The sequence below is a fragment of the Phyllostomus hastatus genome, unplaced genomic scaffold (genome assembly GCF_019186645.2).
Source record: "Phyllostomus hastatus isolate PE091 unplaced genomic scaffold, TTU_PhHast_1.1 phas_contig_58, whole genome shotgun sequence".
NCBI lineage: Eukaryota > Metazoa > Chordata > Mammalia > Chiroptera > Phyllostomidae > Phyllostomus > Phyllostomus hastatus.
Window position 1 is genome coordinate 21,687,186 of NW_025333916.1, and position 72,089 is coordinate 21,759,274.

A 72,089-nucleotide genomic window follows, 5' to 3' on the forward strand; every position below is an offset into this window, starting at 1 on the left:
GGCCACACTGGAGGGAGAGTTATCTTGGGCCACACGTTAAATACACAAATACTAATGAAAACTGATGAACAAAAAAAAGTTTTAACTAAATTTACAATTTTTGTGTATCACAGGCCAGATACCCCTGCTAGACCATAAGTATATACAGACAGCAGAGCCCTATAAAATAATATAAAGTGCAGATCATTATGTAGTGTGGATATAGTCAATTGTAAAAAGTAATGCGATTTAAAAATTGTGTTTGGCCCTGGCAGATGTGGTTCAGTTGGTGTGAGTGTCATCCTGTGGATCAAAAGTCATGGGTTTGATTCTTGGTCAAGGCGCATACTTAGGCAGCCAATCAACGTCTCTCTCTCCACCCCACCTTCTTTTTCTCTCTTTCTACCTCTCCCTCTCTCTCTTCCTTCCTCTTTCCCTTCCTCTCCAAAAGCAATGAAAAAAAATGTCATTAGGTAAGGATAAAAAACGAAAAATGAAAAATAAAATAGTCTCATCTTTAAGTTCTGGAACTGAAATTTTTTCCAGTGTTCTTTATGTATGTGTGTTACGAAGACCTGCAGCATTTGGTCAACCTACATTAATAAGAACAATGAGTATGAGTGACGTGCTGTGGTTGAGATTTACACGGAAGACGTTGGAGAGTGGCTGTCAGCAGTGGGGTGTCTCTGTGGATGCAGAACCCCAGACTCATTCCTCCTCACTCACTCCCTTTAGAACTCGTTCTCGCTTCCACTTCAGGGGCCCACCCTCCCCAACACCCGGATCCCTCTGCTGTGAAAGTGGCATCTCCAGCATCGAAACCAAAGAGACCACATGCCTTCCAGCCTCTCTTCCTGAAGAACTGTCAAGCATTTATCAAACTTTTAGGCTGTGTTTAGCAGAGCCCTGATTTTATCGTGGGTAGTGATATGCCTAGATACAGAGACAGATTTCCTAGTCCCCTGTAAGTAGGAGCTGTTGGTTGGGTTTCTAGAAATCTTCCAGAATGCCGCCTCAGCTGGGAGCAGTCCATTTTCACTATTCCTGTACCTCCTTCTTCTCTCTCAGAAAGTAAAGATGATGGCTGCCATTCCAACAGCTATCTTAGACCAGGGGGTGACCTTGAAGATGTGAGCTATGTGCTAAGTCTGATGGAGAAGAAAGATGAAAAGTGTCTGTGTTCCTGAGGACGGTGGAACTGCCATCACAGCCTTGGGCTGCCCACTCCAGGACTTCTTTCACGTGGGAGAAAATAAACTTGTATGTCATCAAGTCACTTATTTGGGCCATTGTTGTACACAGCTGAACGTAATCCTAATGGTACGTATTTGTTATTCTGAAGATACGTATTTTCCTCCAGTGTGTTTTGAATAGACAAACTAGGAAAGATGAAAACAATGGTACGACACTGTCTCTCTGCTAGCTATGGGTGGAGAGGAAGCACTCATTGGCTTCGCCTTCCTCACTCACCTCTCGCCTTCATTGCCATGAAGCCTCTCAAGGGCACGCCCCCCGGGAGATGAAGCTCAGGGAGGGCTGTGTGGTGCCCCGGGCTTGGCTGTGTGTACCAGCTCCCACTAGGCCTCCATGCCTTGTTGGTGAGTGGGGAGGAAGTCTCCCCATAGTGGTCTGAGATCGGGTTCTATTTGTTGCCCCTGGACAAGGATGGAGACAAAATAGCTCTTTCCAGGAGTGAAAAGGAGGACAAAGACCATGATTATAGGTTCATTTTTGCCAAATCTTGCGCTCATTATGTGATCCAAATCCACATGGCTTGATTCTGGAAGTTGCAATGGGCACCCTGTAGGGAAAATATTATACCAGTTATAACGGAATACTAATCAGTACTAGTCAATAAGCAAGACCTCAGCCAAACTCTAGACATATGGAGAGCTAGATTATTATTTTTTTAATGTAGCAGGAAGAAGAGAGACATAAGATGTTCCCCTTAAGCTTTAGCAATAAAGAGGAAATAAAAAGGATTCATCAGCCCTTTGGAGCTATGTGTAATATGCGAAGTCCCAAATGAGAAAGTCTCTGGAACTTAATGTGATAGCTCCAGCCAGAAAGTAATTTAAAAAAGGAAAGAGAGAAAATAGGAGAAAAAGAAGGAAGGAAGGAAGGGAGGGAGGGAGGAAGGAAGGAAGGCCAGCAACCCTCTGACAATCTTTCTCTCCCTCCTTGAGTTAAAGGGAAGACCTTTGTTGACACAGGATTCGTTCCCGCAATGATGAGCAAGGGGTGACTTACTTGAATTCAGGAGTGAGCCCCGGAGAGGTGGGTTTGTACTAGTCAGAGCAGTGGGCTCCTCAGCGTGTCTTTCTGTGCCACCTCCTGGGAAGGCCACAGGATCCGCAGGCTCTCACCCTCAGGAGGTAGCCTGAGCCATGTTCTTAGCCTTATCTGAGTTTTAATCCGCATCCTGCACTTATAAGCAGGGGGCTATTGGGTAAACCACTTAACATCTTACAGTCTGCTTTTCCTCATTTCCAAATATTGGGGCTGTAGCCTCTCCTGTGAAGAGTGGTTGGGAAAAATGAAAGAGCAATTGTAAATGAAAATCCTTGGGAGAGAGCTTGACACAGAGCAGGGCCTCAATAAATGTGGCTTTTGCCCTGTACCTTTCCCCTTTCTCACTCTGGTCAGGCATAACTGAGGGTGCCCTGGGCTACCCATCCCGGAGCTGCAGTCACGGGCAGGGAACCACGGGCAGAGGCATTGTGCAGGCAGGGGAGTGGGAGAGGCCCCCCCCGCCCCATGCCAGCAAACGAGGGCACAAGCCTATAACTTAAAAAGAGTTATAGAAACTGAGAACTGAAAAAGAGTTACGAAACTGACTAGAATGTGATTTGATTCTCACTGTCATCATGCACCCCTGATTCTAAATAATGTAATGATAAAATATCTTCCTTGAAAAAAATTTTGAATGATCTCAATTTTAAACAATAGTGTGGTTATTGTTGAGCTTGCATGCTGCAAGTAAGCTCCAAAGCAGCATGCTTTTATTATTTATCTTTTAATAAGAATTATGTTTTATATGGAAGCTAACTTAGAGAATTCCTGGTTGTGTGGGAATAACTTACCTGCTTTTACGTCGAGCAAGTATCGGCTCCTAATGGCTTGGGTTCAGGTGGGCGGACACCGGGTGCAGTTTGTCCCGCCCCCTCGCACAGCTCACTCCCGCATTTACGCTCCAGGCAGGAGGCAAATAACGACTGCGAAAGATAAAGAAACAAAACCTGAATGACCTCATTTCTGTTATTCTATGTGACACTTCAGCGTTTATGATTTGAAACTCCATGAACCTGTGCAGGATAGTATTTTTTAAAATGCAAATTTTAGTTCATATGTAAAATATTTTACTGAATGTGAACAATATATGTAAAAAGCTAATTATTTGTTTAAAAGTAAAGAATAAATCTGGTAAATAAAATATTACCATGCTTGTATCATTTAATAGTTATCTGACATGTCATTTTTGCAGGCATTTTGACCTCATTAAAATTTACTTAGAAATTACTGGACAATTAATTCTTTACATAAAATAACATTTATAGCACGTTGTAAAGGAAAGATCAAAGTTCACACTGTAAGGTGGATATAAGACTCTTGAATAAAGAGGGCTTTTTCTTTTTATGTAGACAAAGCTAACTTTTCCTTTGTTCCTTCATTCCCTTCTGCATTCCTTCCAGTAAGATTACACACACAAAGTGTGATAAAGAAAAATTTTCACTGCTTGTGAAATTTTAACCGCCTTTGCTGGCCATGTTATTTTTAAATTTTATTCCAAGGTTTGGATGAAAATAATTCTGTCAAAGAGAGGAGGTGATATTAAAAAATGACCTTCTCTGGGTGTGAAACAGGTCAGAGAGGCCACTGATCAGAAGTGTCCCTGTCCTGAGCACGGGACATGCACGGTGGCATGTGGAGGCCAACACACAGGACTCCCTCGTCGCCTGAAGGAGAGAAAACTTGATCCAGGTTCAAGGCGCTGGCTTTTCACAGCCCTGTGGGCTCCAACCTTAAGGACAATAGCAGCTGCTGCAGTCACAACAGATAGCTTCTCCAGGCACCAGGCAGATATTTCCATCAAATTGTTCCCCAAAGGGCCCAGACTCAGACTTCCTTCAGTCTAGTTCAGACAATCTAACAGTCAGACAGACCTCCAAATCCGCCTACTCCTGGAGCTGTGCAGGAAGGAGTGGTCACCCTTTCTCTGTGAAGTTCATTGTCGTCTGCAGGGCTTTCTTTCTAATGGCCTTCTTGACACTGAACTGAACTTTAATCCTAGCTGGGGAGGAAGCTCTGGGTTGGGTTGAGCAGCCCTGTTATACTATCAATGAGAGGGGCTGGGGATTAATTATGCTGTAAGTCTTTCACTGCTTGGAGCTCATTAGTTCCCCTCCTCTTCAGCCCCTTCCCTTTTAAAGCTGTTTAGTTATTTCCAGCTGAAGCTGCTCATCACCTGGAAGAGTCCCCTAGGATCCAACTGTTCACCAAAGAATAGCCGGAGCTCTTTCCGCTCCTGCTGTACATACTCTCCTTTGCTGGATGATAAAAGCCTAGATTTGCACACAGTCAGGACAGTGCCTCCATCCAGTTGGACTGGGCCAGTCCCTGGCAGAAGGCAGCCAACCTATCTCCCTGAATTATTATTTTATTATATGTTATATATTATATTATATCATATCATTATTATATTAACAGAGGTGAACACAAATCCACATCAAACCCGGTTCCTTTTTTAAAGGCCACATTTACAGCCCATTAGCAGTCAGGGCAAATGAGAACAAGGCTGTGGGTGGCAAGTGTGCAGTTCCTCACAGCGGTTAACTGGGTGTAGGTGCGGCACACACACCAGTCACACACGGACCGAAGGTCAGGGAAGGTCCTGCCCACCACCTCCCTCTTTCTCTTGCAGCCTCTCTGCACTTCCAGCATCTCTCTCTGTCTCTGTTTTTTGTTGTGTTCTGTGCCTCTTTGACCCTCTATTTCTCTGTATAACCCATTGTATCTCTGTTTTTCCAGCAGATTCCTTTCTCTTTTTACAAAATCCTTCTCCTCAATTTCACATTACGTCTAATAACTTAAGTAAATTCTTTCAGAAATTAGACAAAACAAAAGAACTTCACCCCACTGTCCCTACTTTCAGCACCCTTCCCTTATCACAGGCATCCTGCCAGCTCCAACCAGAGCAGTGAACTTGGCTATGTGGTTAGATTTTTCAAGATTGCAGAATAGTCCTGGTACCGCCTCACACCTCCCCTGCCATCTGCTTTGGTTCAGGTTCCTTGGCTCATAGGCAAAATTTCAAGCCACTCAGCTGATTAGATATTCCTTCCACCCCACCTCTGAGAACATGAGCTTCTCCATAAAATGCTGCTCTCTGGTGCTTGTGAAATAAGCAGCGAAAAGCAAATCTCAAGCTCTGAGCATGTAATTCCTACCTGTACACTGGGGTGTATTGCAGACCCTGGAGCGGAGGTGCTGGGCTGCCAGTGATCTCGGTCTCATTTCCCACAGCCTCAGGAAGCCACCTGCCAACTGAGGGGCCTGGCAGCTGTTTAATACACAGAGCAGTGGTGCATGCCGTTTTAGGGTGGAAAACAAAGACGGGGACCCTGTCCAGTTGAAGCCACAGGGGGCTGGAGTAGGTAGAATGTAATTGCTCTCAATGCACCTCTCTGTCTCCCAACTTTTAGGAAGCTTATGAATTCCTTCTGATAACAACAACAACAACAACAACAACAACAACAACAACTGTATACAGTCATCATGCCAGCCGAAGCTGGCTTCCAGAAACAGGTTTAAAGTTTGCCTCTGTGGAAGGGGTGACCCCAGCAGGGGTGGACACTGTGAACCACATTTCTGAAGGCTCTGCTCTAGACTAAGAAAGACTTTAGGGTCCTCCAAGAAATAATAAGTCATTTTTTCCCATAAACACGTATTTTATGCGCCAGCAGTCAATGGTACACCAGAGGAAGGATGTATATTTTTTCACCCTCTACTCGAGCAGTAGGTTGTACACCAATGCAGGAGGCTTCCCCTCCCGGGACGAGTGACAGCAGGAGGGTCCTTCTTCCACTAAAGTGGACCCTATAGTCAGGAAGGCTCTTGCATTTTCGATGACACTGCTTAACTGTGAGTCTCCGTTGGACAGTTTTATACTCATGTTTTCTTTTATTTCTTTAAAAAACATTCAATATGACATACACACAGAAAAGTTCATAAAATATAAACAAAACAGTATAAGGAAGAATAATCCATGCCAATAAATGAAGCACCGTTAGTGCCCCAGAAGCTCCCATGCTACCTTCCCCGTCTGCCTCTCCCCGTCTGCCTCTCCCCGGCTCAGGAGACCTTCCTTCCACTCCGGCTTTCACGGTCATCACGGCCGTCCTTCTCTTCGTCATTCAACCACCTACATGGCCCTAAACACTGCAGTTCAGTTTTGCTTCTTTGGAACTTCATATAAAGAAAGTCATAAAATACACATTATTTTTTGCCTTTGCTTCGTTTATTCTCATTTTTTTATAAGCTTCATTAATGTTAAGTGCGTCTCTGGTGTACTGATTTTCTGCAGTATCCCACTGTGTGAATACACCACAGTTGACCCATTCCCACTGGCCACTCACCCCTGCATTGGACATTTGTGTGTGTTTCCTGGTGCGTGTTTCTCCTTGGTTTTTATCTAGAGGTGAATTATGGCTTGATGATAATACTTGATCTTAAAGTCCTGAAAGATTGGGCAGAGTCTATAAGTCACCTGCCAAGAAGAGGACACTCCAGGCACAGGGAACAGGGTATATCCAAGCAGAGATGTGAACCACATAATATGCTGGAGGAAATCACAGTCCTATATAATTGGAGTGTGGCACGGGAAAAGCTCTAAGTGGGGTTTCCGATTTGAACAGGGAGTAAGCCTGACAGTGCACATTTACTTAGTCTATAGGGGGATGGACACTTTTTGAGTTACCAGCTTCACAATGCTGGCCCTGGAGTTCACCACAGTGGAACCATGTAGTTGGGCCCAGTAGCTGTGGAACCAAGATCAATCCTGGGTCGTCTTGTTTGCTAGGAGTCATTTAAATTTTAAATGGCAAGGAGGATTCATCTTGCAACCAGGCCTGACCTGTTACTAAGTAGACACCTAGAACACTATGTTTTGAAGAATCTAAGGCTATGCTTGGCATCAGTGAGAAGGCCCTGGTTGGTAATATGGAGCCCGTGGGCCGTGGATTTGCTGACTTCTGTGTAAATGCCTCTCTTGGCGGTACTTCAGACACTGAGGAGAAGCGCTCCAGAATCCAGCTCACACTGTTTCGCATATTGTTTACTTTATTATGTGTACAGTGCTGCTCTAATCGCCAGACTTGCCATGAGACACCGTATCAGCCATCTGTGTGCTCCTGGGACAAACAACATCTAAACTTCCTTGGTGTTCCAATGACAGGAAGGAGGGCATGTCAGGGTCTGCTTTAAGAAATGATAACACAGTAGCTTCATGTGCTATCATTAGAGCAGCTACCTTTATTATAGATAAAAATGAATAAAAATTTATATTTTGAGTCTCTCTCTCTTAAAGCAAAGTGCTCTCAAATTCTGTCCCACAAGCTGAAATGGTACAATGTATTTAGAGCAAGCTGGTTTGATTCCCTACTCTGAGAGTATCAATGTCCTGTTATTATTATTTTTTTAAAAAGCCTTTGTGTTAGGGCTCTGCCTCAAGTAGCCTGAGTTATGAGACACATACATAAATGAAGTGACTAGGGAGAAACGGGTGTATGAGCTAAATTAACATTATCGATGGATCACGGAATACATGCTCCTGTGGAAGGGAGAGGTGAGTTTCCCTGTCAAACAGCCACCCTTTGAGGGTTGCTGCAGGAGTGGCAGGCAGGCCGTGTGGGCAGATCATAGCCACGTGGGATGTTGCATTGGAAACCAGAGGGACATTCAACTTCATGAGTAGACAAGGAACTAGGCACTTCTAAAGCCATGTGGGCACATCGAAGAGTAGCTCCTGTGTGTCCATGGTGGAAAAACAGACCACACAACATTTCAACGCTGTGTGGAGGCCCTGCCTCCCAGAGGAAACCACTCTGTGTTGTGTGAACTTCCGTGTGTTCTTTGTCATCCCCGAATCTCAGTTTCCTCACCTGGAAAGTGAGAGTATTACAGTCACAGAGTTGTTAAGTGGATCTAATCATATAAGATTGTTGATGTGAACGTGCTCTTTACATTGTAGAGCACTGTACAGATAGGGATTATTATTGCAAGGTTCAAAAGAGATGATATTCTCAAGATCCCTTGGAAAAATCTGAGAAGATACAGTGTAAGGTGGTAGCTGAAGTAGCAGCATCAGTGCTTTCAGTTATCAGTGGCTAGAGACCATGTGAGAAGCATATTAGAGAGGGTATAAGAGCATTGTGCAATTAAAAGGTTTACAGCATTTTAGAATCAACCAAGTCATCAATTCAATAGAAATGAAAGAGGAACCCTGGAATTTTCCAGAACAGAAGCATCAGTGTTGGTCGAGCCATGAACAGATTGGAAATCATTGTTCAGCTAACAAGTCCATGTGGCGTTTGATATTTATTAGGCATTTTTGATGATAAGAAAGAGAGACCTACTCAGGTTACAATGAAGAAATGGAGACTCATTCACTGATGGATTCATGTAGTCAGGAACCTGTGCACACCACGTGGGAAATTCCAGAGCCAAGTCTTCGTGGAGAGTGGATGGTGGGAGCGGGAGGTGCTGTAGGATGACAAGCAGCTGTGGGAAGTGGACTATCTGGTTGCTTTAGAGTAGCAGGAATTTTCTAATTTTCTCCTGTTCATGCCACTATACCACCAAGTGGCTCATTTCTCTTTGGTGTGCTTCTGTTTCTATTCCTGGTACTCTAGGCTTATCTTAGCTCTGGCTGACCCTTCGTTTCTCCTGCCTGTGGCTTCTGCTGCTCTAGGTTTCTGCTGAATGTCTTTCAGTTCTGTTTCCTTCCCACCTTCCAACTCATGGATCTCTCGATCTCTTTCCTCCTCCCTTAGATTCCAGGACAGAGTACCTGAGTGGTTCCATTTATCCCCACTGCCTTTGCTGGACCTGACTCTTGTATTAGGCCAGCTCAGAGAATGGCTACTCTTAGGTCAGGCATCTGTAGCTAGTTGCAGGTAGGGTCACATGATGTGAACATAGCGTTTCATGCTTCAAGACGCCCTTAGCTTGGAGCTGTTGGTGGGCTCCTTTTGGAGTGGTATGGGGCAGGGCTTCGTTTGTGGCCATGTTTTCCACAGCCCCAGCCCAGAGGTGAGGGTGCTTGGCGTTCTGTGACACGTGGTTTACTTCCCACGACAAGGCGAGTGGGAGCCAAGGCTTGTGTAAGGCGATTTCTGTAGAAACTAACAGACTAAACAAACGCCCTCCCTAAGTACACAGATGGTGATGATGAGGGCGAAGAAGATAAAGCAGGAGAAGAAGAGAAAGAAGAAAAATGTAGAAATTTTGAAATGTCTGTTTTTCAAGCCTCCGTGAAAAGTGTGTGCTCTGGGGTGCTGAGAAGATTGTGCTTGGCCCACACTGAGCACGGTTTTGGGTTCTGGTTATTTTCCCCAGAGCTGGTTCAAAGTAGCTTCTTCGACATGAATGAGAATTTCAGAATTTTGGAACAGAAAGAAACGTCAAGGTAACTCCCTCTTCTTTTCACACCCCTTTCTTCATCTTGGAGATTGAAGTGGGGCTCTCTGAGGCTGAGGAGCTCGAGCAAGCTCAGGAGGCCTCTGCTCTGGGGCTGTGGGACTGAGGCGTGATTTCAGCTGAGGCCATTCTCAGCCACAGAACTGCTAACTCTGGTTGCTGGCTTCCGCTCGAGTACTTGTGGACATGGAAACCTTACTGGCTTGAAGAGTTCCTCCTTCCATTTGGGGCAGCTGGCCTGGAATTCTTGCCAATCTTCCCTTTATAAAGCAGAAAACATTTTTTTGGTAAAGGGCTAGTATATTATTCTAAGATTTGTCTTCAGCCCTTGGGTGTGCCCATGCCATATCTGTGTGTCCCGTTTTCACCTCTAATTTGCTGCGCCTCAGAGCTGGTCACAGGTGGCCATGGGAGGACACCACGTTGGTGTCCAGGTGCTCGGGGAGGCTGTGGCCACTAACAGTGAAACAAAACAATCAGCAGCACCGTGCCCCTGCTGGCGTAACTGGTCCCCCAACGTAATCGCGCAGCAGTGGCTATCCTGGGTGAGACTTTTTATAAGCTTTGTGTTCTGTCAGCAAGCAACCAAAAAGTGTTACCATGGGATTTTTTAAAAATTTCATGTATTATGGTGGTAGCCTAAATTCTCATTGTTCTGCAGTAATAACCAACATACATATTTGGCATCTGCTCTGTTTTAACTTTGTGTCCTTGGGCAAGATGCTTTTCCCTGTGCTTCCCTTCGTTTCTCCTCTGAACCCTGGGGTATTTATTTCCTCAACACTGCGCCTGGCTTATAGGAAATGATTAATACTCATTACCTATTAATATCATATAGTTTTGCATTTAGTTGTTATAAAAACTTTATAGGGAATGAAGCTCAGAGAAGTCAAGTAATTTGCTCAAGTTCTGAAAGATAGTAAATGATGGAGTTTGAATAGGGAACTAATTTTCTGACTTCAATTAGGTGGTCTTTTTGCCCTATCAGAGCTACCCACGAACACCCTTAGAGCTGAAAGAATGTTCTGGAGAAGGTTTCAGTGCTGGCAACTTTCTTCCTGCTTTTCTCTTCTTCCCAACAAGGGTGAATCCCCAGCATACCTTCTGGATCTGAGTCTCCTTGCACAGGAGTCGGAACCCGTCTCTGCCTCAAGGTCCCTTTCCTACCAGACATCTGGTGGGCCTCATCGATGCCTGCTGGCCCCCACCCCCACCCTGAGAGGTGGCAGGGTCCTGGACTCTGGAGGTGTTTGTGGAGAGCTGTGCTCTCCCTGCCCCCGCCCAGGTTTTAGACTGTTTGCCACTCCCTCTGGGGTCTTAAGCACTTCTGGCACAGAATCTAGCCTCCTTACTTTGGCAAATCAACAGAATGCTCTCCGAGTTTCGCTTTCTTCAAGTTAGGGTGGCTACTGGGCATGGAATTACGCATACGATTTATAGAGGGCCCCACACCAAACTTAACAGGTTTATTACCATCCTAGGTGATGAAAAGGGAAGTCCTTACCAGTGCACGGTCACACTGGTGGCCACCCCTCCTGAAACAACAGTCTTGTCGACTAAAGTTCTGAAAACCCCAAGGAACGGCTAGGGCGGGATTGTGCTGGCACCTATAAACAGACAAAGTGGTAGCTCCTCCTTTTCTTCTTGATTGACGGAGGTGGCAGTGGAGCCTGTTCTCAGAGGCAAGCCAGAGTCTCATCTGACCGCATTTGGCTCCCGAGGAGAGACCAGTGAAAACCTGAGTGGAAGGAAAACTAGAACCCAGTCAAACCAGGAAGGGTCTTGGGGAAAGGGTAGTTGTACGGGAGTTACACACAGTCATCACCTCAGGAACAGGGTCTGGGTGGGACAGGGTGGGGAAGGGTCTCCGGGCCCAGAAACCCACCCATGTGGCTGCATGTAAACACCTAAAACAAACGAGTCTCCGAGCACAGAGCCTCCAGGTTTTTATGCAATCACTGAATTTGCTGGCTTGCTTATCTTTTTCAAGAAAAGATTTAGACAATTTCCACTCTCCTTCCACAGACCATCACTAAATGACCAGAGGGGAAGTCTGCCTGCCCAAACTGCCAGCAGCCCACAAGTATTCCAGATAGTGCAGCGTTTGTAGCAAAGAAATCATGATTCTTTTTTTCTCCTTATGAAGAAGCAAAGGCCTTCATCCTTGACCTTGGTATTCCCTCTTCTTCTCTTCTTTCTTCTCTTCCATGACACCTAGAGCTGATATTATTTATCTTGGGTATTCTTGTGAATAACTGCTGAATTTTAATTTATGTTGAATGCATTCGGAAGACTGCGGGTCTCCCAGTTCCAGACCTCCTGAGAAAGGCGTGAGTGTGCGTGTGTGTTTGTTTTTTGTTTTTTTTAAAAAAACCTCTCAGTGTGTCTCAAAGCAGAAAGGCCTCCTGAGACCTCTGAGCTCAATCTGAGGAAGAAAGCAGATTGGTGCACCCCTGTCTGATGGGTTTTATCAAAACGTGGTCATGAAAAATGGTGCTCTGAGTGCGTGCAGGTCTGTCAGGGGCTCTGTTACAGGTAAACCAGGCCGTAATTCACTCGTCCTGTGACAGTTTTTATTACTCCGTTTCAGTGCAGTTCTGAGGAGTGAGGGGAATTGCCCTGGACTGGACAACAGCTGTGGGAGACTTTTTTCTCTCTCCCTGTCCTGGAGAGCAGCCTAAGGCCCCAGCCCGGTGACTCATGGCTGTGCTATTATATGCCGCAAGATTAAGTGTGTGCTGTGGAAAGTGTGGGGCAGGATTTATCAGTACGAGTTCTTCCTTTGAAGTATCAGGGCAGGCTACTTTGCTGATGGTTTCTGGAACCTGGCCAAGCCCCAATATGCTGTGAAAATAGCCGTCTTAGGTTTTCTTGGCACATGAGCACATTTGCACTTGATTCTCAGACCTCCACTGCTTTGTGATGTTTTTGAGGCGAATGTGCTCAGGAATTAGGGCCAGGGGCCAAATTGTAACCCTGCCTGTTGGTGCCCCTTCAGCTGCCCCATCCAAACATGGTTTTGATGGCCCCAGATACAGACTGCAACCCCAACCTGAATAAGAGTATCCTTGAGTTCCTAAACGCAGGCTGGCTTTGCGTTGCTTTTATAGCAATTTCTCTGTAACCCACATTTTCTGCTGCCCTGCCCCCACTCACAAAACGTTGATGCTTTGGGTTTTTCACTGCAACGTGCCTTTCACAACAATGTGTCTTTGCATTTTCAGCTTGAAACTAAAGCAATAAGTCCGTGCAGAAAAGCCTCAGTGATGCCATGATATAATTGACTAGTATATAAACAACAGCAACAAAAATATCCATCTTTCTCTAGTGAAACATTTATCATCTATTTGTCTGCATTCCCTCCTCCCACCTCCACTCATCGTCATACTGTTATTAATTTTGAGAACAAAGGACATAAAAAAGCTAATTACACTGCATTCCCAGACACCCTTGCAGAGGTTAATATATCAGACACATTTCTCATCGCCCAGCTATGTGTAATAAATAGCTTCCTTGTAAATACAGATTTCCCAATAGACTCCCCACTTCAGGTTTCCCTCTGGCCTGGGAACCAAACTCTGTCCTTCCTGATTTAAATCTTGACGACCTGTGCTGAAGAGTCTGTAGGTAACCTGGCTGAGCATCTTTCTTTCTCTCAGCTCTTTGAGTGGGCAGACCCTGTGAAAGGCAGGTTCATACAGCTGGCCTTGAATCTTGGAGAGAGCTCAGAAAGCCCTCAGGTTCATGTCCATTGTCCTGGCTGAAAACATAATTGGATGTGGTTGCATGTAGGTTCCTGGTATGAGTTGAGTTGACTTGTGACTCCCAGTCCCCTGCCCCCTCAAATTCATACAGTGAAGTTCTAATGCCCAGACCTTATTTGGAGATGGGGGTCTTTGTAGATGCAATCAAATTAAAATGAGGTCGTCAGGGTGGGCCCTATCCATCTGACTGATGTCCTTATAAAAAGGGGAAATTTGGAGACTCTACACCAGGAGAATATCATATGAGCATGAAGACAGAATCTGCAGAAAGTCCTGGAACAGATCCTTCCTTCACATCCTGCCCTCAGAAGGAACAAGCCCTACCGACACCTTGGTTATGAACTTCCAAGCTCTAGAGCTGTGAGACAAGACATGTCTGCTTCCTAAGCTGCTCAGCCTGTGGTACTTTGTTATAGCAGCCCTGGCAGCCCTAGCAAACTCATACAAGTCCCTTGGGCAGCAGACACTGAGGCAGAGATTAGCATGAAGGAGGTTTGTAAGGGACAGCTCTTGGGATAACTCCCTGTGGAAGAGAATAGAAAGAAACAGATGGGGAAGAGGGAGCCACTGAGCTGCGATGTAGTCCCAGCGAAGGGCTCAGCAGACTCCTTGGGAAGCTCTGGGTCTGGGGAGGCCCTTCATCATTGGAACTTGGGCCTTGGCCTTTATATCCCGTGTCAATCTGTTGCCAGGTGTGGGCTGCTGCTGGAGGGAGGTATGACCTTGAGTGAGGCAGTTCCTCGCCAAGGCAATTCCTGAAGAGGGTGGACAGCTGGGGACAGTCTTTTGGGGGCACTCCCGACAGCTGGGGGCCATAAGTCCTTCATTCCTCAGGCGGCATCTGGGTGGCATATCATAGCATCCACCATAAAAACATGTCATAACGGGTTGGTTGGCTGAAGGATGGCTGTCAAATTTCATGACTTTCAGAACGGAGTTGAGTTTTGTGGTGGTGTGTAGGTGTGGTACTCTGTTCAGTTCACCGTTCCTCACCTGCCTTCTAGATGAAGCTGGTTGTGGTTCCCTCGCCTTTGACCCCACCCTGGGAGAGATGTGGGCTGGCGGAGGCATGTCAGTCAATATCTAGACAGGGAGACAGCACTATTCTGGGTGCCGGGAGGAGCACACATTGAGGCAGATGTTCCCCAGAGATCAGGATGCTGGTTTTCACCTAGGGCTGCAAACTGTAAGCCCACGCTCTCTGCTGAGCTGCTGCCTCGGGGCGGACCACTGCGGCTGTCGGGCCTGTGCTGTTCCCTCTGAACAGGGACTCAGGGCACGACACTCCGCTGCTGGTGAAACCGGGGCTGATGCTGCTGGAACTCACAGCCTCCCGGGGAGCTGTGGGAGCCCAGGGTTGCTGGGCCCAGTGTGACTGCTGTTGGTGGTACCGCCAGTAGCAGATGAAAACACCCTCTCTTCTTTCTTCTGTCTTTCAGTTTCCCTTCTGGCAAAGGAGACTGGCTTCCAGTAGTCTAATAGACAGGAGGGAATGGAAGGTGGGGAGGGCTCTGGGACAGCAGACAGTAGACCGGCCTCTCTCTGACCAGACTCTACTGTGTCTCTGGCCAGTGGAGGAGTCTGGGAGGGAGAATCAATGGCAAGGAATGGAGCATCACCGAGCAATAGTAGTCAGGAAGCCTGTCCCCAGGTCTGAGGAGGGGACCCAGGCACAGAACAGCGAACAGCCCTGGAACTGGGTGGCTCTTCCGCTGCCATCTGCTTCCTGCTCCACATCCCTCTGCTGCCTCTGAGGAGGACAGAACTTTCCCAGACAACCTCATGCCAAGGCCAACTCAGTGAAAAGGGGCTTCATTTCTAGAGGAGAGGTTATTGTGATCTTGTTGTAGATACTAGGTTTCCTCGTTCTTGGCCAGATTGCCCTTGACCACCCACAGCACGGCTGCAGCCCGGACTTCCTTCCCTTTCTTTCTGATTCCCTGTAGGAGGGCTGGGTCACTGCTGAGGTACAATGGGCCATGGACCGCAAAAGGGCCAACTGGGCCAGCTGAAGTGCCCAGACACTGCGGTCACTTACCTGGGCCCGCTGATGTCTCGGGGGAATTCCTGGTTCTTTGATTGCATTCACCAAACACATGTTTTTTGGACACATTTATTTTTCTGGGACATTAATAAAATAATAGCATTACCTTATCATGAATAAAACTTCTTGTGTTTTGTTGTATATTAACTTTTCAAGTGATTTAACACCGTTTTCCTCATTCTTTTGGCAGACATGTAACATCTAAATTGTCCTTCATTCCTGCACTTGTTCTTTTGGGAAGTATTTGCTGGGTGCCAACCACGGAGAAGCACTTATGTGTAGAGGTGGGAATACAAAGAAGCAAAAGAAATATTCTTACAGAGACATTTTTCTTACTAAGAAGGAGTCCATTTTTACAAATAAAGGAACTAAATAGCAGAAAGAAAGCTAGTCAGCGATACCAAGACTTCAGATTGGCAAACCGAAGCCATTCCAATAAAGAACCCCCTTATTATTGAAAATGGAGGTGGCACATTCAGAAGCATTAAGCTCTGAGATTTAAGTCAATGTCTCTTATTATCTCCAATCTCATCTGATTATAAATTGGTTAGTGCTTGGTCTACGCATCTGCTTTGACGCATCTTCATTTGTCCCTGTGGAAGGTGACTGAGCAGGCTTGGTGTTTGCCACATGGCTTAGCTTTGTAGATACAAAATAAACAGTATGTGGCATCCCTTCTGCAGAAGCATGCAGTTGCTATAATTTTTCCACAGACAGCTGAATTCAACAGCCTGTGCGTGGTAGTTCAACAAAAGTGAGGACAAAGTGGTGGGCAATGGAAGTTATCAGAAAAGACGCCTGGGACTTCACTAGGCAGTGCTCCTGGAGCTAGACAACCAGATCACGTGGCAGACTCAAAGGTGCCGCCGAATCTTACAGACCAAATTCTTCTCACCTGGGAACTTTACCCACCAACCAGTCCCCATGTTGCTCCTGAATTTCAGAGACTTGATAAGAATCATGTCAAACCAACACTGCCGTTAGTAACATGTAACTACCATCTAGCAAATTATTGTAACTACCTAGCAATTTCTTCAAATTATGGAATTTTTCAGAATAATTCCCCAAGTCGTACTTCTGGTTTCAAACAATAAGCTGAACCCATTCCCCTCCTTTTTGAGCTGTTACTATGCTCAGTAAAAGCACTAATGTTACCATGGTTTCCTTAGTGATGTGTGTGTTGCAGAAGGGAAGAGTGTGGTTGGAGGAGGCAAAGGATGAGAAGGGGAAGAGACCTGATATTCCTTGTCTGCAGGGTGCCGGCAAGATTTCAGTGCTTCACACTGGGGACGGGGGTCCACCTGGTGAAAGGTTGGCCCTCCGGTGATAAAAGCTTCGTTCAGCTCACTTAAAACATGTGAAGTATATTCTGTGTGCCAGGCATTTTACCACTTTAACTCCTAGAAAAGACAGCTAAATTTTTCCTGATACACCTGGGATGTTTCCCCAAGATAGCAAAGAAGGGAAGGCAGCTTTATGGTGTCACCATTGTATATGGGCTTAATTTGAAACTATTAGTTTCATTAGCTTTAATATTCTAATTGCATCTCTGCATTTCACCCTGAAATACTTTATTGCTCAAGCAAGTTGGCTCAGAAAATAATTGCCATGTTCTTGCACAGAGAATATACAAAACAAAGGGCTATTGTGCCAGGGCTGGAAAGAGTGTTTCTCGATTTTTCTCATTCCCTTCTGTGTTTTCAATGGAAGCCAACTCCAACGTTCAGTAAGGCTTCCAAGCAATTGGGAGCCATCAAACAGCCCTGGGACTACCTGGACAGGCTCCTGCTAGCCATCTACTTCTGTCGGGACTTAAGGACAACGTTTAATAAGGTTCTCTTGGGCTTGTATAGAATCTGTTGTCTATTTTGCAGAGGTTCTTTCCTGGGTAGAGGTCACCACCTGTTGCCACAAGTTCCATGGGCTGTGAGAGCCACCAGGGGATCTGGCTTTCCTAACAGGCTCCTTACATCTTGTAAGTCTGAGTAGCTGGGCAGCTATGTGCCATTTGTGTTTGCAAAGTGTTGGGATTTTATAGGATACTTAATCTTTACAGAGCTGTGGGCTGCTAGGGAACCTCCAATAGCCCCACTTCAAAATGAGGAAAACAGCATATGAAAAAGAAAAGCAGATTTCTTGGAATTTCCCTACTCACGATGCAGTGTTGATGTCAGATCTTAGAGTGATCGATTATCCTGCCCATGCTATTCATTTCTCAGGCTGAACAGAGAAATCTGAGGGAAGCATTTGACACTGAAAGCAAACTGAGGCAGCTCAGGGGACTGGGCTATGGTCCATCCGACACCCCTGTCTCTCCAGCAGGATCACTGCAGGGCATCGACTTTCTATCACCATCAGGTGCTCTTTTGAGACCTTAGGCTTCTGTTTCCAGATCGACTGTCTATGATCCTTACTGAACCTCTATAATGTGTGTAGCTCTGTGGGTGGTGATGTGGTGAAAGAGGGAGATATAGACAATAGGTCTCCTGACCTATAAAAACATCTATGGTCTGGTGGGAGAGGTAAGGTTCATGCAAACGAATTAATTAAGGACCAATATCAGACAGTCTCTAAACCCTTTCTTCTCTCGCTATTAGAGCAGAGAAAGGGCAGAGAACACTGGGTCTCAGAGTAATAAGGGAAGGCTTCCTGAAGGAGGAGAAGCCTGAACTGTAGAGAAGAGAAGAAAGGTCTAATAGGTCTTGTACTTTTGTGAGCCAGTTTCACCATTGCCACGATGCTGCTTCGTTTCTCCCATAGGTTACGGTGAAACACAGAGTTTTTGCCTCTGCAATGGCAAGCAGGGAACACAAGGCAGGCAGGGCAGGCTCCCTCCCTCCTGGCTGAGTGACCCCGCCTCCGCCCAGTGTATAGGGCTGAGCCTGATGACAGAGAAGGACAGGCTGTGGGCTTTCCACGTTGCTCTTGAGTAGGTGAAATCGGGGCTGTACTCGATTTCAAGATGAGGAGATTTAGCATGAGGCACAGAGAGAATATGGGGAGTCTGATCTGGCTAGAGATGAAAGCTCATGTAAGAAAGCAACAAAACCAGGTTTGCTGCTACAGGCGGTAGCCTAGTGCTAATGAGTACTGAGGTTAGGCACAATGCAGTCATTAAGGGGTGATTATTATAATTTATTGGGCATGGGAAAAGAGATCTTTTAGAAATACTTGAATGGAAGTTGCATACTGAACAGATGGGAAGGGAAGAGAAAGCCAGCGTCAGGGAGATGACTGGGAAAGCATATTGTATCAGGGATGGAGACATCATGGGCAGAAAAGCAAGGGCGGCTCACATGAGTTTGCAGATGACAGGCATGGTGACAGTGGACACGGACTCTGAGGAGGTGCAGACGACAAAGGCAGAGGGGTAAGGAGAGGCAGCGGTCTGAGCAGTCCCCTGCAGATTCCAGTGCTCCATCTCCCGAAGAGGGTTTTCTGCCTTGCAATGTGCTGGGTGATCGTTCACGTGCAACATGCTCCTATGGTCCCTCGTAGTGTCTTTTCTAAAAAAAATATTTAAAGAATTGTGGTACAACACACATAACATAAAATTTCCCATCTTAATTTTTTTTGAGCATACAGTTCGGTCGTGTTAAGTACATTCACATGGATGCTGTACTATTCACCGGCCCTTCCACACTCAGCTCTTGCCCAGATTGCTTTCCAAAACCTGCTTGAAATTTCTCTCTACCCAATTTTTTTTTACAAACTTGCAGTCATGCGTTTGGAAAAACCACTCTTGAGAGAAACAGTGAACACACACTCAAGAACCACTACCCTGGAGAAGCGGTGTAGGGTGGTGGTGAAGAGGGTGGGCTCTGGGTCAGACCACCTGTGTTCAGATTCTGGGCTCCTACTTACTAGCTGTGTGACCTTGGGCAAGCCTCTTGACTTTTCTGGGCCACAGGCTTCTCCTCTATAAAACAGGGAGAGTGGTACTGCTTCCCCCACCCCGTAGGAAGCACTGGGAAGAGTGTCTATACACCTTATGTGCCACGGAACGTATTAGTCAGCACTGCCTTCCTGGGCCCCGAGTTCCATCTTTTCTCCCAGTTCACAAAATCAACTCTGTGATCTATACTTAACTCCCACTTTTAATCACTTCAGGTTCTGTTGGGGTGAAGTCTTAAAGATCATTTATTTGCTCTTAAAGTTCTCAAAATATTGACTGCCTGACTATGAAATAGCTTCTCTTCTGTGTACTCTCAAGTTATTCTTGAGAAGTTATCCTCTTTCCCTTTATTATCTCTTCCCCTTTTCTTTTCCTCCCCCACCCCCCTTTTTCAAAAAAATTTATCTTCACACCAGAAGACATTGCCACTTTCCCAAGCCCTCTACGCTCCAGTGTTCTGGAGGAAACAGAAGTTTAGCCCCTATGTATATGGTTTTCTCTACTTGAAAGTTGCACTTTGTTTTTGTTAAATTTGCTGGGTTCTTTCCTCTCTAGAAGGATAGAGGGGAAATTGTTGCTCTGCCATTTTCCTGATTTAGAATTGGCTTAATCTGAGAGCCAAAGGCAGTCATGGTGTTCCATGGAGGTCTGGCAAAAGAGGAGATTGATGACCGCTTTTGACATAACCTCTCCGAGCCTCCAGAACTTTCCCTGCCCCTTGAGGCAGTGCTTCCCTTCCCTCACCCTCAGGGTCATTCAGGCTTTGACTTATCTTCCAGCACCTTCCAGGATTTCTTTGAGGTCCCACCCCTCTATGTGCCCCACACGTGTATCTGTCCTGTGAGGATTCCTGCTTGGCCAGCACCACCTCACTCATTGCCCGTAGACCTGGTGCCATGGCAACGGTCCTCACAAATATACACAGATGGACAGATAAGGCCTGGTGACAACAGACAGAAGTGCTGTGACAGGACCTCACCACATGGAGGCCACTCCTCCCATGCCCTAATGCCCATTCCACATAGGGGACCCCAATCAGGAGGATGGCCTGTTTTGTTCAGTGGAGAGCGCCTGAGGTGTGGTCTCAGGGGACAAAGTGGGACGCTTGCCCTCCCAGCTCACTGCCTGGAAGGAGAGAAGGACTGGGAGGTGTCCTGGGGGTTTCCGGGCTGGGTCAGTGCAGCATTCCGATGAGTCAGCGTTCTGGTTGCACACCGGGAGCCCTGCCTGGGAAACCGGCCCTTCAGGAGCACTTGTTCCTTTCTGAGGTGGCGGCTGGGTTGCCAGCACAGCAAAGCTCACACACATTTGCACAGTCTCGTTTAAAATAGGCAGGCTGGGGTTTGTTCTAATCTACAATAAATTGAACTCTGAGCTTCAGCTGGCCAGACAGCTTCTCCTCTGCTGTTTCTCCCCGTCCCTTCCCTTTGCCCTGACTTTTACCAACCAGGGACCTCCGGTTCTGTATTTGTGCTCTCAGAATGCAGGGAGGCACTGGAAGCACTGGCTGCATCTAATGCCTCCTCCTGAAGCTTCAACTCTAAGTATACAAGCAATATCAAATATTTTTATAGTCGAATATGTGGATTTATGGGGAAAATAAAAGATTTCCATAGTTTTAAGATAGAACATTCTTCTTTGAAGAAGGTGTTCACTTGCTGATGGCCTTTGGGCTAACCTTCCAGCTGATGTGCTGACCACCTGCCCTGGGAGATTTGGGTGGAAAAGTTTGAGAAGCACCTTTTGTGACTTGGTGACTCTTGACCCTGACTGTCTCTGTAGCTATGTTTGGAGTAGAAGTGATTTCTTACGGAACATATAACCAGGAACATTGGGAGACAGAGATTTGAGAAAAGCTGAACAGACTCCAGTCCAATACAACTCTGATGCATAGTTACATGATTATAGTGCAGGCTGGATGCTGTGCGAGAATTACAGGTGCCGCCGAGATGGCCAGGCAGTCGGCTGGTCATTACGTTGGGAACCAGTCTTCCTCAACATGGTTCTCTCCAGATTTTAACTTTCTTCACTAACCAGAGCATATAAATTCATAAACAATCCAAAAATGTCTGTTAATTAATAATTATATGGTGTTTGCAGCTATATCATATCTGGAACATGCTAACATGTGATAAAAATGGATTACTTTGACCTTTATCTCTTTCTCAAGAAGCCCGTAGTGGGTACCAGGGAGCTGGGACCACTGAGTGGTTCACATCCCGCTGGAATGTTTCTTGGTAAGCTCTAGATACTTCTTTTGGTCACCCATCCTAGCCAGTTAAGATTCAGGTGCGGGGTTTTACAGGCAGAGGAAGAACAGAATGCCCCCACTGTCAGCTGCTTCTCAGTGACTGGGTGGAGTGGCAGGGGATTCACTGACAAAGTGGGCAGACGCAGGCACAGTCATGTCTTGTGTGCATGAGAATATTGCAGGCAGGTTTCAGTTGGTACAGACCAGGTGACTGCTCACTGCCGGCTCTGATGCGTCGGGTGAAACTATAGTTCTGGGGAGGTGGCCCTCAGGTAGCGAAAGAATACACAGTAAGCTTCCAATGTTTCAATCATTTCCTGTAAAAATTGTTATTTATTTCTTTTTAGAGAGAGGGGAAGGAAGGGAAAAGGGAAGGAGAAAAACATCAGTGTGAGAGAGAAACATCAATTGGTTGCCTCTTGTTTGTGCCCTGACCAGGGACCGAGTCTGCAACCCAGGCATGTGCTCTGACCGGGAATCAAACCTGTGGCCTTTCCCTTTGTGGCACAACGCCCAGCCAGTGGAGCCACACCAGTCACAGCTTTCAATCGTTTCTATTACATTTGATCTTGGGCAAGAAACTTAACTTGTTGGAGTATCAGTTTGTATAATGAGGAGACAGGATGCCTACCTGGAGAGATGATTGTCTGTAAATGAGATCAGGTGTGTACATGGAGTGAGCACAGATGGAGCCTGGCACACAGGAGGGGCCCGACAAGCAATGGGTGATGCAAAAGCGCCAAGACCTCCCTAGCAGTTACCTTTAAAGGTAAATAACTTTATTTCCTCCCTCTCAAAACAAACATACAAACATCCTCAAATTCAGAAGTCCAGCCAAACAGAAGGTTGAACTCCAGCATATTCTGAGGACAGGTGAGAACAGTACCCACAGACACCACATGACCGGTTACCTCTCTTTCACTGTACCTCTGAGACAAGAGGCTGAAGCATTACCATAATCTCACTCTGAAACGTCGGCTTGCAGAGAACATGGCCATCTTCAAGCTGGTAAGTGAGCTCAAAGGAATTTACTTTAAGAAGAGTGGACAACAGCAGTTTGTCTTTTCCAGAAGACATGCTGCCACCACCATACTGTCAGTATCAAGGCCATTACCATCTGAGAGCAACTCCCTCTTGAGCTCTGGTGGGGCTGTAGGCCACACAGCCGTGATTTATCTTCTGTTTAGTAATCTCAGCAGCTCCCTCGGCTATGCATTGTCGTTTCCATAGAAGAAAGAGAAAGAGAAAGAGAACAAGGAGGTTGAGGGAAGGGTAATGGGACCCTGGGCTTACTGCTGTGTTTTGTAAAACCATTACCCTTCATTACCATGACAGTACCCCCATTTCTACACAATATTTCATACCCAATTAATTCCCAGAGACATCTCCAGAGACTGATGTGTGCATACTGAGTAAGCTTGGGATGGTTTTGATGTTGTTATTTGTTTAGATCATATCTTTGCAGACAGCATTCATGTATTAATTGTCCATTTGGGACACAGAATAGCTATGCTGAAACTATCATTCTTTGTTTGATTTGGCTCATCTGTTCTTATCACAAATGTCTCTGGCAATGGGGATCAAGAGCTAAGGGTCCTACTTGGACATCCATTTGTGTGTTAGGCAACGAGTTGCTTAGTTACCTTCAAGTTCCAAGTTCTTTAGATTAAAAAACAGGACTGAGAAATGATAGTTGGAGAGCTGGAAATCTTTGGAATCCCCTGACATGGAGACACTGAGGCACATGACAATGGGCATCCAGGTCCCCAGGCCCTGATTGGTTCAGATGGCATCTGGCCATTGAAGTCTTTACTCAGTTTACTGCCTAGTAATACAGGATTTTGTATGTTGCATAAATTCTTATTCGACAGCTGTCAATTGCTGATATAAACTCCGTGACTGCATGTGCCAGAGGCAGATCAGACCGCAGGTGTGGGGTTCATGCTCTCCCTGGAGGGTCAGAGGTCCTGAGTGTGTAGACAGCCCATCCAGTCACATCCTTTGGGTTCGGGCCCTTCCCTGTCCTCCTGACAGTTCTCTGCAACAGCTGTCGGAAGGATTGGATTGATAGACATCATCTCCATAGTTTCTTCATAATAGATTTTGGCCCTTTTGTTTCTTGCTCAGTTGCTATAAGTCAAGTTTTTGTTCCAGTTCTTGAAGAGATCATCTGTGCCCAAAAAGTCCCAGTCAGTGCTTTCTTTTATGTCACCCTGTTCTTAGAGCGTGTACTTGCCTTTCCCAGGAATTACAAAGCAAGGAGGTTTTCTCTCTCAGACTGTCTCAGAGTCACTCTGGGTTCTATTAAGGTACTGGGTTAAATTTCAGAGGAATTGTTTCATCCTTTGAGCAATTAGTACCTTTTTAAAATTCAGACATCTTTCAGACCCTGTCCACAGATTCCTCTGAAGTGCTTTTGTCAGAACAGTTTATCAGTCCGAGATCATGTTTTGCCAGCTGCCCAGGCCAGCAGCACAGAGAAAACACTTAGGCATATGGTTCAGATGCCTGGAGTTTTATCTGAGTAAAATCTATGTGAAAAGACCTCAGAATTTAAAAATCCAATCAGTGCACATGATGTCAGAATGTTTACTCTTTCTCTCCTGGGGACATTTTCTTGGCATCCCAGTCTGATCTTCTAGGTGTGTCTAATTGTTTGCAAGGCACAGCTGTGTGAATTTGATTTGCCAGCAGGGAAAAAAGCCCTATCTTCCAACGTCAGGGAACAATCTTGAACTTCCCTCTTGGTTCTCACCTTTGAATTTCTTTAAAGCCTCAGACTTTAAACTCTTTTGGCAGCAAAGGAAAAAGCATCATTTTCTCATCAGCTTCGGAGACCAACTTTTGATATCTTTGAACTTGTCCCGAAGATCAAGGACCATTCAGAATTGGCATCATCACTTGGACTTTTAAGCACGTTCGTAGCTTAGAGCTAAAAGGGAGAAACAAAGAGAGGGAAGAAAGGAAAGCTTTGCTGATTTTCCCCTTTGTGGATGCTGTGTGACCCTTTTCTTCAGGCTTTCATGGGGGCGTGGAGCAAAAGATAGTTTTGTCTCAGACAGGAATTCGATTGAGACACAACAGACTCATTTTCCTGGAGCTGAAATAATCATTTCAACATTAATGTTTAAGGCACCCTGTGGGCCTGATCTCAGGTAAGTAGGAAGCTACTATTTTTACTTGGGAAAAGTATCAACAGACGATGAAGAGAATCGGATCATGGCCAAGACTCTACTGTTTCTTCAAGTAACTCGAGGTTAACAATGTCAAAGATACTCACTACGCAATGGGTAGAGCCCTCTGGACAATGTTCTGACACGATCCAGGACTTAAGTAACGAAACCGTGCTGCCAGGATCCCACGAGGGTAGACACTTCTCGAGGACCCTTCTCCTGAGAACTGCCTTTTTGAATTAGTAGGCTACAGCCACTTGCCCTTTTCCTTCATCCCCTGTGGAAAGCCGTCAAGGTGTGTGAGCCTGCGGGACTCTGCTCGGGCCTGGGAACTGCCACCAGCCTGCGTCTTTTCCCACAGCTGCTTGGCCCGATCCTTCTCCTAGAGAAGGCCTCTCTTCTAGCTTTGGAGATTGGCCCCAAACACTGCTCTGACAGTGATGGAGCCACCAGTCTTCCCCATTGGATTGCTGTTAAAGCGCTCACTAAGTACTTGTTCTCATTTATCAGCACTCACAGAAGAAAGCATAACACAAAAGACACAACTAGCAGTCGATTCTTCAAACTTTTGCTTTGGAATTATGTTTTCTATTGACAGGGTGTGATCTTCCCTGACATCAGCTTCAACACCACCCAAGCAGCCTTTTCTTGTACTTTTCAGCAGACATTCTTAGCACTTTTGCAGTTTTTAGGAGTCAAAGAAGGCCTTTTATAAAGGTTTATCTTAGGAGTCAGTTACAAGTAACAGAAAACTCAAAAAAATTTAAGCAGAAAAGGAAATTTATTTTTTTATTTTTTAAAGATTTTATTTATTTATTTTAGAGAGGGAAGGGAGGGAGGGAGGGAGGGAGAGAGAGAGAGAGAGAGAGAGAGAGAAACTTCAATGTGTGGTTGCTGAGGGCCGTGGCCTGTAACCCAGGCATGTGCCCTGACTGGGAATTGAACCTGCGACACTTTGGTTCGCAGCCCACGCTCAATCCACTGAGCTACACCAGCCAGGGCTTAGAAAAGGGAATTTATTGATGAGAGATAGTCGGGGCTTTAAAAATGATAGACTTTGGGATTCAACTGATGTAACCACGACTGTTGTCGGCATCATATTTTGACCTAGGCTTTCTTTTTGTTAGCTTAACTGCCCAATTCCAAATGACAGCATGGAGTTAGCTTCAAATCCAGCAAGCAAAAGAGTGCCTCTCTATGACAAATACCTGAGCAAAAATCTCAAGGCATCTCATTGGCCCTGATAGGGCCACATGCCCTTTCTAAGCTAGTTATTGAGAAATGCAGCAAAGTCTTGGGGTAGCTTGATTCACACAGCACAATGAGCGAGGGGTAGAATTGTCTGCCTTGGAACCACATGGACTGAAAATAGGGTCTGAGTGGGTTTCCAGATGAAAATGCTGACAGTCTCCACAAGCAGTGGGGTAGAACCTGAGAGTGACAAGGAGCACACCTGTCCACTATAGGCACAGGTACATCTGAGCAACCATGAAGTGACTTCTCAAATGGTGCCAGCTTCATGGCAGATCCTACTCTGAGTTTGAGTGAAAGGGAAAGGAGAGGTAGATAGGTGCAGAGACAAATAAAGTAGAATCTTTGCCATTGAGGAACTCGGTGTCTCTAGTTTTGCTCAGGTCAGATACAGCAAATTCATGGATCAGGTGCCAACACACCTGCCTCTTGTGCTTGTGGCAGACATCACTAACAGGCCCTTCCCGTTGAGCCTGGATTTGGCTTTAGAACTCTTCCCATTACTGCACTCTGGGCAGCGCTACAAATCAACAGAGATCAGCCCATGAGAAGGTGCTTGCTTTCCAGCCTGCCTTAGATTGATATTTAGTGAGTTGACCAAAGGAACTTTCACTTTGAGCATGGTTGCATATCGTGGGCTGAGTGTGAGCTGGAGGTAGATGCTGGCTGGTCAGCAATTGACCCCCAGTCCCTAGTTGTCTGGAAAATTGAAGCCATATGAGGATAATAGCTAGTGGACTGCATTTCACGGGTTGCAGCTATCCAGCTTCTTTCACATAGGTCAATGAGCATATCACCCTCATTCCTTTGCAAAGCGTTTTCAATAATATGTCATGCAAACAGCAATGGGTAACTTAGCTCACTTAAAAAAAACAATTTTGTTGAGTGAGATATATGTAGAGTTGAAGGGTAGGAAGAAAATTTTTATTTCACATAACTAGCAAAATTAACCTAGCTCTCTACTCTCAAAATTTAAAAATCATACTCAGTTAGTTTAATGGTAGAGCAAAAGGCCAAATCTGCCATATATTTGTACATGAAGCCAGGAAGAGGGATACAGAGTACAAATCATAACAGATGCACAAACATTTTGGAGACACATGCTTTCTCAAAATTCTGAGGGGAATCATGAAGGCAAGTTAACTGAAAGAGTATAAAGTGATGACCTCAAATGGCTAGAGGTAAGCACTTAACGCATCTAGACAACGAATTGAATCAGCAAACATTTACTGAGCTTCTACAAAATGCAAGTTACTCTTAAATGCTTTGTGAGATACGAAAAGGATAAACTTGTCCCTGTCTAAAGAAGATAATTATAAACAATCAAATAGGAAAAATCAAAATCAAATTTTGAGGATACAAAATTTAGAACATGAAAACTTAAACAACAATAAAGCACTTAACAATAGAAAGTCATAATTGAAGAGATAGTAGGCAGTAACTGGCTAGTTACCAAATGAATTGTAGGAATAATAATCATGGGAAATTTTTAGGAAGGAGTTCAAGCCAGAGATTGAAGAACATCATTACTAAGGAAGCAGAAACTGACTCCAGTCTTGGGAGTTGGGATGGAGTTTGAAAGACAGTGCTGGTGAGGAAAGTGGCTTAAGAAATAGCATGATGGATGAAGGGAAAAAAAACTCTACTTGGAAGAGAGTAAGTACCGTATTTTTCAGACTATACAACACAGCTAGGTTTTAGAGGAGGAAAATAGGAAAAAAGTTTTGAAGCAAAAAATTTGGTAAAATATTTAGTAAGATAAATAACATAATATTTCACCAATGTAAATGTAAACAGAACTCAACAGCAGCATTAACAACCATTATTCTTCCCAAACTGCAGGGTGGGGGGGTGTCTTATAGTCCAAAAATATGGTGAATACATTTGTCTGTAGTTGATGTTTTATGTAGAGGAGTGGAGGAAAGCAGAGGTTGTAAAAAATATATTGGGGTCAACTGTGAAGGCCAAGGTGAAGATTTTAGATGTAATCCAGTAAGCAATGGGGAGTCGTGGAAGGTTTCTAAGTGTCAGAGTGATATGATCAGATTGTTTGGGGAAACATCATTTGACATAGAGGTGGGAGACAGGGAGTTGAGGAAACGCTCAAGGAGACTTTTTCAACAATCCTAACAGAGGTAAAAGGGTCCAATTTAGTTGGTTGGCAATGGAACTATAACAAGTATTGTGAAATAAAACCAAGTTGTGGTCACTAATTACATAATTCCCATAGAGGAGGGAGGAGACATAAATTTGAGATTTCAGTCCTAAGAGATTCAAATAATGGCGGAATCTGGAGAGGACACGGTTCTGGGCTCAGAGGAGGAACTTGCTTAGATGTTGAGGCTGTGGGGAAGGCCCAGTGACTGTGTATAGTGAGTGCCCGATACCTTGCTGTGTTGATGGCCTGTGAAAAAAATTATAATCATTTATTTATGCAGAGATAAGAAGGATATAAAATAGTACATGGTGGTGACTTGGGTGCTGGGATTCCAGACAATGTATTATTTTTTATATTTTTCTTTCAAAGAATCTAGATTGCCTTTAAAACCAGGGGAAGTCATTCAACTCAATTTCTTTACAAAGAAGAATCAGGTACTCTTGACGCCAGCGTTTAAGGATTTCCTGTCTATGCGGAGTAACATATCAATATATGATATTCTCACCTTAAAGGCTTTTAGGTGGTGTGAACTCTCTAAAAAAAAAAAAAAAGAAAACAGCTGAAATCTGGTTTGCTCAAGCTAGAGAGACCCCACCAAAGTCTCACTGAAGAGAATGAAGTGTTTGAAGCTTCATTTCCATTAAAATTCAATTTAGAATTAAGATCATCCATATGGTGATGAATCTAATTTTCCCCCAATGCTCTTTCTAACCCAAATAAGAGATCATTTCTATTTCTAAGTTCTTCAATGATGTAAGTTCTCACAATTATAAGTATATGTAATGCTCTATTTTTCTATCAATAGCACAGATAGATGCATCTGATCATTCACATGGCCATATGGAGTGATGAGACATGCATCTACTTTTCACAGTTTTATTTTCCCAGAATATATTCTGCCTTCAGCTATATGTACATCATCACTCAGCTTTTTAGAGGGTGGCTCTCAGGACTTTGACTGAAGCCAGAACAGAGCTAGGCTGGAATGTTCCATGACGACAAGGATCTGTAGCACCCAGCACTGTGCTTGGCTCCCAGCAATCCCTTGGAAGTGCCTGTAGAGAAAATATGTTACAGAAGAACGTGACTGCTCGTTTAAGAACCAGGGTCATGTTTATACTCCGATGATCAAAGGAAAAAAATGTCTTAACTTCAGGAGTCCGTACTTACATCTTTTATGACGTGAAAATAATTAGAGTCCTTGGCATTATCTTATTTACCACATAACAAACCTTATTACTCTCATATTTTTTAAGTTAGGGAATTGACATCTGAGTACAAAGAATCAGAGTCTAGACCCATCTCAGGTCTTCTGTGCCAAGCCCTGCGCACACCTGCACCTCCTCCTCCCTGCTCCTCCGCAGCCCCAGGTGTTCTTCTTCTTCCACTTCAGACACTCTAAGAAAATAGCGGAGAAGCCTCTTAAGGAGTAGAGGAGAAACTCTACGTGGGCCAACAGAATGAGAATAAAATGCTTTGTGTGCTGGACCTGGTTTGTCCACTATTTTCCATAAAATGTGCTGGTCCAATGTGCTAGACCCAGCTTGTCCACTATTTTCCATAAAATGTGTAGAAAGACCACAGATGTAAGGGAAGTGAATCTGGCCACTGTGTGGCTAAAACACATCAAAAGGAAGCTTATAGCACTAACCCATTGACTAATTTAATGAGGGTTTATTGCATACCTGCTATGTAGCAGACACATGGGAAATTATATCACATTCTCACTCATACTTAGTACACAGAAATTTTGTGGTGGTGGGAGACTAATTGGTACAAACACATACTGAGTTATTTGATGACAGTAACTTTTATATGTAGATAAGAAAGCTCAGAGTTATTACACATAAAATATTTATAAAATAAGTAATATATTTATATGGTGTTTTATAGTTTTCAAATGATGTATTCATCTGGTTGGATTCACAAACTACCATGGATGAGAGAAGCAGGTATTATCCCATTTTCTAGATGAGCAAACCAAGGCTCAGAGGGCCAGGGACTGTCTCTAACCAGTGAGAATGTGATCTTACATTTTCTGAGTCTTCAGTGTTCCTGCAATTTATTTTAAGGCTCTGTTTAGACAAGCTCATTTTCTTCTTGTAAGAGAGACAGAATTATATCTGCTTGCCAAAATAGATGAACCGATTAATAACTAGCTTGGCAGAATCTCCCTTTCCTAGAATAGTGGCAGCAAGCTGTGACACATGGAGTCTGAAGGCCATGGCAAAGCCAGGGGATGCCCTCTGCTTTCCACTGCCATTTGCTTTTAAAAAATATTAGTCATTTGTCTCCTCTCTAGAGCTTAAATTCCAGAATATCGTATAGACTAGTGATTCACTGTGGCCAATTGAACGAATAACCCAACTTACTAGAGTGAAATCAGGAAGAGCAGTTCAGTTTTTGAGAATGGCTTATTGAGGGCACCGAGGCCTGTTTGTCTTCAGGACCTTGATACCAGTATTCTTTATTCACTCATTGGTCAACACTGTAGAAGAGCTACATGCCAGGTGCTGGGCTGGGCACCACGGGGGATAATAGGTGAATGAGACTCAGCTGTCCAGCCCTAGTGGGTTACCAACTGAGACAGGGGGACACACATGTAACACAGGCTGTCATGATGAAGGCTGTCAGGTGCTGAGCCCAGGGCAGAGACTCCTCCTATAGAAGGAGAATAAGGGAAGAAAGGCTTGGTGGTATGGAATTTGAGCTGACACTTAAAGAATGGGAAAAATATGACAGTCTGACAAATGTGAAGCCATTTCAGATCAGGGAGTGGTCAAACGGGATGGAGCCCTTTTTGAAGAGCAGTAAGTTTTCCTGTTTGATGGGAGCAAAGGTCTAACCAAGGAAGGAGATGGCAAGACGCCAGACTATGGGTAAACTGGAGCCAAATTGTCGATCCTTTCAGCTGTCAGGCTGAGGAACTGTTACCAGAGAGTGGGGAGTTAATGAAGGATTCTTCTTGCAGAAGGCAGATACAAACAAGCCTGTGCAATGTAATGATTAATCTAACTGGTATATTGGATGAACTGAAATGGAGAAATAATGTGGTGAGAGAGACCAACTAAGTGGGAGGCCGTAGCATTAGATCAGATGAAAGATCATGTGGGTCTGAGCTAAGAACAGTGATGCATAGATTGTGAGCTATTTAGAAATTAAAGTCCACGGACATCTGAGGCTGATTAGATGTGGGTGATGAGATAGAAGGAAGAGTAATTGGTCGGCCAAAAAAGGAGTCTCAGGAGGAGAAGCATGTTTCAAGAAAGGCACAGTGATTTCAGCTGGGGACATGTATTATTTGCTAGGGCTGTCAGAATATCATACCACAGACTGGGTGGCTTAGATAACAGAAATTTATTTTATCACAATTCTGGAAGCTAGAAGCTCAAGTCAAGGTGTTGGGCAAGTTTGTTTCTTCCCCAGGCCTCTCCCCTTGATTCGCAGATGGCTGCTTTCTCATTGTGTCCTCACATGGTGTTTCCTTTGAGAGTGCATCCCCAGTATCTCTCTGCGTATCCAAATTTTCTCACCTTAGCAGGATGCCAGTCAGATTGGGTTAGGGTTCATCCTAAAGACCTCATTTTACCTTAATCACCCCATTAAAGGCCCTGTCTCCAAAGCAGTTACATTCTGAAGTAGAGCTCAAACATGTGAGTGCTGGAAGGACAGAATCCAGCCCATAACAGGATGTGCAGAGTTTGAGGTGCTTTTGGACATCCCAGAGCGTGCGTCTAGTAGGAGATGGTTTGCAGCACTGATTGGAGCTCAGGGGAGAGGCCAGGGCTGGGGATGTTCAGGTGAGCAGCAGGAATCAAGTGCATGAACTGAGGGCAGGGCAGAAGTCGAGAAGAAGAGGTCACTCTGGGGGTCATGATAATCAAGATAACAATAAAATAGTAGTAGCTGCCACGTATGGAGTTTTCTGTATATCGGCATCAGGCTAGGCTCTGTGTGTGCTTGGAACAACTCTATGAAAGAGTGATTATTATTATCATTATGGTTATCATTTACCCTGCTTTCTTTATTTTTTTACAGTTTTATTTATTTAATTTTCAATTACAGGGGACATTCAACTTTATATTTGTTTCAGGTATACAGCATCATGATTAGACATTTATATAACTAGGAGGTGATCATTTTATAGAAGAGAAAGATGAAGCCTGGACAAGTCAAGTGATTCTTCTAAGGTCTAATAGTTCATAAGTAGCAAAACCAGAATATAAAATTTAAGTGTGTCTGAATTAAAAGATTTGTGCCTAATTGTCTCCAGGAGGAGCAATTAGAGTGAAAAAGAAAGAACGTCAGGAGCAGAATCCATATCCGGGGGAAAGGTCAAGGAGGCAGAGCAGAGTAGAGGGGCAGAGAAAAGACAGTGAGAAGACAGAAGAGTCAGGAAGAAATGGTGAGCTAGAGGCTCAAGGGAGTTGTTGGGGCATAACTGGCAAGGTCAAGTGTAGCAGCAAAATGAGGAGGCAAAGTGGACTGGGGGTGGGGGCTAGGGAGCCACTGCAAACCTCTGTGACAGCTGGTTCTCTGGGGTGGTGGACACATGCAGATGGCATTGTACTGAGGAAAGAATGGGAAGTGACAAGAGGAAGTGACAAGTCATCATGGGAAGGAGCAGGAGAGAGGAGCTTCTGTGGACAGGGAGGCAGAATCAAAGGAATTTTATTTTTAGAATGGGACAGAAAGATTTTAAAATATTGGTAGGTGTGGAGGGTGTACCTTCTGAAGACAGGGGAGAGGAAATTTTTCAATGAACAAGGTTCTGGAAGAAGAGTAGGGGGGCCATGTGGGACTTCAGGTTGCAAATGGCTGTAAAGAGGAGTGGGAGCCTTTCCTCTGACACAAGGGAGATTAATGAAGGATGGGTGTTGACATGGAGGAGACAGGAGGTTGGCTAGCTTGGAACAAGAAATGAGCCAAAGTACAATAAACAGAATAGATGTTTCTGAAGGAAGTTACCAGCAAGAACAATGAATTCCTGACCAATAAGTTATATCAATCCAGGGAGGGTTCTCTTTTCTCAGTCTAAGGCTTGGGTTGGTTCTGAAACTAGGGCGAACCCCAATTGGTTTAGCTGGAGAAATTATTAGGCTGTCCAGGATCAATACACATTTAAATGTACACACTGAGAGACATTAGCAATCGGCTAATATTTAGGGAAACATTTCCAATTGACTAATATTTATGGAATGATACATTTTGGGGAGGCTGATTTTACAAAGGTTTCCTGGATTGTCTTTATGTGAAATCAAGGCCCTATTCAGCCTCTGACATATGTGGGAGCAAATGTAGAACCTGGGTTAGGAATCACCAGCAGCTCCATGCTGGTCGCTGGCCTTCTCGACACTGTCTTTATAGGTGTGTACAATTTGTTGGAGTTGGCCAGAGTAATAAGCGAACCAACCATACAGTAAAGGGACTCAGCCTCTAGCGATTTGGCTTGGCAATGTGAGAGCCAATTAATTAGAAAGTAATTTAATAAGACTGCTTTTAAATTATCCATGTGATGTAACAGAGGATGGGGCTTTTTGAAGTGATGGGCGTTGTCTGGGGAAAATGCAGGTATGAGTGTATTTAACAGCGTGGGGTGAGAAGGACGCAGAACTCGGTGGTTCTATAAACCTCTCCCAGGCCTCATGAGAGTGGTCACCAGCGGCTGGAGTGTTGTTCTGGTCATGTTTGGATGCTTGCTCTGTGGGCAGTGAGAGCGCTGGTTTCTTCCCAGGGAGTCTCCTGTTGGTGGGAGGAGTGCTTGGTTTAAGTGCCCAGATCCAGTATGAAGTGGACATTGAGAAGATGGTAGAAAGCACAGGAAGTTTTGTACACACACTGCAAAGCCATGGTAACCACACTGAAAACCAAAAGGGAGTGTAGCTCGGGCTGTCGCCATTTCCCTGAAGGCTGGCAACAGCTCGCTGGTCTTTGCCTTTGAAAGGGCTCCTGAGAGTTGGCTCCTTAAGGATTTAAAAGTAAATCAGTGCTCTGGAACTTGGCTCAAGGATTCCTGGGTCTGGTGTCCAGCCTGGACTGTGATGTCCGCAGGGAAGCCTTCACAGCCAAACCCTGGGCTTCCAGAGACAGCCATCATACATGCTTCCCCAATCTTCAGTCTCCCCACGACTTCAGCATTTTAAAGTAGGCATTTGTTTTAGTATGTCAAATTATACAGCATGAATTTCAAGAAAATTCAGTGTGGTTCCTCTGGGAGGCAGAGTGGGGAAGGCAGGCGCCTGGGGAAACATACTCCAAAATAAGATCCTTCAAGGCTGGTGGTGGAATATAGATTAAATAATTTGAAGGTAAAGTCCTATGTTTTTAAAGGAAAGATGATAGAAACATTGGACCAGAGGAGATATTTAGAGGCTTGTTTAGTCTCTCCCCAGTGAAAAGGATGAAGAAACAAATTGCCCCTATTACCCTCCTTCCAGACTAGCCAAGGGCCTGGTTGCAGAAAGAGCTCTGTCTGGGTTTGCTGAGTGAATGAATAAATGAGTGAATGAACCTATTTCTCTTTCACACCCATGAGCTCATGCAGTTGTCTGCACTGACTACTTAGCAAATATTTTTGAAATGGCTTACATTAAGAAATACAGGTTCAATTCATCTGAAAGATATTTAAATGAAAATTAAAACCCTAAAGCCAATTAATATAGGGTATGGTGGGATAATGGCATTGGAGGAATAATTATACAGAAGCACTGACAAAAGAATGCTACTAATATTAAATGTAAAACACATCTCTGAGTTTCCATCAAAGTAAAAAAAAAAAAGGTGGATTCATGAGTTCTTATTTTTAAAAAGCATGTCATTTCACAAAGAAAGAAATTTCCTGAGTGCTGGGAGGAATTTTTTGTATGGATTATTATTTAAAAAACCAGCTATAAATATGGCTATTTTTTTACATGGATTCTTAATAAAAATGCTGAACATGATCTGAAGTCACATTGACGTGAAGGAATTCTGAAGGGAACTTAGAAGTACAGTGTGGCTGCAGGAGCCTTGATGGCCTGACTTGCTGCCTTTAGTTGGCATTTCTTCCCAGGGACCAACTGGGGATGCCGGGGAGGACTCAACACCCATGACTGATGGACAGCACAGTCAAGGATGCTTCATTCAAATATGGGGCTGGGGGAGGACAGAAAGTTGAGCAGTTTCATTGGTATATTGAAATCCTACCTGTTAAACATGGATATATTTATGCTGGATGGTATATATCCAAAAAATCACAACAACATTTTTACAATGAAATCTCTGAAAGAAGTCTTTTCTTAGCATGCCACTTCAGGCAATATCCCCAGACATTCTGACACATATGTTTACTCTCTGCTGACACTGGGAATGACTTGATGGCCAAGTCTGAAAAGCCTCTGAAATATGTTATTGTAATAGGAGCTCTATGGTTGACAATTCAAAATTGGGGTCCCCAATAAGCATTTGAAGGGCAGACATTGTAGACTGAGAAAGGATACACATGCCCTTGTCCCAAGCAGACAGGCAAGTGAAATGAGATTGTGTTGTTAAATGGGTTTATCCCCTGTCAGAGCAAAGAAGATTTATTCCAGCCAACACACAAATGCTGGCACACCTAGACATGCCTAGATTGAGAAATAGATAAGCTGTGAGTTATAGGGACTCTTCTAGTTTAAAATCTATGTGATTCAGTGACAGGTTTTGCGTTTGCCTCTAACACTCTTTGTTGTCATTTTAATCTTCACATTAAAAACGGGTCTTTACATTTAATTACTTTGAGCTATTGCCAGTGTTGAAGAGCAGCATTAGGGTTTCAAGGAGGGCAGAGATGCCTTGTTTAGTATGAGGAAAAGCTCCATTCAAATCCAGGGGCGGAAGGACAGCAGATTCAGCTGCTTTTTATTACCCTGGCAGTCTACTTCTATTTGGCTCTGAATGTTACTGGTGTCCCTGCCCCAGGCTTGCTGTTGGTGAGATCTTTGGAAATGTCCCTTCCATATTCAAAACTCTCCAATGGTTCCCTTGACACATTTGGAATAGAATCCGCAGTCTTGACCCTGGTCCACAAGGCCCCACAGGGTTTGGCTTATGGCCGCCTCTCAGCTCCCTTTGCCACATACTTCCAGTTGGCTCCTCTCCAGCCACAGTGGCCAACGGTTCCTCAGCCGTGCCAAGTTTACACCCCCTCTGGCTCTGCTCTCCACTGGCACTCTTCCCGGGCTATCAACACATCTGTCCTTCACCCTCAAGTATTCACTCAGTTTTCACCTCCTCACTGTACTTTACCTCTCCAACCTCACCAAGCCTGTTTCTCTTCTTCAAGGCACTTGTCACTAACCTTACCCATCTGTTTAATGATTTGGTTTATTGTCTCCCTTTCCCACCAAAACACTGGAGATTCCTACCGAAACCCTGTATTTTTTTCAATAATTCGTTGATTTTTCTCAATTATATTAATTAAACTCATACATAATATCAGCTGGAATATCAGATCAAAGTTAAAATAATCAAGGTAAATACGTGACTCTGAGACAATTCCTTCTGAAAGCAAAGGCAGAATGTGTGCAGCCTCAGCCCCAACAATTGGCTGATTTCTGCTAGTCTCTGAATTTTGAAAATAGCTATCAGGTTCCCCTTAGCAACTAAAATACTGTGAGTTGGCCAAGGCCGTAGAAAGTTATTGGCAATATTATTAGGCTGGACTCCTGGTGTCCTGGCTCCCATGCTGGGCACTGGAGCCATATACAGACAACTTCCATGGAGTCTACTCACGTCCATGGGAAATTGCCTACAGCTCTCCTCCACTTATTTATGTAGAGGCCAATATTAACAGTTATTATTTATTAAAACTATATTATGTCTGTACTGGAAGGCTTTCCTAAATTTGATATGATTCTAAAAATAACCTTTAAATAGGTATTATTATCCTCATTTACTAAAGAAAAAGCGGGAGAAAGAGGTTAAGCAACTTGTTTAAGAGTTCATAGCTAGTGACTGGCAGAGTCAGGATTTGAACTTAGGTTTTTCTGTTTTTTTTAAAAATATTTTTTATTGATTATGCTATTACAGTTGTCCCATTTCCCCTGCTTTATTCCACTCTGCACACCCCCTCCCACCTGCATTCCCCCCTTTTAGTTCATGTCCATGGGTCTTACATATAAGTTCTTTGACTTCTACATTTTCTATACTATTTCTAACCTCTCCCTGTCTATTTTCTACCTACCATCTATGCTACATATTCTCTGTACCTTTTCCCCTGCTCTCCCTCTTCCACTTCCTCACTGATAACCCTCCATGTGATCTCCATTTCTGAGGTTCTGTTCCTGTTCTAGTTGTTGGCTTAGTTTGTTTTGGTTTTATTTTAGGTTTGGTTGTTAATGACTGTGAATTTGTCATCATTTTGTTGTTCATATTTTTGATCTTCTTTTTCTTAGATAAGCCCCTTTAACATTTCATATAATTAGGGCTTGGTGATGATGACCTCCTTTAACTTGACCTTATCTGAGAAGCACTTTCTCTGCCCTTCCATTCTAAGTGAAAACTTTGCTGGATAGAGCAATCTTGGATGTAGGTCCTTGCCTTTCATGACTTGGAATACTTCTTTCCAGTCCCTTCTTGTCTGCAAGGTCATTTTTGAGAAATCAGCTGACAGTCTGATGGGAACTCCTTTGTAGGAAACTGTCTCCTTATCTCTTGCTGCCTCTAGGATTCTCTCCTTCATTTTAATCTTGGGTACTGTGATTATGATGTGCCTTGGTGTGTTATTCCTTGGGTCCAACTTCTTTGGGACCCTGTGAGCTTTCTGGACATCCTGGAAGTCTATTTCCTTTGCCAGATTGGGGAAGTTCTCCTTTATTATTTGTTCAAATAAGTTTTCAACTTTTTGCTCTTCCTCTTCTCCTTCTGGTACCCCTGTGATTTAGATGTTGGAATGTTTAAAGATGTCCAGGAGGTTCCTAAGTCTCTCCTCATTTTTCTGAATTCTTGTTTCTTCATTCTGTTCTGGCTGAATGTTTCTTTCTGGTCCACACCATTGATTTGAGTCCCGGTTTCCTTCCTGTCACTGTTGGTTCCCTATATATTTCCTTTTATTTCACTTAGCATAGCCTTCATTTTTTCATCTAATTTGCAACTAATTCAACCAATTCCTCCAGTGTTGTGAACTATGCATCTGATAGGTTGGCTATCCCTTTGTTGCTTAGTTGTATTTTTTCTGGAGCTTTGATCTATTCTTTCATTTGGGCCATTTTTTGTCTTGGTGCACCTGTTTCATAGTAAGGGGCAGAGACTTAGGTGTTGACTAGGGTGGGGCAACCCACCTGACTGAGTTGTGTTGTTGTATGTTGGGGAGGGGTCTGAAAGGGAACAATGCCATTTACTCTGCTCTCTGCTGGTTTTCAGTCACTCCCCCTGCTACCCACAAGCAAATTGGGCCCTTCTGGTCCTGATTCCCAGGTGGGTGGGTTTGTGTATGTTCTAGGACCCTGTTGGTCTCTCCAATGAACTCTCCTGTGAGGCTGGGAGTTTCCCTGCTGCTTCAACCCTCACAGGATTTTTCAGTCAGAGGTTTTGAGGCTTTATTTCCTCACACCGGAACCCTGGGTTGTGTGGTCTGTCTCACTCCCCAGTTGTTCCTCCCAGTTCATCTGCACATGAATGTGGGACTGCCCATTCCTCCAGCTGCTGCCTTGCTGCACATCCTCTCTCCCTGGCCGCCTGTCTCCACCCCTCCTATTAGTCTGGATGAATGTTTCTTCTTTAACTCCTTGGTTGTCAGACTTCCATACAGTTCAATTTTCTGTCAGTTCTGGTAGTTTTTTGTTTTTAAATTTGTTGTTGTCCTTCTTTTGGTTGTGCAAGGAAGCACAGTGTGTCTACTTATGCCTCCATCTTGGCAAGAAGCTGGACTCCACGTTTTTCTGTTTTAAAGCCATGTTCTTTGTTCTATCTTGCTGCCACTCTATCCAGTGCCAGGATCCAGGACATGACTCATGTATTGAGTTTGTGCCCTGGAGAGGTAATTCAAAATGACTTAAATTATGGAACCCTTCCCCCAGTTGGTAGGTGTCAAAAAGTACTGCCTCTTTAATTCACTGCTTTCTGAATCGCAGGGAGGACAGGAGACAGTGGTAGGAAAAATGTCTGGGGATGTGGACAGTGGTCCTTTGGAGCAGGATGTCTTCTCAAACCCAAGTTATTTCTATAGTCACCCAACTCCCCTTACTTTTCCATAGCTTTTCTTCCTCCTTCCTTAGTTCATCCTCATCTTTACACACACAATATATAATTTGTGTCTCATTGACCTGAGAGTCTTTCTAAGTGAGAATCACATTGCCTGGCTACTTTTACAGACTCAACAATCTTCTCTTTCCTCTAAGTTGCCTCTCTGAACATCAGCAGATGGAGAGCATCTCAAGCAGTGGTCACAAATGTTTAGAAGCTATAAAGGTCACATCTACAGCCTAATGAATATTTGGTTTCTGATAATGGACTTGTGACAAACACCTATCTTTTGAATATTAATTACCATGATTTATATTGAATTCTCATTGGCTGCCCGATGAGCCGATGTTCCAGAAAGTCCCTGCTGGGTTAAAGACATAGACTCATGTCTGGCATTGAGATGTTAAAACAAAAACAGTACACTTTGTTCTCTTGGCAAGCTCCCATTTAACTGACAAATCTGTTGAGCTGGAGAAGCTTTGTTTAAGTAAGGAATAAGGAATGATTTAATTCATGTGACAGTCTAAATGTGATATTTCCAAGATGGGCTGGGAGGGAGATGTCTGACCTCTCTACAGATGGAAGAAGTGTAGCTTGGTGGGAAAAGCATGAACTTTACAAGCAGAAAGACCTGAATTTTTAATTCCAGTGTCACTGGTCATTATTATTATTGCTGTTGTAAGTAATAACAAAAAAATAGTAAGGTTTACCTTGTACATATAGGCAATATCCTAGGTGCTTGCCCGAATGATTTTATTTAATTACTACAACAATCCTGTCATGTATCATCACGAGGTATTATTAGTCATCTCTGTTTCGCAAGTGTGAGAACTGAGGCTTAGAGAGTCAGGAACCTGACAGGAAGCTGAATTGAATTCAGAGGATTCCAGTAAGGAAACGTTAGTAAAAAGACTCCTTACAGGGCTGAGGCAGGGATAAGAGGACCAACCAACAATGTTGAGGCATCGGAGACTGCAGTTTCGGCAAACTATTACCACCCCTAGTGCTGAAGGGGCAAGAGGAGGAAACGGAGTGCTAGCATGGGAAGATGGCTTGCCTGGTGGGAGCCGCTGTCAGAGGGGGATGCTGCAACAGCTGGAAATGTGGCATCGAGTCAGGGAGGAAGTGGGAAGCGCATCCCGACCTCCCTCTCTTCTCCCCTGTGATCTTCTGTCTAACTAATCCTCCTGGGCCAGAGGGCAAAGGATGCTGTAATGCTTTGTTGATCAGCTTTCCAGGGCATGAGCAGATAAGGGGATGCATAAGAGAAAGGATTGGACACTCTGAAGAAACAGGAGGGACCCCACACAGAATTCAGTTTGGATGTTGAGACTAATGATAACATGCAGACACTAAGAGGGTATGAGAAGGTTTAACTCACACAATGAGGCTTTCTGGGAGAGCAATGCAGCTCCCAACCAAATGTGCAGTGGCTTGAAAGAGCAGGGAAAGGAGACTGGCTTGGTATTTTTATAGTGGTTAGGGGGTGGGGCCAGAGTGAGGATTCCCATGCTTTGTTTAAATTTCCAGCCAGAACCAAAGGAGGGAGTACCCAGGCTTTCTAATCAGCTTGACCAGATGTGGGGCAGAAGGAGAGGGAGGGGTGAGTCTTAAAAGCTCAGACTCTTTATTATAAGGTGTCAAATGGATATTAAACAGCAGAGAGAGAAAGGTTCAGCATTATGCCTTAAATCACTCAGTCTTTGGCCAAAACTCATGCTTTTAACTCCCACCTTAACTGTCTTTGTTACCTCGAGCAAATTCCTTAACCTCTCTGAGCCTTGGTTTTCTCATCCATAACATGGAAATCACATTCTGTCACGTCGCAGGTGTTCCATTAATGACAGTTATAATTACTGCCCCTTTGTTTCTGTTGAGGTTGTTATTGTTGGTGTCATTTCCTTCTCCCATCTTGCCCATCTCCATCCAGGCTGGATACCCTGGTATTCTAGTGTCTCTTTGTGAAAGATTTGGCACAGATTTCACCCCTGTTTTCCCAAGGAGCATATTCTTGGGCACAAAACTATTACCTCTTTCTCAAGATTAGGTTGAGAAGAGTCATCTTGCCAAGTGGATCAACACACAGCATCTATCCCCCTGGCATACTTCTGAGAGGACACTGAAAACTTTCAGCCATTCGGATGCCACAGCAATGTGATGGAGGAGCTAAGAAGTGAAAGAGGCCTCTCACACTCTACCCTTGGCTATCAGCTTTGGAGTATTGTCTTTCTAAGGTGCTAGGTAAGAGAAAGTGTGACATGGGCAGCTTTCCCCCAGTGATCCTTTAATGTCATGTGGTTCCAGAATCTTCTGTTTCTGTAATACGACTCCAGCGCACCACCAATGGCCAAAGAGGTGTTTTGCACTAGTCTCTCTTGAACTCATCTTTGCTAAATTAAAACAAGCACATTAAAGATGCATTTTTGAGCCAATGGCACATCCACTAAGCCACTAATAGCTTGTGTGTTTTCCCTTTAAAATTGAGGTCAACAAGATTAATTATAAAAATAAAGGTGCTTCAGAAAGAATTTTGCTAGCAGCCATCTTTTTACATGTGGGAACTGAAATCACTTCTGCAAAACTCCAGATCCCTAGACTTCATGCATGTGAGCAATTGATTGATCAGTTGATGACACCAGCCCACAGTGTGGGACGAGGTAAGTACTGGGCGTGCAAATGCCCGTCCGTTCAGCCAAGGGGCTGAGGATGTAAGGCAGAGATACCTTCGAAAAGCTGTGATAGGAACTTCTCTGGGAATTTAAAAAATCATTATTGAAAAGAAAAGAAACGAAAAGAAAAAAACAAACCCTGGCATATGTCCTTCAGCCAGCAGTCCTGTTGTGGCTGAGAACAGATGCTACCCTGGCTAAGTAAAAGCACAACATGAGTCTTTTTCTTTCTGCTTTTTAAACCAGAAAACACCCTCCACTGCAGGCCACAGCAAGACAGGTGGCATCCATTTAAACTGGAAATGAGGCACGGAGATACTGGCCTGTGGGGTCCCGTGGCCCGCCTCAAGGGAGTGGCTCCCGGTCAGAGGGCTGATGGGCTTTCTCTTTTAATGAGCAGACTCTATAAAACCTACAGCTCCTGTTGCCACTTTGATTCACTAAATTTTATTAATTGCTCTTTTGTGTGCTTTCCTTTGCACAATTTGCTTTTGATGAACCAATGAGTATTTATCATGACTAGACAGGGCTGCCTCTCTCAGTGACCCTGGGCTTTTGTGAAGAAGGGGGAAAGTAGTTTTATGTGGGATGGTTCCATAGGAGTCTAGGAAGTTCTAAAAGTGCCGTGTCTCCTTGGCACAGCCTCTCAGTGTGTAAAAGTCTGTAGGGCCGGGGGAATAGAGTTGGGGTCTAGAGGTGAGGAAAGCCGTAGAATCTTCAACCATCTTCTAACTGGGAGAAGCAGGATTATGCGGCAGGGTAGGTGGGCAGTGGGTCTTTCTGACCCTTGGTCAGTGTCCACTCTTCTGCTTCCTCCTCTTATAGGATGGCAGCCATAGCGGCCCCTTGCTGCTCTGTCCTCCCAGCCCCTTGCTTCATGCAAAATTGAGTGGAGAGTTGGGAATTTGGGAACAAGATCCATGTTTCAGATTTCTACCTTTTCACACTGTTTCTCATCTTTATATACATCCCTCCTCCCCAACAACACACCCAAACTCACTGGCACTCTGGGCTCAATGAAATCTTCCTCCATTAGAGGAAAGCTCTGAATTAAAGCATCAATGCCTTAGGAGGCAATGATACAGTCTACTTTCCAGCCTGGGTAATATTAACTTTGCTATTTTCACATCATCTTCTGCACTCATAGCTAAAGCAGGATGGATTTTAGTCATCACAAAAGAACTGGTTTTGGAACTATTTGGAAGAAGGGAGTATCTCTATTTTTCAGAGCTTATCAAATTAAGCCACAAAGACCCAGTGGTAGGCAGTGTGGCCCCATGTAAGAAGAATGGGAAATGATATGTATCAAGAGGCCCAAAGTTTTCATATCTTTTCATCTAGTAGTTGCAACTCTAGAGGTTTGTGCTAAAGAGGAAATACTCAGAGATGCAAACACAACTTCATGTGTCAAAATAGTTATTGCAATAGTTGTTTTATGGGGAGGCAAGATAATTATTCTAAAAGCTGGGTAAATAACCCCTTTAAGAGAGAAAATGGCCTTGGGTGAGGCCTACCACTTCTGGGGTCATTATTATTATGAGATGAGGCTCTTGTTGATGGACAAGAGCAGACAAGGAGACAACGAAACTTTTCTACAGATGACATTTATGAAAATCTGGGGGTTAGTGAAAGTTGACAATAGAACAGAAGGAGGGAGGAAGGGAGAATGAGGAGCAGAGCATGTGGAAGGGGGTGGTGGAGGAGTTATATAGAAATATCTGGGCTTGTGGGTAAGTTGAAGGAGTGGGTAGCCTACAGGCATCTATCTGTAAGTTTATTTCAATGTGGGAAAGAGAGAAAAAAAGGAGATGTGTTGGATGCGGAAGACAGAGTGGTACCTAACCTGGTCCTTGGGCAGAGCTCAAAGGCCTAAGAACAGAGGTTATTGTCACAGAGGAATGCCAGGGCCTTGCTACTCAAAGCATGGCATTGGGGCAGCAACATCAGCCTCACCTGGGGATTTTTCAACCACTCAAGATGCTGTGGATCGGGATATACATTTTAACTGGATCCCAAGTGATTTGTGTGCACACTGAAGTTTGGGAAGTGCTGCCCTTGATCCAGAGTATCCAAGTACCTCTCAGAGAGTGAGAAAAAGCAGCATCTGCCATGTCTGCCTAGAGCACTGCCCCAGATTGGGACACAGAGTACAGGCAAGGACCAACAGAGGCCTTGGATTCTCATGAAGGAGGAGTGGCAGTTGTAGCCCAGGCTTCAAGTGATTTTTCTTACCATGGAAACCAGTTAAAAGGACCGAGAGAAGAGCGTGCAAGGATTATTAGCAAACAAACATGAGATAGGCTGGGAGGTCTCAACAATAAAGTGGAAGTTTGGAGAAAGGGGGCGAATCTTTGCCTTAGTACTGCCAAAAGGACCCTTTGAGAGCCCTTGGCTGAAAAGGCCATGGGAAGCCTCAGTATGACGTGCAGCTAGTACGATCTTCGCTAGAAGCAAAGTATTGGGTTGGCCAAAAAGTTTGTTTAGCTTTTTCCATGTGATGGCTCCAGTAGTGCTTAGCAGTCTTTCACTTCACTCGAAACAATTTTGTCAGATTGTACTGTGACGGGTGTCATATCAGTGTGCATTTAAAAAAAGTATCAAAATTGGTGAATTTTTGTATAGCCATATAGTAATGAAGAAGGAAAAAATACATATTTTTGGTGTATAATGCTTTATTATTTGAAGAAAAGTAAAAACACAGCTGAAATGCAAAAAAATAAAAAGATTTCTGAGGTATATGGAGAAGGTGCTGTGACTGATCAAACGTGTCAAAAGTGGTTTGCTAAGTTTCTTGGTACTGTTGACATTTTGGCCAAATAATTCTTTGCTGTGGGGCTGTCTTATGCATTGCAAGATGATAAGCCATGCCCCTGGCCTCTACCCACTAGAAGCCAATAGCAGGAAATAGTTGACATACTCAAAATATTCCAATCAATAAAGTTAATGGTGAAAATAAAAAATGTCTTTTATTTTATGGAAAAAACTAAATGGACTTTGTGGCCAACCCAATATATAGACAAGGGAATACTATACTGTCCAAAATATTGTTTTAAAAATATGCTGGCCACAGCATATTTTTCTATGGAAAAAAGATTGGAAGGAAATGTACCTCAATTTATCTGTGTGACTTCAGACTTTACTTTCATACACTTTTGTACTTTGCAAATTTTCTGCAATGATCATAAGAAAATGTAAGTGGAAAAGTGCAGCAAAATGTGAATAGTGCTTGCTTCTGAGTGCTATAGTGTGGCTATATCCCTCCATCTTCGTATTTTTCTGTCCTTTGCAAAGTTGCTCCAGGAACTGGTAATACGTTTGTAAAAAGGAGGGAAATTAAAAAGAAATATGAGACGTGGAATCAGAAGACCTGTGTTCCAGAGGGACCTCTGCCCTAATAGCTGTGTGTTCTAGGGTCTCATGACCTGGTCCAACCTCTTCTTGCTGCTGTGTAAATGGGATGCTGTCACAGTCCCCAGCGGCTGTGAGGATAATGGGTGTGGGGGATTTTGTGAGCTGGTAAGTGCCAAAGCTGGCCTGCTGGGGCCATGTAGAGTCTTTCCTCAGAGCTCCTCCAGCTCCTCCCCTTGGCTCACACAGTAGAAGGTCAGTGGAGAGCATCTGGCTTCAGGAAAAGCCTCCAGTCTCAGCAAGGGACTTTCCTTTCTACAAATGGGTGGGTGTGCGGGCCCAAAGTTCTTCTTCCCCTTTGGTCAATTTGACTGAGCTGGAATTACTGAACTTTTCTTAACAAAACACTGCCTGCCAACCATCAGGCAAGAGTAGCATTTCTCACTAATGCCTTTAGGGTTGGGCCATGAGGTTTCCTATTGAGTCCTCACCACATGGCATGACAGTGGCATTCTTTAGGCAAGTTGGTTGAGTTTCTGTATGAAGAATTATAATTTCAGTTTTAGGTGAGAGCAACAATAACAAGAACAAAATCCCAGAAAAGATATACCTCTGAGACCTTGAATAGGCCTCTGAACTCATACAAGATGCACCAACAAGTAAATAGAATAATCTCTAAGGCCAATTCAACATATATGGAAGAGCCTTCTCCTTACACAGACTGAAATGTTCTGCCAGAGACCTTCATACATAAAGCCACCTTGGTTCTGAAGCCCATTGCCTAAGTCACATAGGGTTGCTGAGTCTGGTTTTTGACTTGCAGTCTCTGCGGCTGCACTCCAGGAAAGTCAGTAGGGTGGTCAGAGAGCTCTCATGTCCTTGCTTTCTCCTAATGTGAGAGCAGAGGTGATGGGGCAACCAGAGTGGTACTAGTTTAGATGAGGCTTAGAGATCCCTTACCTAGCAATCCAGTGTCTGATGACAATGCAAGAAACCTTGTGAGCCCAAAGCCCTTACTGATACTACTTTTAAGTTTGCTAAACAGAGGAGACCTTGGGCAGGATCAGCTTTTCCTCCAGGTTTAAGATTTCTTTGTAGACATGGGATGTCAGGACTTCTGTTAAAAGGACTGTAGCCCAGCTCTCTGACGTATTTCTTAAAGGCCTTGATCCTTGTCAAATACAAGCGAGGCCATTTGTGACTTATTTGCCCTTGTTTGTGTCGTTGACTTTGACAGACAGTAGTCAATGTGGTTGTCCACAAATATTGACTGGGGCAGCTCTCCCCAGGGGCTGGCCAGCCAGACTCTCTTCCTAAACTGTCCCTGTAGCTATGTCATGGGGCTCAGTTGGGCAGAGACTCAGAGAGGCAGCTGGGGAGGAGGGACCTGCCAGGTGGTGGAAAACAGGCCAGAGACCCTCGTTGACACACAGAAGCACATTAACTTCCTACCTATCAAGGTGAAGAAGGCAAGAAAGCTTCTCCTCCTTCACTCCCTATCCTTGCCCTTTAGGCTTCGTGCTGCCTTGTCACCACTTGTTTTCTCCTTCTAGGATGTATTTGATGTTGATACATCAAATTTTGTTGATGTTGATTTTTGCAATTTTTGATGTTGATTTTTGCTAGTTTGCATCTGGATTAAAAAAGAAAGTGGGTTTGTGGTAGAGGGAACACTGTATTTTGCTTTGGTTGGGCCTGTGATGCTAGACTTTGACCTTTTGCAATGCGAGGAGAAAAGCTGGGTGCATAAGGAAAGACTGTAAAAAATAATACTGGCTATATTTTTAGTGACTCATTATTTTCCAGGCATGGAGATGGGTGCTTTATATGCAAATTTTTGAGAACCTAAGTAGCAGAATATGCAAATATGACTACATTATTTATCTCTGCTGCCCAGAAAAAGCAAGCTCTTCATTCCTGGGGGATGGGAGGCCATTACTGCTCTTCTAAAGGATGAGTTGTCTTCCCCTCAGGAAAGATAAACCAGCTCTGATGGGCCATTGGCTTTATAAATCATCCATCACGTCTCCCCTGGAGCCTCTAAACCTACTCATGAAACCAGTGGGTAAGAAGATAGGCTTTTTTCCCCCATAAAGGTTGAGAAGGAAGGGCTCAAGGCAGAGGAGAGTGGTCTTCCTCAGGGGCCAGATAAGGAAAGAGGGGTGGTTGCTATAGTCCTAGAGTAGTAAAACTTGAGTCCATATGCACGCAGCACTCTAGAAGTTGTTGGAGCTTGGAATAAACTGGCTCAAGGTTGCATGTGGGTGCTGGAATCCAAAAGCAATGAATGCCCAGGATCAGCTAGGCATGAAGGGAGTAAGCCCACCAGCAGGGCCACCTGCCTTTGACAAGGCTCTGTGGGTCTGGCAGAAAGCACTTTTGGATGTGGTCTCAGTAGACTGACCACCTGAAGCTTCTCCTGAGGTTTCCTTGAGTATTCCTGGGTTACCAGGTCAAGGGGTCAGGAACCATAGAGACCTGGCAGATTTAGACTGCTTGCGACACTGGAGAATTGGATCTGGATTTGACATAGTGTAGAGAAAAATAAAACAACAACCTCAACAACAACAAAAACCATGACAGTCCAAAACAGGCAAAATTAAACTCTGCATTTCAAAATCAGTACATAAGCAGTAAAACTGTAAGGAAAAACAAAGAAATATTTATGATGTATGAGAAAGTCACATGGTGGGATAATGTCATGGGGAGTAGCCATCTAAGTAGTTTCAAAGCAAAATACAAGATAGCCAGTTAAGTTTGACTTTCAGATAAATAATAAATAGTACTTTAGTAAAATAATTTTATAAATATTACATGGGACAAGCCTGTACTTAAAAAATTATTATTTATCTGAAGCCACTCTACTGCTAAGGTACTAGACATGTTCTATTTCTTGATCTTGGCTATTCTATGTGTTGATGGTGAGTGTTCATTTCTTTTCAAAATGTACATATGTATTTTATATCCTCTGTGTTTATATTATCCTTGATAATAGTAATTTTTTTCTTTAAATGCTCTCACTGCTCAAATACTGCGGAACAAGTTGTACCCATCACAAAAACATCATTTCCCCTATCCCTTCCTCCCTTGCCCCTCCCCCACAAATGTTGTAAGACATGTACTCATATTCCATTACAGATGAGGAAACTGAGGCTGAAAAATTAAGTCATGTGTCCAAGTTCATGGAGCTGATAAGTGGTAGAATCAGGTTTGAACCTGAGTCTATCAGACCCTGAAGTCTGTGCTCTGAACCACTGTACAATGCCCATGTTATACAGCAAAGGACCAGCATAGACCATTTCTTGGGGATCATAGGAAAGGTACATACACACTGGTCCTTGGTATAAGGGGTGGTCAGGTCCCTCTGGCAATGGGGTAATGAGTAAAAGTTTTATACAAGAAATAGAAGAAATTAATAGACACCAGCACTGAAATGTTCATCTGTTGGAATTACCCGACAAGGATTTTAGAACCACCATCATAAAAATTCTTTGACAAGCAATGATAAGCATGCTTGAAATAATGAAAAATATTCTCAGCAAAAAAACAAAAACAAAAACAAAACAAAACAAAAAACGCCAAAGAAGAACCAAGTGAAAATTTTAAAAGCCAAACATATAGTAACAAAATAAAAAAATGTAGTGGGGCTCATCGCAGAAGGGAAAAGACAGAGGAACTTGAAGATGGAACAACAGAAACGACCAATCTGAGCAAAAGAGAAAATACAGACTTAGAAAGAAAAAATGAATAAAAACTTTCAGGGCCCTGTGGGACTATAACAAAGGAGCTGACATTCATGTCATTATGGTCCCCAAGAGGAAAAAGAGGGATGGGTTGAAAAAGTACTCAAAGAAATAGGGGCTGAAAACTTCCCAAATTTGGCAAAAATTGTGAAATATAAAGATTCAGGAAGCTGAGAGAATCTCGAACATAATAAATCTAAAGAAATTCAAACCAAGACATATTATAGTCAAACTTTAGAAAACTACAGACAAAAAAAAAGTCTTGAAAAAATGAGACAGAAATACCACTGTATCGACAGAGTAAAAGCAATTTGAATGACAGCAGGATCCTCATCAGAAATCATGGAGGCAGGAATGAAGTAGCACATTTCAAAAACATATTTTAAAGACTATTTGTTTATTTTTAGAGAGGGTAAGGGAGGGAGCAAGACAGGGAGAGAAACATCAATGTGTGGTTGCCTCCTGTGCACCCCCAACTGGGGCCCTGGCCTGCAACCCAGGCATGTACCCTGACAGGGAATCGATCCAGCAACCCTTTGGTTTGCAGGCTGGCAATCAGACCACTGAGCCACACCAGCCAGGGTGAAGTAGCACATTTTTTAAGAACTGAAAGAAACTGTCAGCTCTGAATTCTATACCCTGTGAAATTATCTTTTGGGATAATCAAGACATTCTTTTTTTTTTTTAAGATTTTATTTATTTATTTCCAGACAAGGGAAGGGAGGGAGAAAGCTAGGAGAAGGGGGGGGAGAAAGACAGGGAGAGAAACATCAATGTGTGGTTGTGTCTCAAATGCCCCCTACTGGGTACTTGGCCTGCAACCAAGGCATGTGCCCTGACTGGGAATTGAACCAGCGATCCTTTGGTTCACTGGCCAGCACACAGTCCACTGAGCCACACCAGCCAGGGTGAAGTAGCACATTTTTTAAGAACTGAAAGAAACTGTCAGCTCTGAATTCTATACCCTGTGAAATTATCTTTTAGGATAATCAAGACATTCTTAAATGAAAAAAGAAAACAAGTAAGAGAATTTGTCACCACAGACCTAAGTTGAAAAAATGGCTGATAGGATTTCTGGAAACAGGAAGGGAATGATAAAAGAAGGAATCCTGGAACATGTAGAAGGACAAAAGAACAATGAAAAGAGTGAAAATATGAATATATACAATAGACTTTCCTTCTCCTTTTAAGTTTTCTAAATTATAGCTGTCAGCCAAAGTAAAAAGCCTCACATTGTCTGGTGTGGATTTCAATGTGTGTAGAGGAAATATTGGAGACAATTATATTAGAAAGAGTGGCAGTGTGTTGGGGACAAAGTGACTCCGTGGAAGGTAAGATTTCTACACTTCATTCAAACTAGAGAAATACAGATCTTTGTGGTAATCTGTATCTTAATTGTGATGGTGGTTACAGAAATCTACACTGTGATAAAATAGAATAGAACTATCCACATTCATTGTACCGATGTCAGCTTCTTTCTTCTAATATTGTTATAGTTACACAGTTATGCAAGATGTAACCGTTAGGGGAATTAGGTAAAGGGTACATCAGCGCTCTTTGTCCCATCTTTGCAATTTCTTATAAATCTGACATTATTTCAAAATCAAAAGTTGAGAGAGAGAGAACAAGGGGCTGAGATTCTCATGCTTTTCCTGTTACAGTTGTTTGATGCTAGGGTGTCTAGAAAAAGCCCGGGTGGTTTTAAACCATCTGAGCTAAGTTCCGATGAGCTGGAGACTGCACTAATTGAACTGAGGCGTCTGTGGGTCAGCCTGAAACAAGCTGATTCTGTGTCTGGAACACATGTTGGCTTCCTGTGTCCTTTCAAGGGAATCGATATATTGATTTTTATTTCCCTGGCCGTCTGTGGTCAGAACATGGTTTATTAAGAGATACCCCCTCCCCCCGTGTAGCAACAAACACCAAGGAAACTAACTGAGAGGTCCACAGACCCAGTTTTCGTAGGGAAAAACAGGTCACAAAAGAGAAAGCCTCCTTTGAATTTCTTCCTCTTTCTTCCGGTTTGACCTTCGGTGCCTATGATGGTCGGATCTTGTCCTGATAATATGATACCATATGCGCCCAGACCCTCTGCTATCCTCTCGATCTACCTCCAAACTATATTTCAATTTTTTTCTACTCCTTTCTTTATCCATCGTAATCTTCCTCATCCAAGTCACCATCATGGCCTCTGCGGTTTACCTCAGTATTCCCTTCCTGGTCTTCTTTCTTCTATCTCGCCCCTTAAAATCCATTCTCCGTACATCAGTGTGAGTGATACTCGAACAATGTCCATCAGATCATGTTAAACCTCTGTGTAACCCTCTCACAGGTCCCATTGCACTTGGAATATAATTTGCTCTTGTTACCATGGCCCGCAGGGTTCTGTATGACCTGGCCCCTGCCTACTTGGCTGACCTCATCTCAGCAATTCACTCTGTCTTAGGTCCACCGGTTCCTTTTCTGTTCCTTGGCCATCCAAGCTATTTCACACCTGAAGGCTTCCTGCCTTTGTTGGAATTTGTCCTCTTGCTGCTGCTTTTTGTGCAGCTAGCCCTTTTTACTCTTTGCTCTGCGATTGAAATGCCTCCCATCCAAGTGGCCTTCTTTGACCTTTGCCTGACACAGCCCCCACCTCCTTGACTCCCCGTACATCAGCCTACTTATTTTCTTCATAGCTTTCTCATACTTTCTAATGACCCTAGTTGTTGTCTTGTTTATTGGCTGTCATTCTTTGAGAAAGTAAGCCCCATGAGGGCAGGGACTTTGCATTGGCATTCACTGTAGTAGCCCCAACTCAATAATATTTGTTGAAAAAGTATATGAATAAATGAATGATTGAAGAACTATAGACTATCAGAGCTGGCAGGGACCTTCTTGCCAACAAGAAGGCCCCTGGGGACACTAGGAAGATGTTGAGGAGAGAAGATAAATACAGTAATCGGACAAATATTTACAGCATCTGGGTGTGTACAGAACATTTTGAATTATTGTGCCTCTGGTCATCAGATGAGAAGCAGTGAGTTTCCTTAGGGTCACACAGATCGCAGCAGGTAGGAGCCTGGAACCCGGGGAGCACAGGCATCTGGCAGAGTGCTTGCAACAAGTGTCCCCATTGTCGTCAGCAGCCGTGCAGCTTTCACTGTTTACCCAGCAGCAGGGGATTCAGGTGGTCTGCATCAGGCCCTGTCACCTGAATATATGTGCACTGCTAAGAAAGAGAATTCCCCTGTTAGGGAAGAGACTTCAAGAAGCAATGGAGACAGGTCGCTGTGATGCAGAGGGGAGAGAGACAGATGCAGGAAGGTAGATGGTAAATAAATACATGGAAGCATTTTTGAAATTGAGCCAGTGTCCTGGAGGCTTCAGTTTGTGAGACCTTCGGCATCCGTGCAGCCATTCCAGAAAATGGTCAGAGCAGGCAGTAGTCTCTGATTCCTTGAGAGCCTCCTGGTGCTTCTGCACTTGCATTGGTGCTGAGAGCGTCGTGCACCCTGCTGCTAGGCTGTGATCTTCCATGGGCTCCTCCTGTCCTCTTTTTGAAAAGATGGAGATACGATGCAAGAATTTGAAAACTGACTGCTGTCGTTCTTCTCTTGTTTCAAAAGAGGGAATTATAGACTACAAAAGAGTCATAGTATTCAAGTGACTAACAGTTTCAGTTTCTGAAAAGTATCCATTTGAGCGAGACTGTCACCACAGAAATTCCACTTGCACATACCTTTAATCATGTGGCAAATTACCTTATTAACCACCAGGGAGTCTAGTCTTATTACTTAATTAAACCATCTCTTTCTTTTCCTCTTATTAAAACCACATGGGTTTCAACTTCTGTGTGGTTTTAGATTCTTTTCCCCTTCTTTGGATGTCTTTGCAATACAAGCTGCATAAAAGAATTTCTGTTATTTTGTGTTGACGACTAAAGGGTTAGCAACATTAAATAGAAGGGGGTGCCTGGTGGAGACGGTCTGGATAGGCTCATGCTGACCAGTGATGTCACAGCCACTTGGGTGGTATGAGAGTCTGAGATGTGTACCCGTCGCTTACTGCTTTCTCTCGCCAAAACATCTGGAATACGAAATCCTGTCATTAGGCAGCCCACATGTTAGAAAAACAAAAGGACAGAAAAAAAAAAAGAAAAAAAGAAAAGCCAGACCCCCAAAATGGCTGGATAAAGCCTCATTATTGCTGGTAGGAAATTAGACATGTAAGGTTATACTTCAAAGCAACTATTTTTATTACAAGAGGCTCCACATTTTGATTTATTGGGCAGCAAAACAAGATTGTGACAAATATTTCCACCTCAAAGAAAAGACAAATCAGGCCTCTAAGAAGTCATATATTAAGTAGTTTAAAAATAAAGTTTGCTGCTACAATCGTAATGATGAAAACTTTATGCTTCTACTTGTAACCCCAGATACACGACTGCTTTAGCACTCATGCCTGGAAGAAGGAATAATTGAATCTTGTGGGAATTTTCTTCTTATCAGAGGAAAGTGCTAACATTCTGTAAAATGAAACAGCTGAAATTCCGAGTCTGTGCTTTCTTCAAAGGTCAGCACGAAGCAGGGCCTGTGTACAATCTGACATTTCAGGCTGACCTGTACATTTAAGAGGGATGTTAAGAAATGCAGGTGGAGACATCTACAAAGATAATTAAAGAATAAAACACAGGGGTTTGAGACAACGCTGAGGGAATTTAGAAGAGTCAACTTTGTTTTTTAAAAAAATCCCTAAAGGGTCAGGGTATTGACCATTTTAGGCAGGAGAAGCAGTACGTTGCATGAAGTGGTGACCACCTTGACCCGTGTGCATCTGGACATGGTGTTTTTTCTGCAATGTGGACAATTCTGATTAGATGAACTCAGAGGAAGGCTTCGGTGAGAGTGTGCATTATGGAATCTGGAAAATGAGTTTCTCAGGCAGGCTGTAAAGTTGTCTTCTCTGTAGGTCTCTAAATAGAGAAGCACTTACCTTCCCAGGTGTGGGAAGAGAAATTAGAGAAAAAAGCAGAGGCTGTGATGTGAGACTTGTAGTTTGGGTTCTAGCCTCAGTGCTGGTGCTAACTCTGTGACCTCCAGCCAAATCATTTAACTTCTCTCAGCCTTGGTTTTTCACCTATAAAATGAAATTGGACTAGGTGACCTAAAGGACCACGCATGTGCGCATGTTTTGATTCTAGGGGGATGACAGAATAACCATAAGAGAGTGATAAGGTCCTTTTTCATTTTATTCTTATGCTTTGGGGACAGTTTGAGTATATGTACATAGGTATGTGGGTGGGAAGGGTGGGTGGCTGACTATATTGGAGAGAGGGAAAAGGCACACCGCACCATAAGTATGTTCATAAAACTATAGGTGTAATTTGAGATTATATAGGTGACTTTTGTCTTTAAATGCCGTGCAAAGAAATTCTAAAGGTGAATGCTTTGTAAATTGAATAATTACAGCCAAGTGTATCTATTTTGTAAAAACACATTAACTTCTATTAGGGACCTGCTGCAATTCTGAGTGCCATGGTGAGCTCCATAAATGGGTCATGTATGAGTCAACTTCAAGGATAAGCTAGCACTGAGTGCTTCCACTGCCTATGCTAAAAACAGGGATAATGGAGCTTCAACAACGAGCTCAAAATGCTACAGAACTCTGATGTACTTTTTGAATCATCAAAAGATGAGTAAATCTTGCCCAGTACACTTTTTAAATTTTTTATTTTAATGGTGCCTTCCCAAGTACCATGTCCTTGAACAATCAGGAAGCCCTCGATAAATTTTTATGTATTGATTGGAAAGTATGTGAGATAAATCCCTATTAACTACAAAGTTGGACTTCATAGAACATCCCAGGTTTTTTGAACTTTGTGCCAACCGCTCACCATCTTTTGTTACTGTGGGAAATGTGGGATAGCAAGGGAAAAACACTCTGGAAACCACGGGGCCGGTGGCCATGCGAGCAGCTCGTTGCAAAACACAGCCCCGGGAGCACTTCGTAAATCAAAACTGGTATCCCAAATTAGCCAGGCACGCCAAGGTCACGGAGAGTCTTAGAGAGACGGGGCCCTGGTGAGTGGGAGGAGGAGAAGAAAGCCGGTGTGGCGCTGTCGTGTCCTGTAACGGCTCCCCCACATCCATCAGCTGACAATTGCTGGGCTCCCAACCCTGGACTTCAAAACATTTGGAAAATGTTCATAAACATGTTCAGAATCCCACAGTGTAAGTAAAACATTTTTATAAGATTATAAAATAAAGAAAACTGGCACACGTTTTGTTTGAACAACTGTGCTAGTGATTTCTTTTCCTAAGGTGAGGGACTCTTAAACAAGTCTTAGTAATTGCTCTTAGGGAATTTGGCCTCTTATTTTTTGAAAACACAATAAAATACATGCAAATCTCTAAACTTTGTAGATGACAGACCCTAAACCTCAGACATATGTGGAGAGAATTTGAATGAAAGATGGCTCTGCTTAGGCTATGGTCTGAGAAACAGAATTAAGAAGACAATGGAATTCTTGCTTTGATCTTTGCATATGTGGAAACAATGAGGATTTTTGGAGGTTTTCTTTATTTGAAGAATCCCTACAGGCTGAGGTAAGTAGGCTGAACCCTTAATAAACTAGTTATTTCCAGAAGGATAAATCATAAAACTCACTGTTGTCGCAAATTCATATTAATTGCCACTATTAACAGTTAAAAACTTAAAAGGAAAGAAAGGGTGGGAAACACAATTACTTTTTCGTGACTAGATACAATAGAAATTATATATAATTTTCCCCTCCCCCTCTTTAAGGAATTTCCTAAAGCCACAGGAAACCCCATCTCTGCTGGGATTTGAGCGTGAGTTGGGGAAGACAGAAAGAATTATTACTTGAGGAAGCTGTAGCTGGAGACCCTCATTTCCCTCCCTTGGCCTCTGTTTACTAGTTTCAAAGGTATTCCTTTTCGTGAGGGCATCAGCTGGAGTAAACAGTCTTGAAAATGAAAAGCTGGTGCTCTTCTCTGTGGAGTTGGAAGGATGGGTGTTTTTTCTCCCAGAAAAAAGCAGACAATAGGAGACTTATTCAAGCAGTAAGTAGTGGCTCGCTGCTGAGAAGCAGCCATGGAATTGGTCTCCATGTTTCCAGTTTATGACCAAGCATGGGGAGGGGCCACAGGATCAAAGCTGCTTTCCGGCAAAATTGCTGACATTCCTGAAGTGGACCCAGATTCTTCACATCCCAATAAGTAAGAATCAAGTTCACTGGCTTGTGAAGAGGACCCACTACAAGCCTTCAATTCTTTTGTTACCTTGACTGTTAGCTCATTGCCCTGTCTGCTCTTCTTAAACCCAAAAGTAATGATTCCTGATTTGACCATTGTTCTCTGTCCATAGAGATGTCAGGGGTCAAGATCTGTAGCTACAGAGAATCCAGTGCTCAAGAAGAGACCAAAAGAAAGCTCTATGCACATGATTATATATTTAGACATGTAAAGACAGTTAGCATGTAAAAGTAATCTCAAAGAAAAATCAAAGGAAGTGAGAATCATAATTGCCCCATTAAGATTTTGAGGGGGGTTCCAGAGATGACAACTGTGAAAATTAATGAACAGAAACTTTCTTTCAATTGGAGTTGGAAATTCTTACTGGAGAGCTCTCACACCCTACCGCTCATCATCCATTATGCCACATGAGAAGAGAGGTACTTTCTGGCTCAAAAGGAAGATGTTTTTCTACTTTATGACTGGAGCAGGGAGACAGAGAACCTTCTCAGCCAGTAACCACTCAGCCACTGTTATAACTCAACAAACAAAAAGCCACTGCACTTTGAAATCCCAGTTTCCTCCAGTGGCTCTTTGTCTCCACCAGCCCCTCTGAACTCTCTCCTTCCTCTGTAAGAGAGGGTTCCCCTTCGTTTGCTGGGGTTGTCTGAGATTGGCAATTAGAGGGCGCACCCTGAACTGCAGCTCTTCATTGTTTCTGAGTGAACCCACGTTGCTGGAAAGTATCTGCCTGTTTGTTTGTTGAAGGTCAACACAACACATACATACAATCTAAAAACCTAGAACCCTCTCAGAGTCCTGGTGGCAGGATGTGTTACTTAGAAATAATATACATCAATTTGGAGTCCAAAATCCCTTTTCTCATCCATCAAGAATCATAATGTTCTCTAATATTGATGGAAACATTCCATTGTATGTATTCTAAGTTTCAAGAAATATGTGAAGAAAAGAAAAAACAAAAACAAAAAAATTGGAGTCAGTCAAAATATTAAAAGTAAAATTATTTAAAGCAAAATGTTAGCTTTTTAAAAAATAGCATAACAAGCATTAGTAAGATATCCCCCTTACATTGGAAAGTGATTACTGTAAGCCTTTGAGCAGAAGTGTATTTTCAGCTCCCTTGGGCGAATGTCTAGGGATGGAATTGCTGGGCTATGTGGATGTGTACCAGACACTGCCAGGCTGTTTGCCAACACGACTCTATCTGTTGGCATTCCCAACAGCAGCATAGGAGAATTCCAGTTGCTCCATGTCCTTGCCAACACTTGTTATTATTAGTCTTTAGTTTCATTCTTCCTAGTGGGTGTATAGTGGTAACTTACTGTTAGTTTTACTTTGTTGTTCCCAGATCTTCTTTGGAAAATCCCTGAACTTATTATTTAATGTATTGCCAATTTATCTTTTTGGGTCATTTGTCTTCTTCTTACTGAGTTCCAAGAGTCTTTTGTCATATATATGTTTTGCAAATATTTTTTGCCAGGCTGTAGATTACCTGTTCATTTCCTTAAATGTCCTAGCTAAGAGCAAAATAGTCACAGGTGTCCAACCCGTGGCCCGTGGGCCACTAGGATGCCTATGAATGTGGCCCAACACAAAATTATAAATTTACTTAAAACCTTTTTTTTTGTTCGTCGGTTTTCTTTAGTGTTTGCATATTTGATGTGTGGTCCAAGACAACTCTTCTTCTTCCAGTGTGGCCCAGAGATGGCAAAACTCTGGACACCCCAAATCTTGATGAAGTACAGTTTATCAGTCAGCTCTTTTATATTTTTTATGTTTTGTTTAAGAAATCTTTTTCTAACCCAAGTTCAAAAAGATTTTCTCTTATATAGGAGTGGGCAAAAGTAAGTCTGTGGTTGTTTGTATGAAAAATAATAGAATAATTAATAAAAAATAATACAATAATAAACTCTGATTCGCATACTCACAACTGTAAACCTACTTTTGCCCACCCTTGTGTTTTCTTTTACGTATCATTGTTTGAGCTCATACATGATCCATTCAAGTTAACTTTTGTATATTGTCAGATAAGGATTGAGGATTTTTGCTTGTTTGTTTTTGTTTTTGTTTTCATATAACTGTTCTATTGTTCCAGCAACATTTGTTAAAAAGACTGTGTTTTCTTCATAGAATTAGTTTGCATTTTTGTCAAATTCCATCCAAATCTCAGCAGGCTTTTTAACAGAAACTGACAAGCTGATCCAAAATTTTATATGGAAATGCAAGGGACCTGGAATAGCCCAAACAGTTATAGAAAAAAAACCTTACAAGACTTTGACTTATGATAAAGCTATATTAAACCAGACAGTGAAGTATTGGCATGAATACAGAAATATATAAAAATGGAAGAGAGCAGAATCCAGAAAGAAGCCCATACATTTATGATTAAATATTTAAAACAATTTTGATTTATTATTATCTAAAAATGAAATCACAATGACATTAATAATCTTTAGTTTCTTCTCTCTTGCTTATGAAGTCTGCAGTTTTCCCACTTCGCTCAGTTCCCTTCAGACACCTTCTTTCTAGGTATTTCCTGGTGTTCCTACATTTTCCGTTTCTTAGGAACAGCCTGTGAGCCATAGTCCTTCCCTCAGTATGTGCCACAAACTCCCTCTCTGCCTCAGTTTTATCTTCAGCTCACTCTCCTAATATTTGTCCCCCTGGTGCCATGTAGAAATACCCGTGTTCATCCGGAGTGCTGTCTTCTTATCTCTGATGTTGCTGTCAGTTTTCAAGGTGTCAGCGATAAGGAAGGGGCATGTTCCATGGAGTAATGAGGAGACTGGCTTTCCTCTCAACTCAAGGACTTCTGGGCCTAAAGCAGCACTGTGGTTGCCCAGACTCTTCACAGAGTGTCTCAGAAATCCAGCTTCTTCAAACACTGTTCTACCTCCACTTTGCAGAAAGCCCACCACCAGACCAGGAGAAGCGGGGGACAGGTAACTGTGTCTCCTCCCAACAACCCGTCTCTCCACACTCTCTCAGCAATGAGAACATTGAAAAAACTCAAACAAATGTACAACTGCTCTGAACTTCCTTCCTCTACTTTCAGCCTCTAAAACAACATGTTCCATGCCCACCAACTCAAAGCAAGTGAATGCTAGAAATAATAATGATTGTTATTAACATTGTGGAGTGTTTCTTAATAATTGTTGTCCTAACCTACTAGTTCTGAATATTGATTGGTTATTGTGGGTGCAAATGAAATTCTCTGCTTATCATTTTATAGTTATGAGAAGTAGATAGGAAGTGATTTTATCTGTGATCACATAACAAGGAGGTGTTTGCTGGACTCAGGTATTGTGACCCTGAGGTCATCACTATCCAGGCTCCAAAGATTGTAGTCAAAGGAGAAATCATTTCAGGGAGGCAAATTGTTAGTCCATTCTGGTGTTTGAACAAAGCAAATGATTGGTTCAATCAAAATGGTTCCAGCAGTGGCCCTCCAATGGACTCTGTGCTAGAAAGAAATTTCACAAGGTTTCTAGAGATTATTTCTTACTAGTAATTTTGTGGCTTTGAGGTAAGATTTTAGCAAGAGAGGCTGTCATGGAACACTGGGAAACTTCTCAAAAGGTATTTCTGGGAAGTCGTTGGGAAGGTTAATGAGAATATGTGTATTTAGTTCTGTCAAAAGAACCCTGGTGTGTGCACTAGGGGGTATGCAATCCATCAAATCAAAACATAATCAAAGGCATAATGTGAAGAAATATAATTATAGCTTATACTTACTCTTAGCGTCTAGACCTCACCCTTGCAACCTCCCACTTTAAATTCAAATGAAAATGAAAGCAAATCTGCTGTATTTCAGACAAAGCAGCATCGGATTTATGAGTGAGAAAGTTGATGGAGGGGGGGTTTGGTCTCTGGGGAAAACTTAATTGTAGGACTGAAAGACTCCACTGAGTAAACCACTCTAAGCATTATAGAATCCAGACCCAGCCCTGTTAGCATAATGGTCCCGCTGGTTTCCAGAAATAATCTGTCAAGGGAGAAAAAGTTTTTCCACTCACCGAGGCTGTACCTCTCATTGGTTACAGTTCGATGACATTCCCACATTTCTGGAGATAGATGACACTTTTAGTCTCTCTCCTTTAATAAATACTATATCTTAAGGGAATACACCTCCAAGGACTGAGTCTCAGGAAGTCTAATTTAAGCTCAGACTATCTTTCTATACTGGTAAAGATCCTAGGCCTGTAAGAGGTATATTTCAGAGCTCAGGAGCCAGAACAGAAAAATCAAGGCCTTAGCAACAAGCCGCAAGGGCAAGGAAAGGAGTTGTTGGCAGTAAGAGAGAACGTACCTCACTGACGTCACACACGTGGACAGGCCTGCTGAGCTCTACCCAGAGATATCATAAAACCTACTACTATTATGCATTCTAGACCCTACTTATTTATTCTGCAATCTCAGTGGGTCCTCGGCTCTCCTCCTAAGAAAGGTCAGGATAGTTTTGACCTATATTGCATGTTGTGTGAAGGTAAAGGGGCCACCAACACATTCACCGAGTGTCTGGGGTGGAGAACATGTCTCAGGTGGAAAATTGTGTCCTAGGAACCATGAGAGGCAGGAACCACGGAATTCGAGGCTGAGAACATCAGAGAAGGACCCTGCTCCAACTCCAGTCCCCATCTCTAGGATATCCAGGCACACAAACAGTCCTCAGGGCAAGCAGCTACTCAGAGTCCAGGAGGATAGTCAACAATATTTCCATGGTGTAGCTTGGTTGCAGTGGTCAAACAATGGAGGCACAGGCAGCCTCTGGCTAGCACTGCTTGCTACCTCTACAAGCGGAGAAAGCAAAGACACTGACTCTGATAGGGCCTAGAATCCCTTCCTGGTGGCCTCCAACTAAGTAAGACTGACTGTGTCCCTTTGGCTTCCCTGTCAGTAATTTCTGTTTGGCTGGCCCAGCAGAGATTTCCTTTCTAACTTTTCCAGAAATGACTAAGAGGATATTACTGTGATTACTGAGGAAAACTTAATAGAAGGCCTTCTAAGTCAATCTCCACTCCCTGCCCAGGCACCCCCACACCTACCTGACTGCAACACTCATAGACACGGGCACACAGATCTCAGAAACCCATACCTGAAGACTACCAGTTAGTATGCACAGGGAAAACCTTCTTGAAGCCAGTCCTGTTTGGGGAGATTTTCATCTATATTTCTCATACCCAAGTTCATCTCCTTTGCCAAGTGTTGCTTCGATGAATTTTAAATATGGCACTTGGAACTTTTAAGGAGCCAGATTGTTTGAATCGGGGCCAAGAAAAAGAGAAAAGGGAAGGATTGAATGGGGCGCTGAGGAAATCCCTGACCCATGCAATCGGAATAGGCTAGGCTGCAATTTTCTCCTCAAAAGTATGCAACACTAATTGCCTCCACCCAAAGTAATTTTCTAAGCAGCAAATTAAGAAGCTTAAAAAGAAATAACCTTCAGTCACTGTGGATTAGTAGATGAGCAACTTTGTAGTGTAAGAGCCTGATTGATGTGATGCAGAGCTCAGTGTGAGAGCTGGGGGCCGAGCCAGCGCTTTCTCTGAAATGACAGCAGCCCCTCCACCCGACCAGGAAGGGGCAACTTGGGGGCTTTGTGCGAGCCTCACTAAGGAGCAGATCTGTGTAAATTGGAGGATTTTCCAGGCGGCCCCATCAATGCCACTTGTAGAACACCAGGGCCTATTCCCAAAGACATTGTCATCCAGCAGATTTAGGTCAACTGCATTTAAATGCAAAGTTTGGGATTTTGCCATTGATCTTAAATGAGTCCAACAAGTTCTCGTAAAGTGATTCTTCCTCATCCTGATGCAGTGCTGTTGAGCTGGAGACTGGGAAGTCCTGTGAGGACTATCTCCCTGGGTGGGTTTCTTTGTGCCTTTTGGGTCTTCCTTTCCTGGTGCTTCCCTATTTTCTAGTTTCCATAAATATAGTCCTAATAATAAAGGTTAACATTTATTGAACATTCATTTTGTGGTAGATTCTGTTTGGGCCTCACAGTTACTTTTAAAACCTTTACAACCATCCCATATAATAAGTATTATGGTTATACCCATTTTACAGATGGGAAAACTAAGGTATAGCGAAACTAAGTAATCCAACTAAGTGTTCACAGCTACAAAAAGAGACAGAGATTTAACCAGAGCTTAAGGTCTTGACACATGTGTTTTTGTATTTATGTCTTTGATCTTTCAGCATTCTCATCAGCTCCCATGGAATCAAGTTTGCTTTCTACATGAACACACACTCACATCTATGAGAACATGTGTCCACATTTATGTGAACACGCCCCCACATCTATGTGAATACATATCTTGGCCTTTCTGAGCTTCCATTTTCAGTGTTCCGTCTTGTCTGCTGCCCCGGGTGAGCTGAAATTCACTTGTCTGAAGCTAGATTTTACATTCCCCCTTCAACTTGCCACCTATCTTTAAAATTTTTATTTTGTGATTTTAAAGAGACTATATGAGACTACATGATTAACAATAAAAGCTAGCACTTGTTCTTATATGTTGTATACTAGGCACTGTTCTGAGCACTTCGTATGTATTAACTTATTTAATCCTCATAACAGCCTCAAGAGGCAGGGGCTATTATTAATCTCATTTCAAAGAAGGAAACAAAGACATTACAGCGAGTGGGTTAAAAAACCAGGTTTTCGATTCAAGCACTGGGTGTCAGTGTCCGCACCCTTAACGCCGAGTCCTCCTGTCTCGCTACAGTTTAACATCAGACTCTCACTGATCCAGTCTCCCATGCTCAAAACCCTGCCATCAGACACTGCTGCTTCCTCCTTTCTCTCTCATCAGCCATCAGACCTGTTCTTACTCCCTTCTGCACACGTCCCATCTCTTTCATTACCCGCTCTCTGTCCCCATGAGGTTACATCTCTCTAGTCCTCACTAGGACTACTGAGGCCACCTTGGGACTGGCTTCCCCATTCCAATCTCTCCTCACCATTCCATCCCAAATACTGTTACTGCCTCAATTTTCCTAAAACACCAATTGGTACATGTCATACCCTCCCTGAAAAACCCTAAATACTTCACTTATCCAGTGGAGTTCAGGTTTTTTACTTAAGTCTTCACAACCTACAAAAAACTTCAGCACACGGTGGCCTGTAGGCCATGTCTGGCTCACTACCTGGTTTTGTTTATCTCAGGAGACAAAAATAGTTTTTATAATTTGTAATGATTGGAAAAATTTTGAAAAAGATTCATATTTTGTGATGATGCCAAAAATGATGTAAAATTCAAATTTCAGTGTCTTGAAATAAAGTTTTATTGGCACATATCCCCTCTCACATTTAAGTCATTGCCTGTAGCTGCTGTCGAGCTGCACGCACAGTAGTTGCAACAGAGACTCTAAAGCCAAAACCTCAGACTACTATCTGGCTGGCCTTTTTCAGAAAAGCTTGCTGATCTCTCACATGAGCCATACTTTTGTGCCAGTCTCCTCTGTCTAGACAAACTGCTGTTGTTATCTGTCCTTAAAGACATATCAGGTACTTTTCTGTTTTAGGACATTTTTGCTCCTCTCTTTCCTTGACTTAGACTAGGAATCAGCAACATTTTTTCTGTAAAGGTCCAGCTGGCAAATCCAAGTGGAGCTCTCATGCTCTGCTCATCGGAGTAGAAGCTGGCACAAATGCCTTGTACACCCCTTAGCAATGTGCCCTAGAAGTAAACATAAATCTATCTCTGTAACAGAAATTACACTTCTAGGTGTACGCCCAACAGAAATTCGTAAATATGTACACTGAAAGATATATCCACAGATGTTCACTGCAGCATTATTCATAAGAACCAAAAATGAGAAAAGACCTACATGCCACCCACAGTAAACATGTAAATATACGGTAGTGCATTTATTTAAAGAGTCCTAAACCCTAATTTAAAAAAGCAAATTACTGTTGTATACAATGACATATATAAACCCTACATACCTAGTGCTGAACAAAAACCAGACACAGAAGTGTACACCTTATATGATTCCATTTATTATCAAGTTTAAAATTGCATAGAACAACCCATGATGGCAGAAGTTAGGCCAGCAACAATATCACAGCCTGGGTTCCCAGGAAGCAGAGATCCGCGTGTGCAGGGAGTTTACTGGGGAGAGTGCTCTGAGCGTCAACACCTCTGAAGAAATGGAGGTGGCTGGCTAAGGCAGAAGGAGAAGGTGCACTGCGATGAGGTCACAGCAGAGGCTTCAGCTCACTCAGCGATTTTCAACCAGTGTGCTGCAAGAATTTTTAAAACGTGAAATACCTGACTAGTTAGTCAGAGGCACTGACCTCTTTTCCCTTAGATTGTCAAATTAAAAAAAAAAAAAGACAATAGCTAACACAACAATAGCCACCTGGTGTGAATAAATCAAAATTATACTTACACCTATTTTTTTGTCAGATTGGCAAAAAACATCTTTTTTGGTGTGCTACAGCATTTTAGTAAGTAGTTTATGTGTGCCACAGGATGGAAAAGGTTGAAAAATCACTGAGCTAACTAATGGGAGCTCTGGGACTGCTCCGGCCCTTCAGGGTTGTACTGAACTGGGATAAAGGGGCCAAGCCTTTCTATTCCCACGTCAGCCAGTTGCTGGGTGTGGGACGCCCTCAGGAGGGCGTGTGGACTAGGGTAAGGGACCCATCATCCCAAGGAAGTCTCAGAGTGGGACTAGGCTGAGAGTTGTCGGCTACCAACACTGCCAGTAGCTGGGGGCAGAATGGTTCCTAGCTGGAGAGGCTCTGGGTGACCCCTAGTCCCTCTACTCATGGTAACCCCTCAGTAACAGGGAAGGGGCAGTGAGGCTGAGGTGTTCTAGGGCACTGGGGATGTTCTATTTATCCAGCAGGTCATTATAAGGATGGATTCACTTCATAAACATTTATATTCATGGTTTTTCCACTTGTATATATGATGTTCTCTGTCAATAGCCACGCCTAAGAAGGTAAAGGGAAGTGAGCCTGAGTGTCCACAGCTGCTGAGAAGTCAAGAAGGACGAGGACTGTAAAATGTCCTTGGATTTTGTAGCACGGAGGTCACTGGTCGCCCTGATAGGGCTGTCTCAGCGTGGAAGGGGCTATGGCACAGGTGGCAAACGCAAGGCCCACGGGCCGAATCTGGCCCTCCACCTTGTTTTATCCGGCTGGCACCTTGTTTCTACCCAGTGGCAGTGCCGAGCTCTCACTTAACAGTTAAGGAGTAGTTACATTTATACAGTCCTAAATTACATTCAGTCTTTTGAAGGCAACTGGGAGGCTAGTGTGACCCCCGGTGAAAATGAGTTTGACACCCCTGGGCTATGGAGTGAGTGAGAATGGAAGGAATGGAGAGAATGCATGTGGGTGGCTCTTGAGACATTAGCATGAAAATAGTGGCTGGTAGCTGGAGAGGGGAGAAGGGGTGCAGTGAAGGTTTTGTTTTAAATGGAAAATACTTAGGTCTCTTAAAGATCTTACGGGAAGTATCCAGTGAGAAGAACTAGTTATATGTATGAGGAGGGATCCTGCCCAAAATGAAATTATCTTCTGGAGGGTGGGCCCCTTGTAGTATCGGCTTCCCCTGTGTATCAGTGTACCAGCTGGCCTTGTTGTGAGAGGCCGTGTTCAGCTTCAGTGAATTTTTTTTGAAGACTCAGTGCATTTGCCCATTTCACAATGGGTGATTTATGAGCACACCTGCCCACACCATGCTGAGTGCTCAGCAGTTTTTGACCAAAAATGGCGTGACCCCCGTACTCCACCCTCCCTATTCACCCGATCTCACCCTGAATGACTTTTTTTGTTTCCCTGGATAAAAAATGTCCTCAAAGGGAAACGTTTTGCAGATGTGGAAGAGGTGAAACAAAAAATGGCAGAAGCACTGAAAAGCATCAATATCTATGAGTTCAAAAACTGTTTTGAGCAGTGGAAAAAATTGTCTTGATAGGTATATTGCATCAAATGGGGAATACTTTGAAGGTGACTGAAGTTTAAACATGTGAGAATAAATACACAATTTTTATAAATAAATTCTGGTTTTTTGAGGGGTCCCCCTCATACTGGAAATACAGGGTCTGGCAGAAGTAATGCCATTGAGTGTGGTTGGTGGGGGATGTGAACAGACGAGATAGACAGAAATTTGAATATTTCACCTACAACGTCATATGGTGTGCTTGAGTGTAATATTAGTTATAGAATTACATGCTTATGATTTTGCAATAAAAGATTTTTATGTAATAAAAGGGGGCGTTATTTGTGCCAGACCCTGTATAAGGGATGGTCAATGGGGCATAGTTATGAAGAATGTGGAAGGAAATGGGGTTCAAAGCACAGGATATTTGCCTTATATCCAGGGAGGGCATTTCTAATTTGTGATTGCACCAACTATTCAGACCACTCATCTGGTCCTTAGCTCACGATATTCCACGCTGTTATGTCTGTATTTACACATACGATTTTTACCTTTCAATAATACCACCCTGAGAGCCGTGACTATGAGCCCTTGAATTCCCACTGATTTCTTAGCAGAATGCCTTGAATGTACACTGTAGGTGCTCACAAGTGCACTACAGGAGCAGATGATGGCAATGATGAGAGAAACAGGATGAAAGGGAGCATATCCATTTGTTCAGATCTGCTATAGAGCTTACAGTAAGACAGACTAAAGAGAATTTCCTTTGCATAAATTCAGACATTTTTCAAATGTTTGCCCTTATTTATACAGTGTGTACATCTGAGGATGGAATGAAGGGGTTGGGGCAGTGACTGACGTGGGGCATCCCAAATCACACAACTAGAGAAGATGTAATTCTCTGGTTTTGGTCCCTTATGAGGATTATGGCAGTCCTTTCTGACTCTTTAAACTGCTTTCACAACACAGAGAAAAGGGATTCAGAGTTAAGCAACTTGGCTAAAGGTCTCACAGCTGTGGGCAGAAGCATGCCTAATGTCCAGGCGTCTTTCCCCAGCAGCTCTGCAGCTCGTCTGCCTGCACTGACCATGTGTTCCAGATGGACTGCACATGCCGGGCTGCGAACAGGCCCGGCTGGGCGATCTGAAATGTGGGTTTGATCAAGGAAGGTGAGGGCTCAGTCCTTGGTGAAAACCCACTGCTCCTTTGGAGTTGTCTCTCCAGACATAGTGGTATTATGATGACAATTAATAATTACATAAAGTCTTTCAACCTCAAAGACCTCAAACTCCTTCTAGATTGTAAATATAATAGTGCCTCCTGTTTGGCGTCTCAAGCCATTCTGCAGGCCCAGGCATCAAGGAGGAGGCTGGCTGTTGCATACCCACGCCTGGAGTATGAGTCAAAGATCCAAAGTACGGGAAGAACAATCTGTAGGTGAAACCTTATGCCACTAATGTTGGGATTTATTGTCAGAGACATTTTGATCATAACATTTCAAGCGACAATATTCTACACAGCTTATTACAATTGCAGTTAAATTTCTCCTCACCTTTTCTTTATGTCAACCATATTATAATTAAATGAAAAATGAGAGGGGAGGGTGTTGATTTTCCTGGGTCTGAAGCTAACAGCATCTCTCTTTCTTAACCCTTTCTTTCCTACTAACTTGGCACTTTTTCTTTTTCTTTTTCATCTTGAAATCAGGTTAGGATGACTTATGGGGAGGGCACAACAGCCTCAGGTCACATACCGCTTTCAGTAGCAGATGATGTGACGCCCCACTCACTCCACGTCTCCTCCACTTACCTCCCAGTCCACCTGCAGTGGAGGCAGACGGCTCCTGCACATGGAGAACTTCCCCCCTCTAGCGCTCGGACCCTCTGTTTTCTCAGCTGCTCTCTGCCTGAGGGCTTTCTGTGGCCCCAGGAGGCTTTTCCGCCCTCACAGAACAGTGCAGAAGTCTTGTGGATTTGATGTTCCCTGGGGGAAATCCTTAACAAGGAGCCAAAGGAGTCAGAGGATGAGTATTCCAGGCCCCCAACTCCACTGGGATAATCCTGGGATTCATTGTAAACGTTTCTCAGGGCATCCTGTTGGGATTGGCCCCAATTTGCCTGTGGAAGTGACCGTGACTTCCCTCTCGTCCCTTCTCACTTTTCCACCACCTCAGGTGTGTTTCCAGGACTCACCTCCTGAGTAGGTGAGGGAGAATGGGATGGGGGCTTAGGGCTAGGGAGTGGCTCCCACAGAGCAGAGGGGGGTGGGGAGTGGAGGCTGTGAGGACAGCGGGTATAACTGAGAGGGGACTAGTGGGCCATTCCCCTTGGCAAAAGTAGAACTTTGGAAGGAATTGGGCAGGGTGGAGGGCACCATCTGGGAAGACACAGAGGCTGTGGTTACTATGACATCAGTCACCCCGTGGGACTGGAAGATCAGGGAAGGCTTCTTGAAAGATAGGACATTAGAAGTTGACCTTGGAGGAAGAGGTAGGAGTTGGATACTTGCAAATAGGGGCAGGGCACTTCAGCTGAAGGCTGGGAGTAATTTCTGAATGCCACCACATCTGTGCCTGTCCTGATGGCACCTGTTTCCTTTTTGCGACTTAATGTTGCCAAGTGCAGAACACAATCTCTAGTTGAGAAGGGATAAATAGTAAGGATAAATAAAGAAAATCTGTTGTGCTTTACATTTGATTTTCCTAGTGTTTTTCTTTTTTCTTCATGGTGCTCAGCTGTAAGATGCAAGAGGTTGGGAAGATTTGACCAAAGGGCAGGAGAGAACAAATAAACAGTGTATTTTGGGAACATGGGAACTCTTCCTCTGGACCCACGTCCAGTGGAAATCCCCATGCAGATCACATCTTCCGTCTGTCTGCCGAAACACAAATGCCACAAGACACCAAGGGAGAAGTTATTTTATTTCATCTTTTCATGTTCTTATAAGGATTTTTTCATCTTTTATTGTATTTTTAATTACCATTTATCCCCCTCATACCCCAGCAATCACCACCTTGTTGTCCATGTCCTTGAGTCCTTTGCCTTTTTGCTTGATCCCTCCACCCCCTAACTCCCCAGCTGTCGTCTTGCTCTCCATCTATGAGTCTGTCTTTATTTTCCTTGTTAGTTCAGTTTGTTCATTAGATTCCACATATGAGTGAGACCATATGGTATTTGTCTTTCTCTGACTAGCTTATTTCACTTAGCATAATGTTCTCCAGGTCCAACCATGCTGTCGCAAAGGGTAGAATTTTCTTCTTCTTTTTTTTTTACAGCCTAGTAGTATTCCATTGCGTAAATGTCCCATAGTTGTTTTATCCACTTATCTACTGATGGGCACTTGGGCTGCTTCCATATCTTGGCAATAGTAAATAATGCTGCAATGAACATTGGGATGTTTATGTTCTTTTGAATTAGTGTTTCAGCTTTCTTTGGATATATTCCCAGAAGTAGGATCACTGGGCCAAAGGGCAGTTCCATTTTTAACTTTTTGAGGTATATCCATACTACTTTCCACAGTGGCTGCGTTTCTACCAACAGTACAGAAGGGTTCCCCTTTCTCCACATCCTTGCCAGCACTTGTTGTTTGTTGATTTCTTGATGACAGCCATTCTGACTGGTGTGAAGTGATAATCTCACTGTGGTTTTAATTTGCATTTCTCTGATGATTAGTGATGTTGAGCATCTTTTCATATGCCTATTGGCCATCTGTATGTCACCAATAAACTACTAGAACTGATCAATAAATTCAGTAAAGTAGCAGGATACAAAATTAATATCCAGAAATCAGTTGCATTTTATTTGCCAATAATGAATTATCAGAAAGGGAAAACAGTTCCATTCATGATTGCTCCAAAAATAAATAAATAAAATACCTAGGAATAAATCTAACCCATGATGTAAAAGACCTGTCCTCAGAAAATTATAAGACACTGAAGAAAGAAATTGAAGAAGATACAAATAAGTGGAAGTACATACTGTGTTCATGGATAGGAAGAATTAACATCATTAAAATGTCCTTGCTACCCAAAGCATTCTATAGATTGAATGCAATTTCTATGAAGATTCCAATGACATATTTCACAGAACTAGAACAAATATTTCAAAAATGTATATGGAGCCATGAAAGGCCCTGCACAGCAACAGCAATGCTGAGAAAGAACAAAGTTGGAGGAATCACACTACCTAATACCAAACCATACTGACTAGGCCATAATGATCAAAACAGCATGGGATTGGCATAAAAACAGGCACGTAGATCAATGGACAGAATAGAAAGCCTAGAAACACACCCACACCTTTATAGTCAATTAATATTTCACAGAGAAGCAAGCACATGCAATGGGCTAAAGATAGTTTATTCAATAAGTGGTGCTGGGAAAATCAGACAGATGCATGCAGAAAAATGAAACTGGACCACCTTGTTACACCACACACAAGAATAAATTCAAAATGGATTAGAGACTTAACTGTTAGACCTGAAACCATAAAAATCCTAAACAAAAACATAGGCAGTCAAGTCCTGGACATTGCTTGTAGCAAGATTTAACCTGATAGACCTTCTCAGACAAGGGAAACAAAAGAAAAAATAAGTAAATGGGACTATATCAAACTAAAAAGGTCTTATACAACAATAGACACCATCAACAAAATTACAAGTCAACCCACAGAATGGGAGAACATATTCACCAATACATCTAATAAGGGGTTAATATCCAAAATTTATAAAAAGCTTATAAAACTGAACCCCCAAAACCTCAAATAATCCAATTTAAAAAATGGGCAAAGGACCGGAACAGACAGGATATTTTAAAACATCAAAGATGCCTGAAGGTAGAGAATCTTCTAGGACAGGAGTGTCAAACTCGTTTTCACTGGGGGCCTTTGAAAATTATTTCAAAGGACCGAAACAATTTTAGGACTATATAAATGTATTTACTCCTTAACTGTTAAGGAGTCGAAATTACATTTGGTCCTTTGAAGGCAACTACAAGGCTGATGTTGCCCCCAGGTGAAAATGAGTTTGACACCCCTGATCTAAGGCTTAAGAGAGACTTTTATCTCTTGCTTCATTTGTTCAGGGAGTGGTAACCATCCCCATATTCAACATCCCCCTTGAGTGGCCGGGATGCAGCCACTGGTAAAGCTATTTTTACCAACTCCTCATGAGGAGACATGCAAATGACAGTTACAATGTGCAGGGAAGCAAGGAGGCAGTAAGCACATTCTCCTGAAAACAAAAAAAAATCCATGGGGGAATCACAGGTGTATTTTACAAGCCTTGAGTGGATTCCTCCGAAGGGCAAGTCTGAAAGCTTCTCAGGTATCAAAGCTGTGTGCCATGCGGCGTGGCCCCTAAAACATTTATGTTGTGTTTATCAGCGACTCGTGACTCCAGGCTCTGAACGGCGTTCACGTTCACCGACCGCCTCATTACCCTTCTGCACCCTCCCTTCCGTTTGCTGCAGCCAGGAATTATAACCCTGATTGTTCCAGCCTGTGTCTTGAACATTTATGTGTTTCCCTTAACTGGAAATATTAGGCGGTGCAGCCGCCTCCCTTCTGGGGCTGGAAGATGAGATATTTTGTAAGCTTGTCTCATCCTCTGAAGCACACAGGGGGACTCTTTCCCCTGACCCTTCCCACACACTCTGTCCGCCTTCTCTGAATGCACAATCGCTTCCTCTGAGCCCTGCTCTCACCCCCAGAGCGATCAAGAATGAAAACCCAGCTGAGATGCGTTTCCGTGCCGCGATGAGCCTCCT